The sequence below is a fragment of the Benincasa hispida genome, chromosome 12 (assembly GCF_027475165.1).
Source record: "Benincasa hispida cultivar pf3 chromosome 12, pf3_genome.v1.1, whole genome shotgun sequence".
Lineage (NCBI taxonomy): Eukaryota > Viridiplantae > Streptophyta > Magnoliopsida > Cucurbitales > Cucurbitaceae > Benincasa > Benincasa hispida.
In genome coordinates, this window is record NC_143489.1 from 64,242,703 (window position 1) to 64,314,791 (window position 72,089).

Here is a 72,089-nt window from a genome sequence, read left to right on the forward strand (position 1 = left end):
TTGACCTTTCAATTCTATGTTTATAAGTCTTGTGATTTTATTTTGCTCTTTAGCTTTATTGCTACAATTCAGTCATGTCCATTCATTTCGATTTGGAGGCGTACGGGCTATTTTTTTGGATGAGTTTTCTTTTCTTTCTTTTTCTTTCTTTTTTTTTTTTTTTTTTCTTTTGACAACTTTGGATTTTGTTTTTATTTCTTTTAATTAGGTGAAAAAAATGTTAAGAAAATTTACGATGTAGCTAAGAAGGCATTTGACAAAATTTTAGTTTTTTGTTCTTGATTTTCAAAAGTTCAACTTATAAATAGTACTTTCATTGTGATTAATATCTATGTTATAGTAACTAATGTTTGGGCTAAATATATGATTTTGATATTGAAATCTTGGCCCCCCACCTAGATATGTTTAAGGGTGGGATCAGGGATGGCTTCCCGATCCCTAATCTCCAATCCCCACCCTCCATTTCATTCTTCAATTTGGCAATATTCTCTACTTAATTTTGAGAGGATGTGGACGGATTATCCACTGTTTTGTTTTTTAAAGAAAAAAATGATTTAAATGAATTTCTTGAAATGTTTTAACTAAATAATAAAGTTTTCACTGATTTTTGTCTTTCAGAGCTTAAATTCCTAAAGAAATTACATGTAGATGAATTAGTAAAAATAACCTTATGAGATTTATCAATAAATGTGCTAAAAGATTTTGTAAGAGTCTTTTCGAAGGATATACAATTGTTGATAAATAAGTTTTTATGAAGATTTTAAAAATTTTGAAAATAACATGATAAGCTTTTAAAAATAATGGAAACCTTCGAAAAAGATTACTTGATAATAGATAATTATCGATAAATAATTTGACAATTATCGAAGATATATAACCTTTGAAAAATAATAATTTTCGAAAGTTAATCAATGTTTGAAAAATAATACTTTTCGAAGGTTAGTAAACCTTTGAAAAAAAATTTTCGACGGGATCTATTTCGACACTTTTCAAAGGTTGAGATAACCTTTGAAAAAAAATGTATCGAAAGTCCATTAAATGTTTTTTCGAAGATTTTGACTTTCAAAAAAGGTCAATTTTCTTATAGTGATTGGTTTCCATGTTTTGTTGATGACTTAGTGTACCCTCAAATACAAATATTGATATTTGATATTAAGATCACAAATTTGGTGTATCAATTGGTTTATTGAAAGTTAAATTGTTTTCTGTAATATTCAAGTATGAGTAGTCAAAGTTTTCATACAAATATAACCTTCAAGGTTAATTCATGTTGATACCTTTACATGTTCTGTTGTAATATGAATTTAAGTTTCTACTCTAAAATTAAGCTCATGGCAAAATTAAGAGAATAACTCTTCGAGTAGGAAACTGGTGTCAGTGTATTTTTAAATGACTTGTTCTATTAATTCGAATATGTTTTGGTTTGGTGTCAATGACTTGTACTATTATATCAATAGGTTTCTTTTGTTATGTTTGTTTATTTAATACGTGTCTATGTTTTTTGTTTAATAGGTATCCATCAAAAGATACAAATTAACCTTCAAAAGAAATGTCCATTGGGAGATCAAGAGAATCTTAAGAATTACAAGTTAACAAATAAGACTTGCAAAATATTTTATTTGAAAAAATAAACATGGAAGATACATTACTTTATTTTGTGTCATTTGTATACTTAATTCTAGGAAATAATTATTATTTTTTTTATATGTTAATAGATTTATAAAATTTCAAATATGAAGGAAAGTCATGTTATTTAAGTGTTATAAAATTTCAGAGCCTCATTAGAAAGCGAGTAAATTCTTCAATCTCAATTTTTGAACTCAGTAACGTCTCTGTCTCGCAGATAAATTTGGAAAATATGCCAAGATGACTTAACCCTAGCTGCCGTAATTTATTTACATAAAAATGAACGTGGAAGGCAAACATTTCAACCCTAGCCGCCGACCGCATTCGCGCATCCTACTTCTAGTTGGAGTTGCGCCGTCGTAATTATTCCAAGTCATTCGCCCGGATCCTCACACGACACCTCCACCTAGATTTGTGCACGGCACCTTTGTCTAAACCTGACCATCCACGTCGCTACACCTTTGCTCAAATCCGTGCACGACAGCTCAGATCTGGTCATCGTATCAAATCTACAAACTAGCTCACAGACTCTTCTGCCAGCAGCGCTGCAGCATATTTATGGTTGAGAGACGAAGAAGATGATGGGGGAGGGGCGAACCAGGCGACGAGAACCAGCATGATTGGGTGAGGAAGAAGAGGGGTAGAGTGAGGAAGAGAGAATCGAAGAAGATGAGGGGGGGGGAGGGGATGTCCTTTCCCATTTTTTTACTCCAACCGACATTGTACATCCACCTTTTTTATAACTGACATTAAACATCCATCTTTTATTTTTACAACCGACATTGAAAGCCCAATTTGTTGTATTTGTCCTCATGTCTTCGTTATTACTTTAAAAAAATTAAAAGAAAGATTAGAAAATACTTTTGATCCATAAATTTTTAACGAAGTAATAATCTAACCCATTAACTTTAATTTTTAACAGTTTAGCCTTTGTATGTTCAAATTTGTAACAAAATTTAGTAATTGAAATTTTAACATGTAATAATTTAGAAACTAAATTAATTATTTAGTTTATATCGTAATAAATCCCAATAAAATTATGTATTAATTTTTACTCCATGACAACTTAGTCTTTTTAAAAATGTAAACAAATTATTGTCGACGTATATGTGTAAACATAAACAAATTTTGTCCATAATTAGTTTATTGTTACAAGAAATTTCATTAAATTTAAATTTAGTAATATTTTTCATAAATAAGGACTAAAATCGTTACAACTTGTAAAGTATAAGAATGAAATTTTTAATTATTACTTAGTACAAAGATTAAATTGTTATTAAATTTCATATACTTTATATGTTATAATTTCAAAATTACAGTAACTAATTCGTTATTTCAGTGAAAGTTCAAAAACAAAGTGTTTTTAAACATTGAACATAAATGAAAGTTGTTTAACGACTTATTTAGTAAAACTTAGAAGAATCAAGACATAGTACGTATTTTAACGGTAGTCTTTAACAACAATTATAAATTTATAACATACACTCTAATTTGCATACTTAAAGTTGAAATAAAGTTTAGATACTTATTTAGAGACTTATTTTAAAAAAAAAAAAAAAAACGTACCTTAATTGATATATAGTATATATTAACTCAAGTGACATATTATTGTAGTAAAAAAAATGATATGAACCACCTCTTAGATTTACAAAATCTAATAAAAAATATAGAAATCACAAAAATGTTGGACGGAAATCGAACTCTAGATCTCAAAGTTAATATATAGTACAAGGTCGAGTCAACAAAAGTCTATAATAATGCATCAATCCCAACATTGAGATAAAAAAAAAAATAAAAAAAAAAAAAAATAATGTGAAACAAATATATTGGAGATGTGATCACATTTGGGGAAAAAAGATGCAATATTGAGCATAGGTTTGAAAAGGAAAACAGATTATTTCACAACGAGAATCATTTGTGTTGGAGAACCATACACTTCTGGATTGATTTGCCAAATCAATGAAAAACGAAGCTGGATAGAAAAGAATTTGTAAATGAACTTCAACTTCTAAATCACCCATAATATAACACTGACCTCTCTGCACAAAATAAGAAACTTAGAGATATCAAAAACTAAAAATCAAAAATCAAATAGATATCAAATGGGGTCTAAAAGAACAAAAATAAAATCGACATTTGTTAAAAATATTATTTTGGCCTCTTTATTTTGAATTTTATTCAATTTTAGTTGCTGTAATTTTAAATGTTCAATAATTTTAGTCTCTATTGTTTTACTAAATCCTAAATTTAGTCCCAAAAGCTACATATTTTTTTTTATCGAAACTTGCTAAGCAATAATAATATAGTATGTTGAAGTGTATTCATAATTTAAAGTGAAAAAATATAAATAAAACTATAGTGAAAAAACTTAAAGATTTTTTTAAAGTAAAATTATTAAAATTAGATATTTGAAAATACATGAACTAAAATCGAACCTAGCTATTCAAATAGAGTTTTTTTCTTTTTTTGAAAAATTATTTCAAATGGTAAAATTGTTGAAAATATTTACAAGATATAACAAAATTTTAGAACTATCAATGATAGACGTCGATAGACACTAATAGACTTCTATCAGTGTCTATCAGCATCTACCACGGATAATTCTAAAATTTTGCTATATTTTGTAAATATTTTGGTTCATTTTTCTATATTTAAAAACAATCTTTATTTTTCCTTTCTTGAGTACAACTAGCTATAGGATTTGAAGATTCGAATATCTCACCTCGAACAACAGAGTATATGCTAACTACTGTGGAGAATAACATTTAATAAAGTTTATTTTGGAAGACATTATTTCAACATTATGCAATTTTTACTTGTGAACATACCTCTTGGGAAAGAATCATGTCCTTAAATGGTATGATAGAGAACTTGACTTGTGAACCCTTTGAAGTAATCAACGCTGTGAGAAAAATAAGGGAGGTTTTAGCAAAATATATATATACCACTTTTTATTTCAAGTGAAATAAATGAAAAAGGAAAGAAGAGTTTCATTACCTTTAACTCCATTGTTGACAGAAAATGCTGAAATAATACGTTTAAAGATTTCTGAATCGATACAGAATTTTTTGTCATTTATTTGGCCAGGAGACCAGTCTTCCATGGGTAAGATTGCCAGTTCATGATGCAATAATGGTGCCAAATACCCTAAAAAGTGTTATCAGCGGTTCAAAAAAGAAAAGAAAAAAACTCTAAAGCAAGCAAGATTAAGGTCTATATCCTAAAGCATTTGATATTACGAGCTTTGAATTAAAGAAGTGGCACAAACAAAATGGAGAAAGACTTTTTTTTGTTAAGTTTACCATAACATTGTTTACAAAATTCATATTTCATGAAAACAAATATCCACATAAATTAGCAGTGTCTTCAATGATCAAACTCTCAAAAATACATAAAAGAATCAAGAAATGTCAAAAAAGAAGGAAAAACACAAAGATTAGTTTTTCAAGAGAAGAAATATAGGAAAATGGTATTAGGTACACTAACTTGAAGGTTCAAATCTAAGAAGTATGCGATTTATGGGTTCCAGAAGATGGATGGTCATTGAAGAAAATCTTTGGCCTTGCAATAAAGCATTGTGGAAGGACCGGAGGGAAACCATTGAAATGTGTTTCTGATCGACGGAATAGGTTGCGAACAACGGTCGCTTCATAAGCATCACTGCGATGAAGGGAGGGGACGGGAACTGAGCAATTATCGAGAACATCGACGGCGAAAATTTCAGGCAAGCTTGATCGTTAGCAAGTTTAGTGAAAAGAGAGGTTGCATTCAAAAGAGGATCAAGATTCTCAAGCTTGATAAAGAACATGGTGGTAGGGAAGGAGAAGGATCAAAGTTGTGGCGTTTCAATCCTTTTCTCAAGTTTAAACAATTTTCTGCTTTTTCCCACTTATTGTACTGAAAAATATATTTCATTACATTTATATAGTTTTTTTAAAGCAGATTACATTTATATTAGAAATACAAAATATGAATATATTACTAGCAGTCCATGAAGTAAACAGCTATGTAAATAATCCGTTAAAATGTCATTTTTGTCCCTATACTTGAGTTTCATTCTATTTAGTTTTTTTTTTTTTTTTTATTGTTCTAATCTTCGTACTTTCAACAAATTGTTTATTTAGTCCTTCGATCAAAATTGATTTGTATTAAATTTTGTTAAATGATGCCAATAATTTTCATACAGGAAATCATACCAGGTGATAAAATCTCTATACTTTATAAAAAGAATTCTAATAGAAACTATATTAATTTCTTGAAAAAAAGAAAAAAAGAGTTGTTTCCAATGAGATGGTACTGTCAATAATTTAGCCATGTGTGATTAAAAATTTGGATTTGTGTTCTTGTTGGTTTGCAAGAATAACAATTAATTGTTAGTATGTAGGTACGTTAGCTAATTGTATATCTACAATTATTTAGTTTTGTACGTAACATATAAGATGGGAACTATTAATCATGTCCGATTGTAATAATGTAAATTTCCGGTTTTAAAGCTTGTTTGGGGTAAATTATATTTTGCTGCATACAAATTTATAATTATAGTCACATCTTAGGGATTATTTATGAGGGTTCTATGAAATCATTAAGGACTAAATTCTAACCATAGATCAACATTTCGGTCGAAATCTCGAAATTTTGATCGAAATTTTGTAGGAGAGAATTTTGATTTTCTTTCAATTCCTCGAAATTTCCATCGAAATTTTGAGTTTTTTTTTTGTCCTTTAACAGTTAGTCATGCTACCTCAAGGGGAGTGCAAGAGAAAATTTTCTCTTTTATCATAAAAAATCATTATTTTTAAGAAATCGCACATATTTTCATGCAATTATTTTTCATTAAATTTTCACATCATTTCATCTTAAACTTAAATTAATGTAAGTTCTCTAAAGGCCCGTTTGATAACATTCCTATTTTATGTTTCTCGTTTCCTGTTTTTATTTCTCATTTTACAAGAAATGGACTTATTTGATAACCGTTCCCGTTTCTTGTTTCTAAAATTATTTGAGGAACGTTCCTAAAAAATGGGCAAATTTTGATAAACTACAAAAAGTAGTTTCCCTCCGTTTCATTTTTGTCTTATATTAAACTGTTTCTTTTATTTAATAAAATGCATCTATTGCGTTGTTCTGATGTATGCAGGCCCAAAACCAAGATTTTCCACTGAAGGCCCAAAACTTATAAATTCAGCTGAGGTTGGTGGAAATTGTGGCTGAAAATGATCCACGAGTGTTAGAGAATCGAGAAACATGTGTATTGCAAGATTTCCTCAATCGGCTGAATAGGATAGTGAACTCAGAAGACAGACTCGATCAGATAAACATTTTCTTTCTTCCTTACTTAATGATCTCTTTTCTTTACTCGACTTTCTCTCTATTACTCGATGACTTTTCTTCTTTACTCGATGCAACTTGATGCTACTCAATACTCTGAAAAGTTGTAATTTTGATTGTAAAATGATATTTCTGTTGTTTTTGCAAAGAAACAAATGAAGATTTGCAAGGAGAATAGGAAAAAGAGAGGAAGAAAGCACAGCTTACGTGGTTCGGCCAAGATGCCTATGTCCATGAGAAGATTTTCTTTTCTTTTACTTCTTCAAGATTGCTTTTATAGTAGTTTAATGCTTACAAGAGAAAAATGATGAATGCATATTGTAGATCTGATCAATAGGTATTTACATTATATACCTCTTGTCAGTTACATGATGTATAATTTTTATTATGTAAAAACTCAACTAGTTGTACTATGTATTTGAGTCAACATTCTTATTGGTAGTTTTGCATGTCGATCCAGAAATTTCCTTTCACCTCTTAATTGTGTATTCAAGTCTTACGATGAGCACTTTTATTATTATTATTTTTTTCTTTTTATATTTATTTCTATCTTTCATATTTTATTTATTAATTTTATATTTATAAAGAAATTTGCTATATTTATATTTTATTTTATTTTTTAATTTTAAAATTCTCCAATATTTATATTTATATATTATTTTAATTTTCAATATTTATGTTAATTTTTATATTTCTAATTTCAACTCTCAAGGCAATCTTATTTATTCTTTGTTTTTTTTATATATATTTATTTCGATCTTTTATATTTTATTTATTAATTTTTTTATTTACAAAAAATATTTTTGTTATATTTATATTTTAATTTTAATTTTGAATTTTAAAATTCTCCAATATTTAGATGTATATATTACTTTAATTTTCAATATATATACTAATTTTTTTTTTATATGTTTCAACTTTTAATTATTAAATTTTGTAATATGCATGTTTATATATTATCTTAATTCTAATATTTTAGTATATCTAAAATTGAGTAGACTTTTTACCATATATATAAATTTTCCTGACTAAGACACTCATTTAGCTTAACTTTAATATTTTACAACTGCGGCATTTACATAATAATATAATTAAATTAGATTTCACTTGACATCATTTAAGATAGATGGCTTGAGTAGAGATGATAGTGCTAATCAAATTTTAGCAACATATGAAGAATAAGATACAATTTGTTATTATATTTAGTTTTCATCGGAACTTACTTGTATTAGATGACATAAATTTTTTATAATATCTTTTCCAATGTTTAATATATGATATATCTTTACTTTTTATATTATATTGTTAAAAAAGACAATATAATCACAAGAGAAGAGACAAGAAAAAAAATAAGAAACAAGAAATAGTTATCAAACAAGTTTATGTTTATGTTTCTTTTTTTTTTAAGAAACGAAAAACAGAAACAGTTATCAAACATATTTTTGTTTCTTGTTCTAAAAAAGGAAGAAATGCGAAATAGGAAACAGGAAATAGGAAACAATAAACAGGAAACAGGAAACGAGAACGTTATCAAATGGATCCTAATATTCCTCTCATTTTCTCTCAAGCTCTATCAACTTGTAAAGTTTTCATTTTCTTCTTTCTTTTCCATTATGTTGTGTTATGTTTAATATTATGCTTTTTGTATCTCTCTTATGCTTAATGTTATGATTTTTTTATTCTTATTATGTTATATTAGTTTAATGCTATGGTTTTTTTTTTTTCAAATTTCACTTCATTTTATAATTAAAAAATTATAATTATTTTATTTGCAAATATTTCATATCCTTTAATTTTGTAATTAATTTTCTATATTTGATATTATTTTGTAACCATTTTTTTTTTAAAATAAAAAAAGTTTATGTTCTCGCATTGCATTTACACAAATATTTTACAATGTATATCTAAATGTTGTCTTACTTTATAAAATTGATGATTAAAAATTGCTAATTATAGTCAACTTCAGTCACAGTCAAAGTTTCATTAACCAGTTGTAACAAATTCCTTCAATTTTCATCCTTTACTATAAAGTTTCTCGAAATTTTGATCGGCATTTCCATAAAATTGGGATTTTGATATTTCCATTGATCTAATTATAAATCATAGGGACTAAATTCTAACTTTTTTTTCCAAACCACATTGACAATTTTTTAATTCGTGATAAATCGATGTTTTTAACTTAATAATTTAATTGAAAAAAAAAATTCTTGTTTGCAAGAGTGCTAACTATCACTTCACTATATATCACGAGAACTTTTTTTGTAATTTCCCATACTACAAAATTGGTCCCCATAGTTTGGAAAAAAGTAGAATTTAATCTTTATGATTTTAAAAGTTAGAATTTATTCATCATTATTTGATAAAACATCATAATTAGTTCATATGGTTTGATAAAATTTTCATACATAGACCCTACAATTATTTTGTGAAGGTTTTATCAAACTATAAGAACTTGTTTTTTTTATTATTATAAACCAGCCACAAAAACTAAATTCTAACTTTCACCTATCTATAAGAAACTAAATTTGCAATTTAACTAGGATCATATATATATATATTTCACTACTTATCAATATTGAATCTTTGAATATTAAATTCTAACTGTCACCAAACTATATGAACATTTGTGCATATACATTAGATGTTGTCACACGCCACATATTGGGAAATGGATCACATACACTACTCTTTTTCCTCTCTTTAAAATTTGAATTTCAAAAATCTCTCTTTTTTCTCAGTAGCTTCAACCATCCCCCTACTCGCCCTCTATTCTGTGCACCACCCTACTCTTCGTTGTTCATTACACCAATTGTTGTTCCATCATAAGAAAAAATTGACACACATCCCTCTCCTCTGTTGAAATGCCTTGAATATGTTTATTGGCGCTTCGAACAACTAAGTACGAGGGTCTCGCTATTTATTTATTCCTATGTCCCTTGCTCCATCATAAGAAAAAACCTATTCAGAATTCATATTCACCATATTTATTTATTTGTAGTTATTTACGATTATGACCCTAGGGTTTAGAGTAGTGCGCTATATAAACTCTCTAACCCTAGAGGCGCCGTTTAATGTAATTTTCTGAAAACATTCTCTCTAATAATACTGTTCTCCCTCTGCCCGTCGACGTAACTAACACACTGTTAGTGAACCACGTATATCTGTGTATCAATCTTATCTATCTCTACGCTCCTTTTTTATATTCTTTAATTGTCGATTTCATAACAAACTGGTATCAAAGTCTTGTTCGGGTTTCTTCAAAATTTTGCATTTGTTCGACAATTGAAGATGTCTGGCATGAACGTAAAGATCAACAAATTTACTGGGAGGAACAGTTTTGGTTTATGGCAGATCAAGATGCGATCCCTGCTAAAGCAGTAGGGGTTGTGGGCGCCGCTGACGGGTAAGTCAAAGAAGGCTGTCGTGGATGACGAAGAGTTGTAGATTCTTGAGGAGAAGACTCATTCGACGATCATGCTATGTTTGGCTGATGATGTCATCATCGAGGTCGCAAATGAAGAAACTGTCGCTGGTCTTTAGTTGAAGTGGGAAAGTCTTTACATGACGAAATCTTTAACCAAGAAGTTGTTTCTGAAGAAACGTCTGTATCATCTATGTATGCAAGAAGGCACGTCTCTACGAGACCATCCTGATCAATTAAATCAAATTTTATTAGATCTACGTAACGTAGAGGTTAAGGTTGATGATGAGGATGCTGCCCTAATTTTGTTGACATCTTTGCCCTCGTCGCATGAGACTTTCATTGACTTGTACATTTGAGGGAAAGAAACTCTGACCTTAGAAGATACAAAGTCCACGTTGCTTATGAGAGAGAACCGTCAGAATGAGGAAGTTCAATTACATAAAGTCAAGCATCTGGGTTAGCTGCTACAGGAAGCAAGGGACATAGGAATTCTGGTAAGCAGAAGTCAAACTAGAATAAAAAGTCTTGGAAGTCAAAGGGTTCTAGGTCAGATGATATTTGTAACTACTGTAAAGAAAAGGGGCATTAGAAAACCGAATGCCTTAAGATAAAAAGAAATCAGGAAAAGAAGGAAAAGAGTGATAAAAAGGAAGCATCCGCCTCTGTTGCACAAGTTCAGATTGATTCTGAAGAAATCAAGATTGATTCTGAAGGAGGTCTAGCTTTAGTTGTAAATGAACATTTACATTCTAATGATGTGTGAGTTCTTGATTCTGGGGCATCTTATCATATGTGCCCAAATAGAGAGTGATTCTCAATCTATCACCAAATAGATGGAGGGAATGTTAGCATGGCTAATGGTATTGTGTGCAAGATAGTTGGAATCGGCTCAGTCAAGATACGAACACATAATAGTGCCTTCTACACTTTAAAAGAGGTTAGGCATGTTCCACTAATGAAGAAGAGTTCGATATCCTTTAGTATACTCGATAGCAAGGATTACAATTTTGAAGGAAAAGTGGAGCAATGTATGTCTATACGGGTTCTGAGGTAGTTCTGAAAGGCATAAAGCGTGGAACACTGTATTTTCTGTTAGGTTCCACGATAAGGTTATGTTGTTATTGCATCGTCGGTCATTCACAAGGATGATATGACTAAGTTATGGCATATGAGACTTGGTCATATGAGTGAAAAAAGGATGCAAATTCTGTCAAAAAGAGATCTTCTTTGTGGGCACAAGGTGCAGGATTTTGAATTCTGTGAACATTGTGTATTTGGAAAGCTTCATCACAGCAAGTGTCCAAGAGGTGTTCATCGTATAAAAGGAACACTTGATTATATTCATTAGATTATTGGGGACCTTTCAAAGTTGAATCTATTGGAGGCAGTAGGTATTTTTTGTCTATAATTGATGATTACTCAAGAATGACTTGGGTTTTTATGATGAAACATAAAAGTGAAGCCTCCAAGAATTTCAAGCCGTGGAAGATATTGATTGAAAATCAAACTGGGAAGAAAATCAAAAGGCTGTGAACTGATAATGGTTTGGAATTCTGTGGATCCGAATTTAATGAGTTCTATAAAGCTGAGGGGATTGTTCGCCATCACACTGTTAGGGATACTCCACAGCAGAATAAGGTTGTAGAACGTATGAATCAGACATTGTTGGAGAGAGCAAGATGCATGTTCTCTAATGCAAGGTTGCTAGAAGGTTTTGGGCAGAAGCAGTAAATACATCATGTTATCTGATCAATCGTGGACCTCACATAGCTATTGATTATAAAACACCTTACGAGGTGTGGTCTGGTAAGCCTGCAGATTATTCTTTATTAAAAGTCTTTGGTTGTACTGTCTACTATCATGTTAATGAGGGTAAATTAGAACCGAGAACTAAAAAGGGTATATTTGTGGGTTTTAGGGATGGATTTAAGGGATATAGAGTATGGTCACCTTCTGAAAATAGAGTCACACTTAGTAAGACTATGATATTTGATGAAAATTTCATGCTTAACTCAACTGTAAAGCCTTTTGTGACGTCTACTGATGTTGGAGAAAGTAGTAGTGTTGATAAATAGGTGGAGATGCAATTCACTTCAGCTGTGAATGAATTATAACATCAAGGTGGAGAAGATCAACATGTTACTACAGAAACTGATGTGCAACCAGAAATTAACGTGCTTAGAACGTCAGAAGTTGCTTTGCCTAAGAATTCTAGATCACGAGTAGATCAACCGAGTATAGCTAGTGATAAAGCTAGAAGAGTTAGTGTTAGACCTCCTGTGAGGTATGGTTTTGAAGATATAGTTACTTTTGCATTGCAAGTTGCTGAAGGTGGATCCTCATGAGCCATCCACCTATAGAGAAGTTATGTCATATGGTGAGTCTGCTCAATGGCTTGCTGCTATGGGAGATGAGATGGAATCTCTTGACAAAAATCAGACTTGGGAATTAGTTAAACAATCTAAGAGAGAAAAATTGTCACTTGTAAATGGGTCTTCAAGAAAAATGAGGGAATATCACCGTTAGATGGCATTAAATATAAAGCTCGAGTTGTTGCTAGAGAGTTCACACAAAGGGAAAGAGTTTATTATAATGAGATCTTCTCACCAATAGTCAGACATACTTCTATCAGGGTGTTACTAGCTATAGTAGCACATTAGAATTTGGAATTAGAACAACTAGATGTGAAGACAGCTTTCTTTCATTGAGAGTTGGAGGAAGGGATTTATATGACCCAACCAGATGGGTTCCAGTGTCCAGGTAAAGAAGATTATGTTTGCAAGTTAAAGAAATCTTTGTATGGGTTAAAGCAGTCTCCAAGGCAGTGGTACAAACGATTTGACAGCTATATGATTGTAGTTAGCTATAACAGAAGTTCGTATGATTGTTGTGTATATCACAACAAAGCTGATAATGGTTCGATGATTTATCTACTTTTATATGTAGATGATATGCTCATAGCTGCAAAGTCCAAGTCTGATATTCTGAAATTGAAGAATCTTCTCAGTGTTGAGTTTTATATGAAAGATTTGGGTGCTACTCAGAAAATTCTGGGTATGGAGATTTATAGGGATAGAGATAAGAATAAGCTCTTCTTGTCGCAGAAAGGATATATTTAGAAAATATTGTCCAGGTTTAGTATGTCATCAGCTAAGCCTATAGGTACTCCTAGTGCTGTAAATGCTTGTTTGTCATTTGTGCTTTCACCACAGTCTGAAGCTGAGAAGGAGTACATGTCTCGAGTTCCTTATGCTAGTGCAGTGGGAAGTTTGATGTATGTCATGGTCTGTACTAGGCCTGATCCTGCCCATGCTGTTAGTGTTGTCAGCAGGTTCATGGGTCAACCTGGGAATGAGCATTGGCAAGCTGTTAAAAGGATTTTTCGTTGCCTTAGAGGTACATCTGATGTTGGTCTTGTTTATGGAAATTGCACAGAGTGTTTGGTGACTGGTTATTCTGTTTCTGACTATGCTGGAGATGTTGATAGTAGGAGGTCTATGACTGGCTATGTGTTCAATCTTGGTGGTTCTGTTGTTAGTTGGAAGACAACCTTACATCCTACAGTTAGTTTGTCTACTACTGAAGCAGAGTACATGACCTTGACAGAAGCTGCTAAAGAGGGAATATGGTTGAGGGGATTAATTGATGATCTTGGTTTGCATCATGACTAAGTTGTTGTATATTGTGATAGTTTGAGTGCAATATGCCTAGCCAAGGATCAAGTTCATCATGAGAGAACTAAGCACATAGGTGTAAGATATCACTTCTTAAAAGGTGAGCAGAGAGTTAAAGTGATGAAAATTGGTACTACTGATAACTCTGCTGATATGTTCACCAAACCGGTTCCACAAGGCAAGTTCCAACATTGTTTGGACTTGCTGAATGTTTTGAATTGTTAGTGGTCCCCTTTATAGGACACTTTGAAGCATGAGGGAGAAGTCTGGGTACGTCTGGAAATATTGATTTATGTTGCATTTTGGTACATCTGTTATCTGGGAGAGAATTCAAGTCAAGGTGGAGATTTGTTGAAATGCCTTGAATCTGTTGGTTGCCTCTTCGACCTTAGTGTTTAGAGTAGTACACTATATAAACTCTCTAACCCTAGAGGTGTCGTTTGATGTAATTTTCTGAAAACATTCTCTCTAATAATACTGTTCTCCCTCTTTCCGTAGACGTAGCTAACACATTGTTAGTGAACCACGTATATTTGTGTGTCGATCTTCTCTATCTCTACGCTCCTTTTTTATGTTCTTTAATTGTCAATTTCGTAACACCCTCATTACAAAGAGAGAGAGAGATTTGAGTTTTCTGTAGGTGTCGATGGTGGTGTAAGAGGTGATTTTAGGTGATTTTTGTTTTTGGCGGTGTAGGAGATGGAATTGGAGTGGCAGAAGGAGGTGGGTTTTCTGAGGTGCATTTGTGGGTTAGCGTGGCAGTGATGAAATATGACGATTTTTCTTGTGATGGTAGTGGTAGCGGTGGAGGTAAGTATTCAGGTGGAGGATGGGATTAAGGAGGGGATTGAGGAGCTTTGTAAGAGTGGAGGGTCTGATGTGAATGAGGGTGGAACATTGGACGGAGTTGGTGGTGAAGTTGCCGACAGAACTGTCTGAGGCGGAAAAGGAGACAAAGTGGATGAGTTAATGACGATGGAGTTTTAGATGCAGGAGAAGGGGGAGTAGTAGTTGGTTAAGGAGATGGCGGTAAAGGAGATGAAATCGTAGGCGACCACTGTGGTAGAGACGATGACAGAGATTTGGGTGGGGTTTTTGTTACGACGGAAGCGCCCAAGGAAGAGAAAAAGAGGAAGTCAAGGAGTCTGAGGAGTTCGGAGGCCCTTGCGATGGACTATTAGTTGAGGAATTTGATGCAATGGGGGGAGGTGGAGATGAAGATAGAAGGGGAAGCCGACGACAGAGATATTAGGTGTTAATGTTGAACTTAATTCGTTTTTCTTTTTCGATGTACTTTCTCATTTATTAGGGTCTTGTTTTCTTTGTTTTGGTACACCGAGAAATAAAGTAATCTATTAAAACAAATATATTAAAATGTTTCTACTTCCTTTTTCTAGCCTATAATTTTGCATTGTCCAACCTACCCAACATCAACCAAATAACCAACTTTTTAATCATTACTCATGAATTTGAACGTTCTTAAAGCCTGATATAAAACTTTAAGGTGCGTAATTCAAAAATTTAGAATCAATTCCTATGATTTCGTAAAATTAGATTTTAATCCCTATGATTTGATAAAACTATTGAGGTTAATGTCCTAAATCTCTTGGGTCCTGTAGTTTTTAATTTTAATGTACAAATGATTTAATTATTTAATAAAATATGAGGTATTTTATTTGACATTTAGTAGCATTAACCACAAAACCAATAAACTAACATTCGAGGTTATTTTCTGTAGCTTAAACATGTACGTAGAGACATATATGTGGATCATATTTAAGTGATAACCTAAATGGTCTATAGTAGATGGATAAGGCTGGGTACCTTATCCTGATCACACTACAAATACGGTCCGCTTTATAGATATTACAATTATTGCAAAGTGCTACAAATGATCTGATCTTGATCATTCATGTAAAGACATGTGAGTGGGGTGTTCTATGGAAAGGGGTTTATATAAGACCAGACCACGAAATGAATAGTCTCATTATATAACACCATGAATAATAGAGACTGATATTTCACCAAGGTGACCTTAGATGACATGACCTGAATCCTGAGTGAGTTGTGAACTCCTATCTATAAAGGCGGTCTTTGATTTGATGGGTGAGAGTGGCCAGATTGTCGACTCAATAAGTCTACCATTTTTGGAATTCGTCTGATTGGGGAGCTGGGAACATAGCTACACAAGATGGAATTCACCCCTTCCCTAATGTCGGGTAAGTAGATAAATTGCTCTCTTAAGGGCTGACTCGGGGCTTAAACAATGTGGCGCCACACTTTTTCTTGGACCGAGAGGGGTTTGGTCATAGTTAGACTATGACTTATTGTTAATTAGAGGGATCATTGGTACGTGAAGAGGTAGATGTAACTATGGGGAAAAACGATAATTTTCTCCCAGCTGTACTTAGGCGATGATTTTTCTAGTGATAATTTTGGCCCAGCCTACATATCTCTAGGTGATGATTTCTCAAGTACGATAATTTAGGCAACAATTTCTCACCATCTTTCTCCCTTAGATCTCTCATCTCTCAACATCTTTCTCCGTCACGATCTTTCCCTCTCTTTCCCACATTCCACTATCTCAAATCCACACTTCTTCCCTTATGGTCACACCACGCAGCCAGTTAGTAGCCATCGCCTAAGCTTCCCACCCATAAAGCTCCATGATAGTCACTTCCCTATTGCCAGTCTAGGGATCACATTTAGTGAATTTTCTAGTGCGATTTTCTTAAGATGTTTCATCGAAGAGAAGATGAAGGGTTTCAAAAGGTAGTTAGAAGGGAGAATAAGGGGAAAATCGGCTTTAATCGAATCGAACCGACTTGAATCGAATCAGATTGGTTCGGTTCAAAAACAAAAATCGAAGCAAATCCATTTTTGTTTATTCAAGATTATCCTTTGATCTGCATGGGTGAAGGTAATCCAACAGCACTGCTCACACTACAAGAATTTTGGGCTTTAATTTCGGTTGAAAAAAGTGAAATCGGATGTATAATGTCGGTTTTGTTTTGTTTTTTAAAAGCAGATCTTTAATGTCGGTTTTAAACCGACATTAAAGACCTGCTTATTATTTCCCTCTTCACTCTCCCCCTATTTTCTATTTTCCCCCCATTTTTTTTCATTTTTCCCTCTTCACTTTCCTCCTATTTTCTTTTTCCTCCCATTCTCACACTTCCTTCTTCAGACCATCTTCTTTCTCACTTCTCTCTTCCGAACCCAGTCGTCCGTGGTGTAGATCCTCGTCCATCGATCGTCCGTCGTGGTGTAGATCTGGGTGAAGAGTCTGCTATTCATCCGTCGATTGTGGGTGAAGAGTCTGTCGTGGTGTAGATCTGGCTCGAATTTGAAGTCGCACCCAGTCGTCCGTGGTGTAGATCCTCTCATTCGTTCGTCGTCGGCTGCACCTAGTCGACCGGATCTGAAGTCACCCGAATCTGTGTGTCACCGTTCGTCATTCAATCTGAAGTCCAGATCTGAAGATTTAAAGTTCGCCATTCGTAGTTCGTCTAGATCAGTATGCTCTTCTTCTCTTTCCTCTCTTAAACTCACAGCAATTTTTGTTCTTATGTTATGCCTCTCAACTGTTTGTGTAAATGTCTCAATGAAAGCCAGTTGCGGTTTCACTTCAATATGTCTCTCTGCTACTAGATTTGGGCCTTTTTATGTGTCTATGGCCTTTGAAATTCGATTTGATTAATAGTTTTGCTGTATATGATACATTTATTGAAGTATTGGCAAGAGGCATTGCCAAGAGTTACTCCTACGTTGGGTATGCGTGAGCAATAGTAGTGAAAGCGAAATGTTGAGCGCAAGGCGTTGGGTAGACGATCGTGTAGCAAATGGGTAGCGCTACATGATGAGGTAGGCGATCGTGTAGGTGGGCGTTGGACGATCGTGTAGCAAAAATGGGGAGCTAAACGATGAGATAGGTGATCGTGTAGACGGGTGCTGACGATCGTGTAGCAATGCGGGGAGCTAAACGATGAGGTAGACGATCGTATAGAAGATGCGCGGAGCTAAGTGATGTGCTAGACAATCGTGTAGATATACGCAGGCGCTGAATGATTGTGTAGCCGGGCACTGGACGATCGTATAGCAGATGCGCAGGCGATGGACGATCGTGTAGGCGAGCGCTGGATGATGGTCGATCGTGTAGGCGGGTGCTAGACGATCGTATAGCAGATGCGTGGGCGCTGGATGATCGTGTAGACAAGCACTGGACGATCGTATAGCAGATACGTAGGCGCTAAGCGATAGACTACACGATGGCGCTACGCGATGGGCATGAACGCTAGACGATAGTCGTGTTGTGCTAGACGATGAGCAGACATGCTACACGATAAGCAGAATGCTAAGCGATAGGCGATGACGTTAAGCGATATGCGAATAGCGTTAGACGATAAGGCGTTAGCGCTAAACGATGGGCGCGGTAGCTAAACGATAGGCTATGCGTGAGATCATTTACTAAACGATTGAGCTACATTATGGGTCGCTGGAGCTAAGTGATAGATGCAGGAACTAAACGATTGATTGGCTTGAGAACATGTGCATTATGCTAATTAAACACACTAAAAGAATGTTTGACTCGCAGTTTTAATAAGTTTTAGTTGATGACTCACGATTTTAAAAAGAAGATTCTCTCATTTATTCAACTATTGAGTTTTCTTGTTTTGTAGGTGCAACAAAGGAGTAAAGATTTGGTATCACAACCTCTTTATGCTTTTTCTTGGGAAACTCTAGTAAAGAATTTTTCCTTGAATGTACCATTTATACACATTCCCAATAAACACGGTTAGTTGAATATGAATTATGATCACATTTTCACTTTCAATCCTTTGTCTTAAACCTTTTTTGTTTGTGATCTTTTAAACAACAGTGGTCAGACAAATATGCCTATAACCATGCACTGTTGAAGCTGGGGGGGTCTGTTCAAGAAGAATTATGAAAGGATCCATGCTTACCAATTGGAGAGGGACAGTAAACTCATAATGTTTGTAAAATCATAATGTTTATATTACTTGTAATTTGTGTTTTCAAGGGCTAAATTATTGTACAGCCTTTTAAATTATAATTGTATAGCAGAATTTATGGATTAAATGTAATAGATTTGCAATCCATACATAAATAATATGTCATAGCCATAGTGTTCAATGATGATGTGTCATGTTATACTTTTTGACCAAAAAAATGGATTTGAAAACGGAATTTAAAAAAAATGGACAATAATTGATAAAACGGACAGATTCTAGGCTTTTATGTCGGTTGCAAATTTCATTAAAGGGCTTTAATGTCGGTTGCAATCGACATTAAAGACAATGTTATTAAAGCCCTTGGTTTAAAACTACATTAAAAACAACCGACATTAAAGGGCTTTAATAACACTATCTTTAATGTTGGTTGTCAACTGACATTAAAGCCCTTTAATATCAGTTTAAAACCGACATTAAAGCCCGAAATTCTTCTAGTGTCAATAAATCTTCCATTTTGGGATAAGACCGGATGGATAGTTGGGGACATAGCCCTGCAAGATGGAATTCACTCCTACCTATTTTAGGGATAGCAGATGGGTTATTCTCTTAAGTGCTTATTCTAGGTCTTGAACAATCGAGTCCCCACCTTCTCATGGTAAGGAGGGACATGATTCATAAGTGGTATTATGAATCAAATTTTTCATTAAAGGTCAGTGGGAACTTAAGAAATAAGATGTATTTACAGGGGTAAAACGATAATTTTGACCCAGCTGTAATTACGAACGACCTGTGAAGGATCGACTTACTTATTATGGTTTACATGGATAGAAATATATCGATAGTGAGAAGAGTGCAACTATCAAGTTATAGTGGTGTGTCTTGGTAGTTAACGAATAGTAATTATTTCGATTAAAGAGTTTAATGAATTAATTACAGATCGTTGGAGTTCATGATCTGTAGGTCTATTAGGTCCCTCTACTAGCTCATAAATTAGAATAAAAAATTGAGTATTAATTGGATGAATTTTGGAATTAGGATTATGAATTTGAAAGGTTCAAATTCAATTTTTTAGGGCTTTCAATTGATTGTATTTGATACAATTAAAAACATTTAATTTAGTTGAAATTAAACGAAATTGGAAAATCAATTAATATTTAAATTATGATTTAAATATGAAATTGAATCATATTGGTGGAATTGGTATTTTATTAATTTAAGGGTAATTGTAATTGGTAGCATTTTTAGGAATAATAACCAAGTGTATAACATCATTTTAAAAAAAAATGCAAATATAGCCAAGTCTATCAGCGATAGACTTATATTGTTGATAGACTCTTACTACTGATATGGTCTATCATTGATAGACTTCTACCAATAATATGGTCAATCACTGATAGACTATTTAAATTTGGTCATATTTGTAATTTTTTTTACATTATATTATATCTCCTAATACTTTGGTTCTAATGTTTATATTTACAACTGTCCCAATATTAAGATATTAAATTAATAAATTTTAATTAATTAAAAAATTGAAATTAGTTTTATTAATTATTAATTTTGAATTAATGATATAAACTAATTATTAAATAAAATAGTTTTATTTAATTATAAAATCAAATTTAGTTTTAAAATTGAAATTGATTTTAGGGTTAGTGTGTTTTTTCAATTTTTGGGAATAATCCACTAACCATTTCTTGGGTGGTTTGTCACCCAATTCCACCTCCAAATTCTTTGGAGCTGCCCTCCATGCAAGTCACTCTCCCTGCATGAAAACATGTTATATAATGAGTCTACATGCATGGATTTGAGATAGATTTTATGGAAAAACTGACTGAAGTGCTAGAATTCTTTAAACCCTCATAAATCACCAAAATTCCTCTCCAATTCAGCTAGATTTGAGTGTTTCCACCACATATTCCTTCTTGAGCTTCGTAGAGAAGATCTTGGTGGTGGTCTTATTGAAGTTTCAAGCTCAATCTTGGAGTATTGCTACTGAATTCGTGGATTAAGTCTTCAAAAGTAATGTTTGCTTTAAACCCTCTATGAATATCACTTGAATAGCATGTTTAAAACTCAAATTAAGAATAGTTAGAGTGCTTATTGATTCTGATTTGTTTCACTGCATATTAGATTACTCTTTCAGCTTGATGCTGCATACACAAAACCCTTCAATACCACAGCCATTATGATAGCCCTTGGCCGAACCACCACTCTTCCCCTCAGTACAGATCAAATTCAAATTCCAGATCACTCCTCTGGAATCATCTTCCCCATGGCTATCACACCTTATGTAAAATCAATTTTCCCCTTTAACAACTCCACCTCTATTGGATTCTTAATATACAAGAGCAGGAAAATGAATAAACTTAACCCACAAACAAATTTCCCATCTAATCAAATACCTGGAAACCTTCCTGATATGAAGGATTGCCTTTGCCACTGCATTTTCCAACAAACTCCGTAGCCTTGATTCTCCTCTGTACCCATTTAATGTTCCTACAGCAGTTCAAAAATGAGTGTTCATTACCATAAGCCTTAATCTTCAGAACTGCCCATCTGGGAAAACCTGCAAGGGTTTGAATGGGAAAAGTTTTTTCGCTTCTATGAACAACCAATCCTTCATTCGACCTGATTCGTCGATATTGGAATCTCATTATAGAAAGATTGCTACCAATTCGTACTCCGTTGATTTTCCTTGCTACCAATTCGTACTCCATTGATTTTCCAGAAAGACCCATTAGGGTTTTCCATTACACTGGCATAAACCCATTAACGAAGAACATGGGACAAAGCTTTTGGCGGTTCCATATGGAACAGATTAGAAATCGTGTTTCAAGGGACCGAATTTTCTGAGTGTGGAGAATCATCCGATTCATGTTCATGGGCACAAAAATTCATTTCCATTTCTTCGTCCTCAATATCATAGCAACAACAACCAAACATTCTCTAATGTCAAGCGTTTGTTCATCGGCGGAGCTTCCAACACAATAGGTGCAATAAACGAATAAACAAATAAACAAACAAACAAATCATCAAAAATCAACAGTATGTAAAACCAAGCCTAATCTAAACTAAATCTACTTACCTCAATAAAAAATCTCTTCATCATTGATCATGGAATAACAAGAATGCATCAAAGGGAAGTGAAAAACTAAGAAGTGCAAAAATTTCGTATAGAAAAGAGAAAATCCAGCAAACTCAACTGGAAACTTGCAAATTACTTTTATATCTAGGTTATAGCTTTGAAACGCTATTGAGAGCGTTGCAACACTATTTACGTGAGGCTCGCTTGTTTTTATTTTCTGTCAAAATCCGTAGCGATGCAACACTACTTTTCAACGTTTCAACGTTGCCCTGTATATTCTAGTATTATTGACATTTTTGAAACGTCAAGAAATCATTAATTGAATTGGACATTTTTAAAATGTCAAGTACTGTATTTTTTGAAAAAATGCACAACCTCCACATTTTAAAAAAAAAAATCTTGACATTTTTTTCTTTAAAATCACTTATTTCTTGACATTTTTTTCATAAAAACATCATGTATTTAAAATTACAAACATCAAGAAATGTGGTTTTTCTTATAGTGGTGGGGTTTAGTGGAGGTGGGTCGCATGTCATTCAGCTCGACGTTCGGTCATCTATTTGTCGTCTAGATCTGGTTGTCCGCGTGTCGGTCTATCGTAGGGTTCAGTAGAGGTGGGTCGCATGTCGTCCAGCTCGTCGTTTGGTCATCTATTTTTCGTCCAGATCTGGTTGTTCGTGTGCCAGTCCGTCATGGGGTTTAATAGAGGTGGGTCGCCGATCGTCAGATCTGGTAGTTCAACTCGCCGTCTAGCTCCTTTGGGTCATGAAGGTGGATCACCAGCGTTGAATCTGTAGATTTAGTCGTGGGTCTTTCGATATGTAGAGGTGGGTTGTCGGCGTTCTGGTCATCCGGGTCATGGGCTTTTCCGATCTGTAAAGGTGGGTCACCGGTGTTCGGGTCGTTCGAGTCGTCCGAGTCGTGGAGGTGGGTCACGGGCGTTGGATCAGATCTATTTTTCCGAGGTTTCTTTTTATTGATTTTTTCTTATTTGTTCATAATATAATAAAGTTCTTGATTTCATCTTGTTTTGCGATTAACATAGTATTTCTTTTCCTTCTTTTTACTAATTTTTTTCCTTCTTAGACCTGTTGGGGTTTCATCGAAGTTGATGATTTCATCTTGTATGATTAATGGGTGCACTTATTTCTCTTCCATTTTTCTTTCGATTCATAAGTTTAATTTATTTTATAATTGAAGGAATTTGGTTGTATTATTCAATGATGTGCTATTTATCTGAATATCAGGAGATTTCCAGCTTGTGTGTGAAGCCTTGCCAATGAGAAAATATCATCACTATGGTTTTCGACATTAAGAAGTCTTGAGGTAATTAACAGAACTTCATATAGAATAATTGAACCTTTTGAAGAGGAATAATTTCTTAATCTTGTATATGTTACCTTATGTTATCAGGTTCCGCGTTTATACAGAAAGAGATTGAGTTTTGATTTCTAGCTATAAGTGTCTGCTTTCTATCAATTTTATTATATTATCTCTAATGAACTCTTTAAGACCAATTCTAACAGTACTATTTAAGATATATGTATTTGATGAACTCTTAGGTTACTGTTAATTACATGATAATATTGCACACATTTTATAGTGATCTATTGATGTTTTAAAGTTACATTGCAAGTGCTTTCTTCTCGATTCACTATTGAGGAGGTTTTCCAAATGAGATGTAAAGGTACTTTTTAAAACTATTATGCTTAGTTATACCAAAATATTCATGAATAATTTTGGAAGTCAATGTAGAAAAGCTTAAAAAATGAGACTAGAGAAAATGCTACTTCACAATGAGAATTCCTACTAAATGCTAGCTTATTTTCGCTAATATCAAGGAATAAGGATGTTTCTTTCCATCATCATGGTTGTCAAAATATTGATAAGATATGGAGAAATGATATCTTATCTTGTCGTGTCTATCTTCTACACTGGTAGGTAATTTGCAGCGTATTTTATGCATCCCCAAGCAAATATTTTCCCATAATAGCAACAACGTTCAACTGAAACATAGAAATAAGGATTTATCTAATTTGTTTCAAAATCAATTGCTATACATTATATCCATAGAAGTTGTGACCAACATACAACTTCTTTCCTTTCCTTTCCTTTGTTTTGTACTTCTATTTGGAATTTTCTTAATACTTCTCTTAGGCAAAGTGCTCGGAAACTGGGGAGACTTTTTCCATAAAGAAAGTCCTGCAAGATAGACGTTATATTATGTGAAATACATAATAGAGTTGGAAACAAATCAACGAGATGGTATGCTTCTCTAAATGAACTCTTTAAGTTTATTGAAAGTTAAAGAATATTATTGTGATTTTTCTTTGGATCATTAGTGAATGCAATTACCAATATCAAGTTGAACTTATGGGATAAAGAGGGACTGGTAATGAGATCCATTTGTGCCAATTGAATATCCTTGGAATAGATTGAATTGTAGCAATGCAACTACTTCAAGAATCATTTACTTGTAAGTGCAAGTCTTTTATGAAGCTCAGTCTTTTATGAAACTTATAGGATAAAGTGTCTTTTATGGGATAAAGTCTTGACACATATGGAACTTCAAAGACAATTGAGTTGGTCATTGTCTCCCCCTTGTTAAGAAGATATCACATCCCGTAGAAGCCAATATAATTTTGTTATTTATTAAAAAGACATAATTAGTAGGAGTTTGTTTACTCTTCATGTGGTTCTTAATTAGATGATTGAGTTGAGAACTTATAATAGGTCTTTGTTTAGTTTACTTGAATTTTCATTAAAGATAGTTGGTTAGTTTTTAACAAGTTTTGTTGGTTTTTTTTATGAAGTGTTGAATATTCGTTTTTTGAGAATTTTGGTAGTTCTGTTGAGAATAAGTGGTTGTGGAATATTATTGGGAGTGTGTTTCTTTGAACGAGTTCAATGTAATCTTTTGGTTTTGTTGTGATATCGTTGTTATGCTGTCGAAAATTTTCAAAATATAAGAGTAATAAACTTACTTTCTTGATTGTTTGAGAAGCACTTTTCAAACACTTAGGTAAGTAGAATTTTACCTATTAGGGTCTATTTTCTTGCATGCTAACATGATCCTTGATTTACTTATTTGTTCAAATTGTTGTTTTTTACTTATTTGTTCAAATTGTTGTTTTATCTACTTTATAGGTGGGAGAATAGTCCCTAACTCCAGAAATTGACATCAAATAACTTGGGAAGACATGGTTGAACACTATTCATTTATCTTCAGCCTATTTTTTTCTTATCATTTTAACCATTTTGTAATTCATTCATTTTGAATGCTATTATTGTGTGCAACTTAGCATGTATACTCTACTTGTTCAATATAGAATATATATGTATACTTCATAGTTGATAACTTGGAATTTGCTATCTAAACCATATGAAGTTGATTTGGATAAAAAAATATATATATTTTATCTTTGTTTTGGAGTTAAATTATTATCCAATTCCTCTTCTGTCATTTATTGGGGATTTGTGAAAGCAATTAAGATTTTATTTTGTGCATGTTCAAGTAAAAGAGAAATATTGCTAATTTAAACATGCATAAGCAAAAAAAAATAAAGTTAATATATATGTGTTTTTTTTAATGACAAAATGATGACAGACATTTAATATCGAACAATTATTGGCAGAAAGTAGGTTTTAAACCAACATTGAAGATGGTGTACAATTATCGGTTTTAAACCGACAATGAAGATAATTGTTACTGAAATTTTGGTCAGCTATAATATCGGTTTAAAACCGACATTAAAGACAATCAACATTAAAGATCTTTTATAACATGATCTTCAATATCGGTTGTTAACTGACATTAAAGCATTTTAACGTCAGTTTTAAACCGACATTAAAGTCTAAAATTCTTGTAATGATTGAGTGCCAAAACAATCATTTATGGATTTTATGGTTAAAAAAGCTATCTTCTAGCACATAGATCTCGAAAAGTTACACATATTTTTTTTTATAAAAAAACCATTCAATTTGGTTAACCGAGTTCAATGTTATAACCTCTCAAAATTTAAATTGAGATCATTTAGGATTTCGACAGTAACTAAAATTAAGATTCTTAAAAAAGTTTGCTCAATTTTAAGAAAGCACGCAAAATATATATATATATATATATATATATATATGAAAACGAAAGATCAATTAAGTTAAATGGACTTGTATTGAGGGAGATATGGATCATGCAAGGGTTTTAGGATCGTGTTCCTATAATCTTACGGTCGAAAATCTTAGTAAATAAAAATTTTCTTTGTGGGTCTTTTAAATGAACAAAAGTGGCTTTGAAAAAAAAATAAAAAATAAAAAATAATGAAAAAAAATTTCAAAAAACGTCGAATTAATTAAAAGAAGGCATTTGAGAGACTGGTAAAAAAAAATAAAGACTTTAAAGTATTCAATTGAATATTTTCAAAATATGCGGTTAAGAAATAAAAATATATTGATATTTGATAGTATATCACTTTTGAATAAGACAACCAAACTAGCTATATCAATTGTCATTTTCCCTTTATAAAAAAAATATGAAAAACTATATCAATTTTGATGTTGAGTTATGGAAAGTGGTGTTTTAAAATAAAGAAAAATGAGCCAACATATTTATAAATATAGCAAAATGTCACTGTTTATCAGTGAAAATAATTTTTGTAATTTTACCATTTAAAATAATACCCTTATGAAAAACTATTATATGATTTTTTTTTATTTAGAAAAGTTAAAAATAAAGGCATTATATGGAAAATTATTGTAAAATAGTTTGATTTTACTTTTATTAATAAGATATAAAACTAGAAAAGTCATCAAATTATATTTTAACTTTTTAAAAATAGAAAACAAAAATACGGTTGTCGAATATGTTTTTAATTTAAAAATTTTAAAAGACAGAAAACCAAAAACAATTATTGTTTTTTGTTTTTTGTTTTTAAGAAACAAAAAACAATAATCAAATATGTATGGTTTTTATTTTGTAAAAACTGAAAACCAACATCTGTATAAGAGCTACAGATAATTCGGTGCACCCTACTGATCTCTTACTCCTTTGTATATTGTTAAAAGAACTGAAAACAAAAACTCAAAATTTATATATATATATATAATCATGTTTTCGAAAACTACGGTTCCATTTTTTTTTTTTTTCTTTTGGGTAGTCTTTTCACCTTCTTAAGTAACATTGTCTGCCAAGTAGCTTATTGTCTAAAGTGCATTTAATGTAAGTTTCTTTAATTGAAAAGAAATGTTAGAATTTTATATTATTTGACATATAAATGGAAAGTGAATCATAATATTCTAATATGTCCACATTTTTAACATTTTTATGAATTCAACCTAACATATTAGAGTTCAGTTGATATTTTCGTTATATATAATAAAAAAAATTCATGACAGATAAAAGTAAGTAATAAAATATAATATAAATAATAAATATGTTTTACATATGATTAAAAAGTTTAAATGGTTTATTTATTAATTAAATTTTTTAATGTTTTGCTTTAATAATTATGAATATAATATGGAAGTACCTTTAGCACATCAAACATTGTTATGAACAATGTTACCGCATTCCATAGAATATTCAACAAACAAAAATAAAAGATAAAAAGAACATCAAGAATTGATAACCCAGTTATGTGAATAACACCTACGTCTAGGGGACAGTATGCCTAGAAAAGATAACTTCATTAATATAAATGATAAGCAATTACAATATGGTACTTATCTGTAATAACAACACAACTACAGTGATGTCTGTAGAGCTTAACAACTCAATCATTCACGTAGACTCCCTCTATGCTAAACTTAACCTCCTCTTAAGTTATAAGACTCCCTCTCGCTTGAACTGTATCCTTTCCTCTCGAGCAAAGACCACTTCATTCGTATACCCTAAGCTCAAGAATCCCTTCTAAAGAAGTCTACTTATCCTCTCCCTCCTCTCTCATCCAACCATGGTTTGAGCAACACAACTCACCACGTAAAAAATGTTAAAAAAAAACATTGTGTAATCAAAATTAAAGGAAAATTGTCAGAAATACCACCCTCAACTTTCCATCTTTTAAAACTAGCACGCCTTTTGACAAGTCGTTAAACTAGTTTTTTTCGGTAGCTCTCGGGCTAGATCGACCACTAGTTGAAAATTTTACTTTTTCTAATATGTCGATTGTTTTGACTCCTTTGGACCTTTCTCGGTATATCTGGGAGGAATTGAATGTCGAGATTTTAGTAACTTTTCTAAATATTAGATAATTTATTCAAATTTTATACCAAATCTTATACACTTTCAAATTTTCTTCGAATTCGATGATCTTTACCAAATATTATATTCATTTCTTATGTAATTTTAGACCAATTTCTATTTCCATGATTATATGAATTTCTAAATTTTCAAATGAATGTACCAATTACTTTTTTTCAGATGGATGATTGCATTATGATTTTTAAATTTTGGGAAAGATTAAATTTTGCAAAAAGAAAAAATAGGTAATATATGAAAAATATATAAAATCTCGATATTAATCTGCTCGAGAATTCACCGATCTTAATGTTAATCTGCCATATTTTTCATATTTTACCTTTTTTTTTTTTGAAAATTTTAATCCTTCCAAAGATTTAAAAATCAAAATCAATCACGTGAGATCCATCAAAAAAATTCATTTGGGTAGTTGGTAAATTGATTTGGAAATTAGAAATTTGGCTAAAGATTTAAAAAAAAATCAAGTAAGATTTTGATATAATATTTGGTAAATATAATCGAATTTAAAGAAAATTTGAAAATATATAAGATTTAGGAAAATCACATAATATTTTGAAAAATTTACTAGAATCTCAATCTAATCTCGCCCGATATGTATCGAGAAAGGCCCAAAAGGAAAAAACAACCGATAAGTTAGAAAAAGCTAATTTTTTTTAACTAAATGTCGGTGGTCGGTCTCGCCCAAGATGAACTGAGAAAAGCTATTTGAACGAATTTTCAAAAATGGTACTAATTTTGTAATGTGAAAACTTAAATGTGTTATTTCTAACTATTTTCTAAAATTAAGAGCCAAAATGGTAGATCAAATGAACTATCTTTCAGCATGTAGATTTTAGAAAGTTACACAATTTTTTTAAAAAGAAAATATTCAATTTGGTTGACTAAACTCAATGTTATGGTCTCAAAAAGTTTAGAGAATAATACCAATTTGGTCCCTATTTAAGTTTAAATTAGATCATTTAAGCTTTCAAGAGCAGTTGAAGTTCATATTCTTAAAAAAAAATCCGTTTAGTTTATAAACAGGGTTAAAAAGCATACGAAAAGAACATATGAAAATGAGAGATCATTTAGACCCTGTTTGGTAACCATTTAGAGTTTATTTTATAACCATTTGGTTTTTTATTTTTTTGTTTTTGAAAATTAAGCCTATAGATACTATTTCTACCTCCAAATTTCTTCATTTGTTATCTACTTTTACCAAAAGCCAAATTTTGAAAACTAAAAAAAATAGCTTTTAAATTTTTGGTTTTTTAGAACTTCGCTAAGAATTCAACCATCATACTTAATAAAAATGTAAATCATGGTAACAAAATGAAGAGGAAATAGACTTAATTTTCAAAAACAAAAAACCAACAAAAAAATAGTTACGAAACTAAGACTTAATTAAAATAGATTTTGTAATGAGAGAGATGTGGTCAAAATACGATCTTAGGATCACATCATACAATCTTAGGGTTGCAAATCTTAGTAAATAAAACATATTGATAATTGATAGTATATCACTTCTTGAACAAGACAACCATACAAATTAACTTTAAGGTAAAAGTAGCTATATCATTCATTATCTTCCCTTTATCAAAAAAAATATGGAAAACTATCAATTCATTAATGCCCAAAAACAAATAAAATGGAGTATTCACAGAATTTGTATATATGTAAAATGCAATTTGGAATGAGTAAAATGTCAAGTAAAAGAGACCATATAGGAAGCATGTAGGCCCACACAGCAACTCAATAAAGTACGGGAATTAGATGTGTTGAAGAACCAAACAAGGTTGGTGGTGTAAGCTATGTGATAGAAAAAGTACATAGGAGACGGACTCATCACGAACAAAACTTTATCTCCTTCTCCAATACCCCCCATTATGCATTCATTTTTCTGCACCACATACTTCTTATAAAATTTATATTTTTTCTTTAGTAAATTCAAATATGCCCTAAGAAATGAGGAGGAATAACATTCTACTTCAAAAATATGCCATCATCGTAAGAAATGAAGAGGAAATACACTTAACTCTCTAAAAACGAAATGGTTACGATCTTAGTTTTCAAAATTCGACGAAAACGTTGATGTAGATAACAAAGTAAGAAATTTATAGATGGAAAGAGTGTTTATGGACTTGAACAAAATCGGGATAAACAAACCTTTAACAAAATCAAGATAAACATACACACGAGTATGGAACAAAAATTGTATTCAAAACGGATATTATTAACACTACCTAAGACTAAGAGGAGTTTGGATTTCATTAGTGATTACCTCTGTGGAGAAAACAATTTCCCTTCTGGCAGATTTGAACAAGGCCCCCGTTTTTGTTACAACAACACAGACTGTTGCAGAAGAAAGAAACAAATATAATTTCAGAAAATTTAGGACTTTTCTTTTACATAAAACTGCAGAAGGAAGAAGACGAGTTATTTATTAATTACCATACTCAGTTGGCAACACAACTAAGTCAGAGAGGGTGTTTATGAATTCAGCTGAACGAATTGCAAAAAAAACTCTGAGATCAATTGGGTTGATATCAACGTTGTGAGGACGTGCCAATAACAATGCAGAGTATTGCAAATATCCAGAATCTGAAATCAATATTAACAATTAAGAAGATGAACTGGTGTTAGAATTGTATCAAACATCCAAAATTACAGACCAGATAAAAGGTTTCATATGCGGTCAATAATAGCATCCAATAATCAATCAAAATTGGGGAAATCGTCCTCAACCAAGAAATGAACAGAATGGAAAAGAAATCATCGCAAAAGCAACTATTCAATCAAAACAAGTTTCAATCAAAGTTACAGATCGGAAAGTTATCGTCCTCAATTCAAGAAATTGCCGTAATGACGACATTTAGTTCAGTTAGAATCGAGATTTTTGGAAAAGAGACCACCGAACTCAAGACACAACCACGATTCTGGATATTAGAAAGAAAAAAATTCGGAAATGACCTAATATCGTTAAATCGAGGATTGAATCAAACTTACAAAGCAGAGAAAAACCATCCGCAGTTCAAGAAACCGCCGCAACAACGACATTCAGTTCAATTGGAGTAAAGATTCATCGAGAAAGAAACCACCGAACACATAACACAACAACGATTCTGGAGATTAGAAAAGGAAATTCCGGAAATGATCGAGGATTCCATCAAAATTACAGAGCAGAGAGAGAAATCATACTGAATCAAGAAATCAACAGAGCCACAAGAATCAATTCAATTTGAAAAAGGTAGAGAGCGATGTACTTACGAGGATCCTCAAATTTGACGGGGGCGAGGGCATTGTGCCTGTTGAGAAGAAGGGTAACGGAAAGATCATCGCTGTACATATTGGAAATATTAGTGGTAAAGAGTTTAAGGTAAAAATTGGCACGATATGCATTGAACTCGCCGACGGGATGAAACTGAAAGGAAGTGAAGAATGAAGGCAACAATCGAAGCGCTGCAACGAAGGAATAGCGAGTAGGAAGAACGATTATGGACAAATTTCGGTTGGTGCATTTGATATCAGCAGCATCGCAGAGGGTAGCCATTGGCAACAGGGCCAGCCTTAGGTCATTCACTCTATCAACGCGAATGGTGAACATGGCGACAGGCAACGCTCGCTGAGAGACGAAATGAGTGTTTGATCAAATTGGCGGGCAAACAATAATCGCCCTTTCAATTCCTATCTCTATTTATAATTTTCCTTTAATTTTTTATTTTTTTGCATTGTGAAATTTCAATGGATTTCTAGATTTATATATGATTTTTTGGCACAATATTATATATATGAAGTATTGGAATTTGAAAAGTTTAATATTTTAAACATGCAAAAACATATAATATGTGATAATGAGTAAGAGACGTGTCGAACTTATGTTATTTTATCGTAGGTGATCCTATTGGAGCTTAGTATGAACGAGATTTGGAAAACACAATATATCTTTTCTGGAAGAGTACCGATAGTAAGGGAGATTTGGCTAGGTTCCTTTCAATTAATGTTGATATTCTCTGTGATGGCAGTTCTTATTATAGCTATCACGAATACGGGACTTGGATCTTTAATCTAGTTTTTTCAAATGAATTGAACAAGGTTGTGATGATTCCTTGGCAAAATATGGGAGGCAAGGAATAGATTGGTCTTTCATATGCACCTCGCAATTGCGAAGACTATTAGTGATTCAATTGGAAGACAAATTCTTGAGCTCCGACAAGAGAAGGCGAGATCCGGTTGTAAAGTTGATTATGTTGATGTCTGCCCTTTAGAGAAAGACGAAGGGAACAAGAATTTGGGTTTTTCCATTTTACGAACTTGATATTGATAAATCCGCAAATTTAGAATGTGTTGGTGTTGGGTTAGTTGGGCTTCAAAACTAAGGCCCAAAATTTCAAGATCTTTTCTTTGAAAGAAGCTGAAAGGTGTAGAAAGGAATGGTTGTCCTTCAGCCAGGTTATTTCTCACTTCGTTTTTGCAAAATGATGTAATGGCCACGATAAAGTTGAATCTAAGCAAAGTAGAACAGGAGAGAGAATGAGCTAAAATTCTCTAATGATGGTAGACGAAGATCCAAGGGAAATGAACGCCCATGCAATCACAGTAGAAGCAAGGAAGAAGAAGAAGAAACACAAGAATTTACATGGTTGAGCAAAATGCCTACATCCACGGGAGGAGTTGTTTCAGATTTTTAGAGAAATCTTTGAAATATAGATAAGTTTCTCACTCTAATGACTCTCTTATGTTCTCTTTGAAATCTTCATCCTTTATATAGATAAGATGTTACATGTGTTTGATGAGAAAATTTAAAAATAGAAAGTAAATGTTGATTTCACTTAAGTTGTTACTGACTTCTACAAATCTCCACCTTGAAAATAACATTTAAGTTGTTAAAACAACAACTCCTTTTTTCCTAATTTATACTTTGCCATCCATTTTCAAGAGGCTCGAAAGCCAATAATGTCTAAACATTTTTTAAGCTCGAGTTGTGAACTATAAGTCAACATGTCTGAGACATTGTCTGAGGTGTGTATTTTTAGAACTTCAACATTTCCATTCTCTATTTGTTCTTGCACAAAATGAAATTTATGTCTATATGTTTTGTGTGATTGAGAAACTGAGGATTTTTAGACAAATGTATTGTGCTTTGGTTATCATCATAAATTTTAACTGATGTTTGTGTGATTCCAAAGTCTTATAGTAATCCTTTTAGCCATAGGACTTCTTTGACTACCTCTGATAAAGCAATAAATTCTGCCTCAGTAGTTAAGAGTGCTACTATTGATTGTAAAGTAACTTTCCAACTTAGGAGACATCTTCCATATAGGAAGATATAACCTGAAAGTGACCTCCTCTTGTCTAGGTCTCATGCATAATCTGAGTCCATAAACCCAAATAATTCAAATTCTGAATTTGTAAATTGTTGTATAAGAGTCTAACCTCTTTAATACCTTTTAGGTACCTTAGAATCCACTTGGATACTTCCCAATGCCTTTTACCCGGATTAGCTATATATCTACTGACTAGGCTTGTAGTATATCTGGTCTTGTAGAGATCATCAAATATATTAGGTTTTCTACTGCTTGGGAATAGAGAATTATAGCCATCATCTTTTGATCCTCAACGTCATTTTCTTTTAGAGAGTTTGCAACTGATAGCTAAAAATGTTGAGCTATATGGGTGTTCACTAATTTGGCTTCTTCCATATTAAACTTCTTTATCAACTTATTGTATTAGTTATTTTCACTAAGATATAGTTTGACTTGTCTCTTTATCTGAAAATTTCAATGCCTAGAATCCTTCTAGATTCTCCCAAGTCCTTCATATCGAATTTTTCCTTTAGAATTTATTTTACATGTTTCAAATTCTCCTTAAATCTTCCTGCTAGAAGCATATCATCCACGTATAGGAGTAGATAGACAGAATTTTGGAATGACATGGTATTCACATACACACAATTGTCATAGGAGCTTATCTGAAATTTTGGAAATGTAGTCATCAAATCTTCAGTACCAACACCTTAAGGAGTGTTTTAAACCATAGATTGCTAATAGACACTAGTGATCTTTTTTTTCCTTTAACTTGGTATCCCTTAGGTTGTACCATGTGAATAGTTTCTGCCAAATGCCCATGAAAAAATGCTGTCTTGACATCAAGTTGGTACAACTCTAAATTTTGTTGTGCTACTAGGAACAATAGCATTTTGATTGAGGTCTACTTGACCACATGTAAAAGTATTTTATTGTAGTCGATACCTTGCCTTTGAGTGAAACCCTTGCTACTAGTCTAGCCTTAAATCTTGGTTCTTGGACATTAGGTATGTCCTCCTTGTAGTTGTAAATCCATTTGAAAGCAATAGTTTTACATTCTTTAGGAGGTGGCACTAAGGTTCAAGTTTCATTTTGCTTTAGAGGTTCAATCTCCTCATTCATGGCTTCTATCAATCTTTTAGCATTAGGCCCATTTACAGCCTCTTCAAATGAAGATGGTTTGATTTCATTCATATTTTCTAAGATATTCAAAGCAAGGTTTATATAAGCCTCATATCTTGTTGGTGGCACAATTGCTCTCATTTGTCTATCTCTAGCTTAGGAGTAATTTCTTAAATCTGGTTGTTCAACTTTAGTCTCTACAACCACTTCTTCTTCTTCATGTTCAAGGTGTTCATCACCATTATTCTCTAAACTTGAGTTGAAGGGTTCAGTATCAGGATTAATTAGTTGCTCCACCTAAAATTTATCAGTTAACTCTTAAGGTAGATCTTTAGAAGAAGAAGTATTCTGCATAAACATCTCTGTTTCTTTGAAAATAACATCTCTACTGTTTACACATCTCTTCTCAATCGGATGTCATAGCCTAAATCCCTTTACTTCTTCAATGAAGCCTACAAACATACACTTGATAGCCCTTGCATTTAGCTTCCCTTTATTCTGATGTACAAACCCAATACACCTAAACCCTTATGTTGTTTAGATTAGTAGGTTGTTTGGTCCATTTCTCCTCAAGGGTAAGGAAGCTTAGGGAGACATGAGGGCATCTATTTAGTGTATAGACTGTGTAGGAGGCAATTTTTGCCCAAAACTTCTCTGATAAGATAGCATCATATAATAAGTTTCTCACCTTTTCAAGGATTGTACTGTTTAACCTCTTAGTAGCCTCATTCTATCAAGGTGTATGCCTCACTATTCTATATCTAACAATTTCATTTTTCCTGCAAAAGTGTTAAACTCTTCTCCACAAAACTCAAGTCTATTGTCAGTCTTAAGACATTTAAATTGACTACTAGTTTGCTTTTCAATCATCACTTTCCATTCTTTGAAATTTTTAAAAACAAAATCTTTAATTTTTAAAAAGAAAATCCAGGTCTTCCTAGAATAATCATCAATAAAAGTTTGGAAGTACCTAGACCCACTGAGTGATGGTGATGGAGAAGGACCCCAAAGGTCTGAAAGAATGTAGTCTAGAATGGCTTTAGTTATGTGTTGAGCTTTAACAAAGCTATGTCTTGTAGCCTTCCCAATGATACAGTGTACACAGAAAAGCTACATCTTCATCAGTTCCATTAAGAAGTATTTCTTACTTGGCAAGTATTTATAGACCCTAAACACTTATATGTGCTAGTCTTTTATGCCATATATCTCCTTGTGTAAAGTCTTTGTGAGTGACTATTAATGCTGATTTCACTTTTTGTACATGTTGGATAACATATACTCCATTAATCTTAACCCTCTTTAGGACTATTTTGGAGTCTTTCCATACCTCACAATGGCCTTCTTTGCCTATATACTCACACCCAATTGCGTCAAATATTCTAGAAGAGATTAAATTCCTCTTTACTAAGACAAAACCAATGCTTATAACAGGATAAGCATTGTTGTTGCCCATGTAGACAGAACTTCCATCCACTTCCTTATAAGTGTTGAACCACTCCTTGTTGGGTGTCATATAAAAAGAACACCTTGAATCCAACACCCAATCAATACCTTTTGCTGGATTCTCTAGTCCTGCAGCTTCATTAAAAGTAGTTAGGACATCTGAGTAGAATAATGAATCTTTTCCTATTGATCCTTCTGGTGCAAAGGCTTTAGGGGCTTAATTTTTCTGTTTTACATTTTTCTACGCATTCTTCCACTTAAGAATTCGACAATCTTTGATTAAATACCCTTCTTTTATACAATATTTACATCTAATCTTGAATTTATCTTTGTCATACCAGATGCTGGCATTGAGGATTCATTATCCTACAAGCAGGAAATGAATGACATAGACAAAGACCAATGGGTAAAAGCCATGGATCTTAAAATGGAGTCTATGTACTTCAATTCATTATGGAAACTTGTAGATCTGCCTAAAGGGATTAAACACATAAGGTATAAATAGATCTATAAAGAAAGAGAGGTGTAGTTGGAAAGACACAAACCTTCAAAGTTAGACATGTAGCAAAGGGTTATACCTAGAGAAAATGGGTTGACTATAAGAAACTCTTTCCCCAATTGCTATATTTAACTCTATAAGAATCCTCTTATCCATAGCCACATATTATGACTATGAGATATGGCAAATGGATGTCAAGACTACCTTTCTGAATGACAATCTTAAAGAGAACATTTCTATGTTTCAGCCCAAGGGGCTTGTAGCCCAAGGTTAAGAACAAAAAGTTTGCAAGTTGAATCGATCCGTTTATGGGTTGAAGCAAGTGTCCAAATCTTGGAACATTAAATTTGATACTGAAATCAAATATTTTGGTTTTCATCAAAACATTGATGAACCTTGTGTCTACAAGAAAATCATCAACGAGAAAGTAGCTTTCTTAGTACTTTATGTTGACAATATCCTACTCATTAGGAATGATGTAGGGTACCTTAATGATATTAACAAATGGCTACCAGCTCAATTCAAAATAAAAGATTTGGAAGAGGCACAGTATGTTCTTGGGATCCAAATTATTAGCGATCGCAAGAACAGAATGATGGCTATGTCTCAAGCAACTTATGTTGACAAAATATTGACTTGATATTCGATGCAAAACTCTAAGAAGGGTTTATTACATTTATGGCACAGGGTTTCCTTGTCTAAGGAACAATGTCCTAAGACACTTCATGAAATTGAGGATATGAGACGTATTCCCTATGCCTCAGCTGTGGACAACTTAATGTATGTTATGCTCTACACTAGGTTAGACATTTGTTATGTAGTGGGAATAGTTATCAATCCAATTCAAGGTTAGACCACTGGACTGGGATTAAGAACATTCTCAAGTATCTTAGGAGAACGAGGGACTACATGCTGATATATGGAGCTAAGGATTTGATCCTTATGGGATAAATCGATTCTGATTTCTAAACTGATAAGGATTTTAGAAAATCCACGTCAGGTTCAGTGTTCACCCTAAATGAAGGCGTTGTAGTATGGTATACCATCAAGCAATGATGCATTGCAGACTCCACTATGGAGGTTGAATATGTAGCTACTAAAGGGATTTAATCCACTATGAAGTTTCTTTGCATTTTGTTCTTTCAATTTAAATTAAACAAAATCAGCATAAAAACATAACCGAGCAGGGGATAAACATTCAATAAACTAGCATGCTATTTGAAAAGTAGAAAAGAAAAGAAGAATAAAAATAACATATACCTTCATCGATTCTCGAACTCTTCATGATTTTCTCATCGTCTTCTCCGAAATGATTCTCCAACGAACAATAGACACCACCATAAGTGAGACCTCGTTATTCTCTAGGAACCAAGGGGAGAAAAGTGGTCTCTCACACCTTGGTTGAGGAAGAAGAATAGAGAATATGGAGAAGAGAAATTTTGAGAGGAAAATGATTTGGAGGCTAAGGTTCATCAAATGAAAATCACTTTCTTTTTCTCTAATTTAGACAAAATGATGAATTTATATGGAGACTTTCTCCATAGCTTTCCAAAATTATCCTTAGGGCTAATTTAACTAAATAACCTTATTTAATTAATAAGACCATTAATTAAATAATCATATTAAATCCAATTTAATATATATTTAATTAATTAATAAACATCATATGTTTATTTTCTTGCACCTCTCAAATTAATTAATTAATTCTTTATGAATCAAATACATGAGAATTTAATACTTGAATCCTATTCCAATATTTCTTTCTTAATTATAGATCAGATCTATAATTAATCATATCATATTAATATCATTAATATTTTATTCCATCAATTGATTTAAACAATTCAAATCATTTCTCTTTTCCTTTAGTGAGCTAACAAAGGGACCTTATGAATCTACAGATTAGAAGCTCCAATGATATGAGATTAATTAATTAAACTTTTTAATTAAATTAATCAATATTCATTAACTATCAGGCACTCCACTAAAAACCGATAATTTCACTTTTTGCACCATATATATATTTCTGTGTCCACGGATATAACCAATCAATAGTGAGTCAACCTTTCACAAATCGCTCATAACTAAAGCTAGGTCAAATTAGTGTTTTACCCTTACAGTTACATCTAACTCCTTAAGTACCACTGATCCCTTTAATGAACAAACAGTTTATAGTCCAAATATAAACTAACACCTCTCAAGCCAGTGAGAGGTTGAGGCTTCAATGTCCAAGACCCGAAATTAGTTATTAAGGAAAGAAATTTATCTACTTCTCCTAAAGACGAGAAGAAGTGAATTCCATCTTGTGTAGTTGTATTCCCAGCTCCCCACTCGGATAAAATTCCCAAAATGGTAGGCTTGTTAAGTCGGCTAATCTAGCCACTTCCATCCATACAAATCAAAAGATTGCCCTCATAGACTGCAAGATTAAGGTCAAGTCACCTATGGTCGTTCTAGTGAAATGTAAGTCTCTTCTATCAACGATGTTATATAGATAGTCTATTCATTCCATGGTCTGATCCTATACAAACTCTTTGTATACAATACCACCGCTCGCATGTCTCTACATGAATGATGAGAATCATATCATTTGCAGTACTTTACAGCAATTATAACATCTACAAAGCGGGTTGTATTCGTAGTGCCATAAGGATAAGATACCCAACCTTATCCATATACTACAGACCATTTAAGTTATCACTTAAACATGATCCATCTGTATGTCTTCACATACATATTTAAGTTTACATATTTAAGTTTCATCAGATAACCTTGGATCTTAGTTTATTGGATTGAATTAATGCAGTTTAAATGTCAATAAAATACCTCTTATTTTATTAGATATGTGATTTGTCTTTACAAACCCCAAGTTACATGAGATTTAGATATAAACTCCAACAACTACTTGTGAAGCAATAAATGAAGCAGTTTGGTTTAGAAAGTTCCTAAGTGATTTGGAAATTGTTCCAAACATGGACTTGCCTATCACCTTATACTATGATATCAGTGGGGCAGTAGCCAACTTATAAGTGCCTCACTGCCACAAATGAGGAAAACATATAGAGAGGAAGTATTACCTGATACAAAAAATTGTGCAACGAGGAGAAGTGATTGTCATAAAGATCACTTCAGAGTACAACATTGCTGATCCTTTTATGAAGGCTTTCTTGGCTAAAGTGTTCAAGAGTCATCTAGAGAGTTTAGATCTACAAGACATGTATATTGTATAATTTAGGGTCAGTAGGAGATATGTTATGGGTATATGGATGCCCTAGTTTATTGTATTTATTTTTTATTCCCGCTGTTTTGGGTTTTGATTTTATGTACACCCCACTAACTAGAGTTTTAGTTCAAGTGGGAGTTTTTTGGGTTTTATACCCTAAAACACGTAGATATTAAATGTAAATAATTGATTGTCATCAATAAAGAGTTATCGATGTTATTTCAATAAGTGTTAATGATTAGGTTGTATGTGTTTTTTCTTAATAACTCTAAATCCAATAAACTAGTATCCTAAGTTGTCTTATGAATCTTAAACTGTATGTGGAGATATACAGGGATCAATGTTCAAGATACAACTTAAAGGATCTATAGTATAGGGATAAGGCTAGGTACCTTATCTTGGTGACAATATGCATATGACCCACTTTGTATTTAATACAAATGCAATGATCCAACGTCTTTGTGTAAGTGACATGCGAGTGGAGATATTGATGTGTTCTATACATGCGATGAAATAATGCTTATGAGATTTAATGCTTAGTTTTCTTTATTCAAACTGAAGTGCAAATTTGACAAAGTTCCTGGTGAGTCCAGGGCCGAACACAGGGATTGATTGTAAGTATGCAACGAAACTACACTACAAGAATTTTGGGCTTTAATGTCGGTTGAAAAAAGTGAAATCAGATGTATAATATCGGTTTTATTTTTTTAAAAAAAAAAAGTGGATCTTTAATGTCGGTTTAAACCGACATTGTAGGGGTTCTTTTAATGTTGGTTTTAAACCGACATTAAAGACCCGCTTAATTTTTCCTTCTTCACTTTCCCCCTATTTTCTATTTCCCCCCCCCCCCCCCCCCATTTTTTTCATTTTTCCCTCTTCACTCTCCCCCTATTTTCTTTTTCCTCTCATTCTCATACTTCCCTCTTCAGACCCTCTTCTTTCTCACTTCTCTCTTCTAAACCCTTGCCATTCGTCCGTTAAATATTCTTTTCGATATGCATAGCATCCAACTTATGTCTCAATAAAAGTTTCGACTAATATGGATGTTAGAAAGATATACTTTTTTTATTCCAATTTAAACATCATTGTCATTTTTTATCACGTTTCTTCGGATGTTTGCTAAGCACGGAAAAGTTTAACAAGTCCACCTTTCATAAAATATCTTCTCCATCCATGAAAACTGGAGGAGGCCTACGTTCCATTTTTCCATCATATTGTTTGCTCTTGTGCCAATTATGATTATCTGGAAGATAACGTCCATAAAACATTGCTTTCCTCTTAGCCTCAATGATGATGTATCTTCTTTACAAATAGGGCATGCTTGATAACCTTTGGTACTCCATCCAAATAGGTCACCATATGTAGGAAAGTCATTAATGGTCCACAATAAGCTCACACGTAGTTGAAAATATTCGCTGCTAACACAATCATAAGTGTGCACACCATCATTCCATAACTCCTTCAACTCTTCAACCAATGGTTGCAAGTAAATATTAATTTCTTTTCCAGGAGATTTTGGCGGGTATAAGAAGGGAGACAATGAAATTTGTCTCTTTCATGAATTTTCAAGGTGACAAATTGTAAGGAATGAGCACCACTAGCCACATACTATACGAAGTACTCATATTCCTAAATGGATTGAAGCCATCTGAAACTAGTCCTAAACGAACATTTCGTGAGGCTGAAGCAAACTAAGGAAACTCACAATCAGAATGCTTCCACCCTTCAGCATCAGTTGCATGTCGCAACACTTCATTAGTTTCAACACATTCATCTTTATGCCACCTCATTTCAAGTGCAATATGTTTAGACGCAAATAATCGCTTCAATCTTGGTATTAAAGGAAAATGTTGTAAAATCTTATATGGAATCTTTTACTTTTTCTATATTAAACTTTGTACCGAGATTCACCACATACTGGACATTGTTGCAAATCGAAAAATTCTTTCCAATATAGAATTCGACCATATTTGCAAGCATGAATAGACTCATAACCTAGTCCTAAGTCATGTAGTTTTCTTTCAGCTTCATAAAATGAACTAAGTATAAATGCTCCATCAGAAAATGCTTCTTTTAACAACTCAAGTAATAAATCAAACGACTTGTTAGTCTAACCGCTAAGAACTTTAATATACATCAACTTCACCAAGAACAACAACGAAGAGAATTTTGTACAACCAGGGTACAATTGGTTGTATGCTTCATTTAGTAAGTCTTCAAATAAGCTTGAATTGTTATCTCTTTCTTGGACATTAGTATGCATCTCATTCTCATTTTCTTCTTCATTTACATCGGTAATTGGACACTGTAGATCATTTATAATATTCAAAATTTCATTTTCTTCCTCTATAACATTCATCTCTGTCATACTTAATCCATCATCATGTGTAGATTGAGATGTGTGACTCTCGTATCCACTAGACAAATCGATTGGGTCTCCATGATGTACCCATTGATGATATAATGGAGAAATTTCATTTATGAATAAATGTCGTTCAACTCCATCTATTGGCTCCCACATTGCATTCATACATTTTCTGCATGGACATCTTGAACTTCAAGGAATCGATATACTCCTTCTGCATACTCATTGATAATTTGTTCCTAATCTTAATCCACTCTTTATCCATTCTTAATAATATATACGATAAGTTAAACCTATATGATTTAGACAATTAGTTATATTAGAACACGGTTTCAATTTCTAACTTAGTTTCATTTCATTTCTTTCTAGTTCGTGTTTTTTTTTTTTTTTTTGGGTGAATTTCCCCAACCATCCTTGAAAATAAAGTTTTCCTAAGGGATTGACAATCCCTTGTAATCTAATCGAACACTCTATTGAAAGGCACTATCTCCCAACACCTTAGTTTTAGATTATTAAATCGACAGTAGTAATAACATCAAACAAACCTCTAACTTTGAAAATAGAAAAATCTTAATTGAACATATACTTTTGATATTTTTAACTTTTGTGTCTTAATTGAAAGAAAAAATAGAAACACGATGAAAAAAATAGAATTTATACCAAATACAAGGTTTGCACGTTACTCCTATTCTTGGAGGACTTAGAATTTAGTGGTGACCCAAACTAGAGATTAGACACTATCACACATTTTTACCTCTTAATTACACTTCAAATCCTGTAAAATAATCGAAATAAACCATTCACATTCAAATTCATTCACATTAATAACCCCTCAACCACATCCCTCCTTAAAGAAGAAAAAACATAAACCTACATCCTTCCTACAAAACATTTCAAATTCATAAATCAAACTGACATACTAAATCTTTCAAATCTTGTGAAACAATTGATATAAATCAATCACATTCATCCACATCCCTCTCTAAAGAGAAAAAACATAATTAAAATGGAAGAAAAAAAATAAAAACAAAAAAAAAGAACAAAAACGAAAAAACGGACAACGAGAAGTGGACGACGATGTTAAAGTCACATTCATCACATTCATCCACATCCCTCTGTAAAGAAGGAAAATGAAAAACAAAAAAAAAACAAAAAAAACAGAGAAAACGGGAAAAAAAATACCAAAATCAAACGGCGAGTGGACGGCGAGAATCCCGACTATGGGCGGCGGGGTTTTAAAGATCAGATGGCAAGTAGAGAAGAAAGAACGAAGAAGAAGAAAAAATGGAAGAAAGAAGAAAGAAGAAACTGTGGGCAGTTGGGAGGGTTTTTAACGAACTTTTCTCGTTGGTAGTTTGGTAAACCACCGGGCTAAATACCCATATCCCCACGGTAGCTCAAATAAGCGTCAGCTTAATTACAAACTCCTGACTGTCACTCGAATACCATCGGGCGCAATAAAATTACCTCGATGGGTTTCCTCGCACCGTCGAGAGAACATTAAAAAGCACTTTTCTTATTTTATTTTATTTTTAATTAAGCCTCTCCCGATGGTGTTCCCTACACCGTCGGGATAGGCGAACAAAAAATCCAAAAATTCTCTTTTTTAAATTAAGAATCTCCTGACGATTGCATCACCGCCGGCGTAAGTAGGGATACATCCACAACTCCCTCCACATTCTCTCGACAGTGGTCTTACACAACGTCGGGATAAGTTTACAATTTTCCATAACTTTTTTAATTCTCTATTTCACTACCTCTCAATGGTTCTGAACCGTCGGGCTAAATAACTTTACCCCTTCGGTTTTTCTCCGAACGTCGAGAGAACATTAAAATGCAATTTTCTCATTTTTGTAAAAAATAAACATCTCTCGACAATCTTGGGACCGTCGGGATAGGTCGTTTAGTCCGACGATAGGTTTATATACCGTCGGGATAAATTGGTTATCCCAATGCTAGTGAACTTTCTTTTGGGATTTTGTTTTCTCCTAACACCACAAATTACCGTCGAAAATGAGATAGTCGGACACTTTTTCTTGCGTTGGGAAAAGTTTCGTCGGGATAACCAAAATTCTTGTAGTGATCTCCATAAAAACCATTTAAAAAATCGTTTAATTATTGAGGTTAACCATATATTTTCAAAATTTTTAATTTACAATTTTAAAAAGAAAAGTTATATGCTTTCTTTATAGTATAAGTTTGATACTAGTTGAGTTATGTTCAATTTGATAAAATTAATCTTTTAAAAACTGGATTTTCTAACCTTTTTTAGTAGTGAAATTATCTTTTTGCTCTGGTGTGTTACACAAACATCAAATTCTCTGAAATCTTCTCTCTCCCATCTCATGATCTCTAACTTTTTTTCTGTCATCACCATCTCCTCTCCCATTCAAATTTTTCTCTCACACCTCTCTATCTTTCTTCTTCTTCTCTTCATTGTCTTCTCCTTCACTATCTCTCCTTACATCTTCTTTTCTCTCTCCTCTCTCATCTAACCATGGATTGAGCACCACAATTCACAATGTTGAAAATATATTTCAGAAAATATATTGTGTTATCTCGAGATGATCATTGTTGGGTATGGTCAAATAAGCTCCTTCCATCGTAAAGCTAAATTTTGAGGGGAAAAAAACCATACGATTTAGTGAAAGGAGCTCAAAGTTTAAACTGAGATCATTTAGGAGGTCGAGAGCAAGTAAAGTCAAGATTCTTAATAACGTGTTTGATTGACAATCTGGATGTTTTTTTGTGTTTTCATATTCATTAAGTATAACAAATATGTGTTTGACATATAATTTGAATTCTGTTTGTGAAAACTATTTTCCAATCCTATGATTTGAACCATGAAAATTCTGAAAACAACATTTCTAATATATTACATGATAAACACAATTCATTTTTCTAATTAAAAGATATAATATGTAATATATTATAAATTATACAATATTACAAAATAATAATCATTCAATTTTTTTTTAATAAAACATGTTCATAAATAAACTAATAATAATTATTGTAAACTAGTGTTTAGTGAGTAACTACAACTAGTCTTATGATTTATAAATATAGTATCAAACTCATTTTAAACGATTGTTTGAATTAGAATCCAATTTCTTAACTAAAACATATATGTATTGAAGGAGATATGTCCAAAATATGGTCGTAGTATTGTACAAGGGGTTAAGGATCATATCCTACAATCTTAGGATAAAAAATCTTAGTAAATAAAAAATTAATTTGTGGAATTTTTAGATGAACAAAATATGAACTGAAAAAAAAAAGGTTACTAAAAATAAAAGTTGAAACAAAATGAAGTAGTGTTCCATCATATATTCACAGAATAACGAAGCATATGATCACTGATTTGCTCAAAATGTGAAGAGAACAAACAGAGAATTTCTATTCTATATTACATGAGAAGAAAATATATGTAAAAAGTTTAATCCCAAGAAACACAGAATCTAATTTGCAATAATGTCAAAAACAAACCAGATACGAAGCATGTAGCCCCACACAGCTACACAACAAACTGCGAGTACTAACTGTTCTGAACAGCCAAACAAAGTTGGTTTTGTAAGCTATGTTATAGAAAAGACACGTGGGAGCTAGAGTGATCATGAAGTAATATACCGCTTCTTCTCCAACACCCCCAATTATGCAATCCTTATTCTGCACCACACACATTTCAAACAAACTCGTCATATTAACTTTTGGAACACTACTAAAATACGACAAAACTGTTAAAAATATTTTTAAATATAACAAATGTCATTATCTATAAATGATAGATGTCTATTGGTGTAAGTGATAAACACTTAGATATCTATAAGTATCGATCACTGTCTATCAGTATATTTTACTATGTTTAAAAATATTTGAAAACATCTCTAAACAAAAATGGTTTTGAAAAATACTTTTTTTTCCTAGTAAATCCAAACTAAAAATCAAGATAAACAAACATATGTATCAAAACATAAGTACGGATCTCTAGTAGTTGAAATAGAGTTTCGGTCCATGTACTTCTATTTTGGTTCATTTTAGTCTATATAATTTCAAACTTACATTTTAAAAGTGCTTGACTGATATAAATTAGAAAGGACCATTTTTGTACTTTCTAAGAATGATCATTTTTGTCTAATTATTTTCATTGTCATCTCATTTCTTTCCTTAAAAATGTAATCATAGATTTGTACTAAAACATTTCCATTGTATATAAAATTTGTGTTAAAATTTTACAACTAAGAATTGAAATATAGAGACTAAAATGAATAAGTACTTGATTAAAATAAATTCACACTAAAAATATAAGGACCAAAATGATATTTAAACGGACCTCAGGGGTGAAAGTAACTTCGTGTTTTTGAGATTTGAACTTGGCTTCCGTCTTTGTTACAGCAACACAAACTGTTGCAGAAGAAGGAAACAAATTTCAGAAACTTTTAAGACTTTTTCTTTTACATAAAACTGCTGAAGGAAGAAGATGAGTTGATTATAAATTACCAAAGACTTTTTCTTTTACATAAAACTGTAGAAGGAAGAAGATGAGTTGATTATAAATTACCATACTCAGTGGGCGGCAGATCAAAGTCATAGATAATGTTTATGAATGCAGCTGAAGGAATTGCAACAAAAACACTGAAATCAATTGAGCTGATATCGATGTTATGAGGATTTGCCAATACCAATGTAGAATATCGGAAATATCCGGAACCTGAAATCAGTGTTGACAATATTAACAATTGTATCAAATTATGCAAGATTACAGACCAGAGAGAATTCTCTGTTCTTTCTTTTCATCTGATATGTGAAATTCAATTAACAAGTAGAAACCAAAACAGAACGGAAATTGGAGCATCCACTAATCGATCAAATTTGAGGAAACAAACAGAACGGAAAAGAAATTATACCTAATATCATCAAAACAAGATTCAATCAAAATTAGAGATCGGAGAGTTATCGTCCACGATTCTAAATTATACCTAATTCTAAATTCAATTTGAGTCGAGATTCATCGGAAAAGAAATCGCGGCACTCGTATATGAAATTTAGAGCAGAGAAAAATCAACCTCAGTTCAAGAAATCGTCGCAACAACGGCATTCAGTTCAATTAAATTCAAGATTCTTCGGAAAAGAAATCAACGCACACAAGACACGACAACGATTCTGGAGAATAACAAAAAGAAAAATCCAGAAATGACCTAATATCGTCAAATCGAAGATTCAATTAAATTTCAGAACAGAGAAAAACCATCCTCAGTTCAAGAAATCGCCGCGACAACCACATTCAGTTCAATTGGAGTCCAGATTCTTAGGAAACGAAATCACCGAACAGAACACAACAACGATTCAGGAAATTAGAAAAAGAAATTCCAGAAATGACCGAATATCGTCAAATAAAAGACTCGATGAAAATTTCAGAGCACAGAGAAATCATCCTCAGTCAAGAAATCGCCAGAAAGACAAGAATCAATTCAATTAGAAAAAGGTAGAGAGCGAAATACTTACGAGGATCCTGAAATTTGATGGGCGCGAGAGGATGGCGTCTGTTGAGATAGATGGTAACGTTTATATCATCTGTGTAGGTTTTGGAAACATTAGTGATAAAAAGATGAAGGAAAATGTTGGCACGATATGTATTGTAGTTGTCGGGGTCGGGATGATACTGAAAGGAAGTGAAGAATTCAGGCAACATTCGAAGCGCTACAACGAAGGGAAGGCGTGAAGGAAAAACGATAATGGACAATCTTTGGTTTGTGCATTTGATATCAGCTGTTTCACAGAGGGTAGCTATTGGCAATAGCGCCAGCCTTAGGTCATACACTGTACCAACGTCAATGGTGAACATGGCGACGGGCGACGGGCGACGGTGAGAGACGAAATGAGAGTGATGAAATTGGCGGGCAAAGAATGATTGCCTTTTCAATTCCTATGTGTATTTATATTTTTCTTTAATTGTGAATAAATTGATTTGGACTTGTTTTAATTGAATATATATATAATTTAAGGGAAATTTTCACTCTACAAAGAATGACAAACTATTTATAAAAATAACAAAAAAACTATTGATAGACACATGAATTATTATTAGGGAATTTCAATGAATTTTTAGATTTATATATGATTTTATGGCATGACTTATTGAGCTCGACAACGAGAGAGATTGAAAACTGCAACACATCTTCTATGGAAGTGGCTGTAATGAGGAAGATTTGGTCTATGTTCTTTTCAACTAATATTAATATTCTTTGTGATGGCAAGTTTTATTGGAGCTATCACAACTATTGGACTTTGATCTTTGAGCGAGTTTCTTTAACGTTGGACAAGGTTACAATCGTTGTTTGGCAGATATGAGAGGCAAGGAATAGATTGGGTGACTCTAATGTAGTTGGCAGACGTGAGGACTTTTAGTGATTCAATTGGAAGACATATTCTTAAGCGTCAACAGGAGAGACTGAGGTCCATGGGTAAAGTAATTGTCGGGGCCTTCTCTTTTATTTAGTGTCTAGTTGGGTGGCATCTTCTTGTGGTATCCTTTTGGAAGCTAAATACTAATATTGCTTGGAGTCCTGTTGCTAAGTCAAGTGATTTAGGATTAGTGCTTCAAGACCATCTGGGTTGTGTTCTTCTTGTTGGGTTCAAATTCATCACTTGATGAAATGTGGTGAAGCTTCTTGAAACGATGGTCATCTTATTTGGGTTAGAGAGTATTTTCGCATACCATCTTTCAAATCATTTGATTGATTCTAATTGCTTAGAGGTAGTAAATCTGTTAAATGATGCGGCAGCCAACATTTTTTAAGTCTCTTTCTTTATTGATGAGGCTAAGGGTTGGATTGGAGTTGTGAGTTAGGAGACATTATCTCCTTTTCACATGTTTATCGTAATAAAAAAAAACATTATATCATGCAAAAGACTTTAGAGGGGAAAAAATTGTCCATTCTTCATTCTTCTTAACTTTAGTTGTTTACTCTACCAGTGTCTAGTGATGTAATCATGCAGATTGGTTGAGTTTTTTGGTTTTTCAAATGTATTGTTCTTTATAAATAAAACATAAAGAAAACTCGTGTTCTTTTGGATTTTCTTGACTCTTTTTTTGTTTAAAAATTCAAGTAAAAAAAACCTCATACATTAAGTACGATCATTTCTCATGGATGATTTAGGGTCTATTTAGTAGGCAATCTGAAAACAGAATTTATCAATAAGGGATTCAAAGAAAATAGAGTCGCATTTCATATTTTCATATATGTATTTCATAACAAAATTGTTTGAAAATATATTTAGTTACTTACTAAATACTAGACTAAATATAAACTACTAGTTAATTTTTGAACTTTTTTAGGTTAAAATTTTCTTATAATCATTATTTTGTAATATCATACAATATAATTTAACAAAAGTTATTGAATTTACAACATGAAATAGTATATGTGATGTTGTTTTAATCATTTTAAAGATAATTCTTCATTTTAAAATTTCGAATTCAAAATTTGGATATATTGAAAACACTAAAAAGTTGTTTTCAAAATTTGCACTCTTTAGATCACAGAACTAGAAATAATTTTTGAAAACATAATCCAGATTACCAACTAAACATATTTCACTGAACCTAATGAATTTGAAAATATAAAACAAATTTGAATTGTCTACTAAACATGTCCTTAGTTTTTTAAGCAACTAGCACTTAAGTATCCAGAATCGAGAATTATCACCAATCTCTAAGGGGGCATTTGGTGGCCCATAATGGGATGGAGTTGTAATGTAATATAATAAATTAAATGTTTTAGGCCCGATATGTAATATAAAACTCATTCTATTTCGACCCCTTTCAATCCAACCCTTTTTTTATTGTTTTCACACTTCACTATCTCATTTTCATTCTGTTTTCGATTATTCATGCTTTCCAACACTCCTCTTATTCCCAATAATCTCGATTACATTCCAACTCTCCAAAGCACCCCTAATATATTACATTTATTTTACACGTAGTGTTGTAATTTTTTTATATATACATATCCCCAATTAATTAATTTAGAGTGATTATAATGTGAATTTTGCTATCTCTCTGAACTTTGTAATCAGATAATCGCCATCTCTCTGAACTTTGCTAATCAGATAATCGCTCTGCTATCTCTCTGAACTTTGCTGCGTTAATTGCCACGGACAATTTGAGATCAAATCTGCTCACTTCCCTATTTTGGGGAAACATCGCACAAAATGAAGCGAGAGATCGGAATTTTCCATCTCCTGAAATCAAATTCGAAAAATTAAAAACTGGAATCTCGAATTGATAGATTTGAGAATCTCATCCAAATTACTGATTTAGGGTTTTTTCCCTCGTTCAGATTCCAATTGAAAAAAAAAAGCCCTAAATTCATCTTCGGAAATGGAAAATGTAAAAGGAAACAGAACGTACTAGTGAAGGAGATAAGGTTGGCGGATGAGAAGGAACTCGGAACAAGAATGGTCAAGAAAAGATCGTCATCGCCCAAGATAATGCGAGAGAGTTATTGAAGGTCAATGTCGAAATTGTAATCGCCATGGCCACCGGAGAAGATGGTGAAGAATGGATCGAACATTTGGAAGTATACAACGAAGAAATGGGATTCATTAGAGTAGGAAACTGTGAGTGACACCGATAGCGGTGAGCATTTGAGATTGGCAGAGTTGGAAACAACGAGGAGTGAAAAAATGGAGCTTCTTAGTTCACCTAATCCAAGAATCTGGAGCGTAAACATGGTGAGAAGACTCGAGGAGAAAAATGGCGCCCTAAGTTGAAATTTTAACAATATATAGTGAAAATCATACGGATGTTCATTTCAGCGGTCATTCCAAGTTTGGCCCAATATTAAAAAACACTCGAAAATTGACTTTATGCTTACGTCAACCAAGTATAAAAGTATATCGTTTTAACTCATTTCACTCACTCCTCCATCACGTTCCTCAATTCACATTGTTCTCTTTACAATTTGTTTTCTCTATCTTCGCTCTCTCTTCTTAATCTCGTTTATGGTCTAATGGAAACTACAACACTTGCAACAGATGGAACAAATGGTGGAGGGCGGCGGATGCTAACCAATTGGGTGGTGAGACTCGAGTGAGAAGAACGCTTTGCAAAGAAGTTGTAGAAAAAGAAAGAGATGATTGAGCAAGAACGGTTTAGAAAAAGAAAAAAAAAATTGTAGATCTGAGAACGAAAAAAAAGGGTGATTTTGGTAATTTCATATGAAGATGACGTGAGCAAAAGGCCAAAAAATATTGGTTAAGAACCTAAGTCAAATTTCGTATGGACCTCTTAGTTTGGGTTATCTATGTCATTTTTTTAAATATATATATTACTTTTCTATTTTTGAAAATCTCCCATATATATAGTTGTTAAATTATCTAAATTTTCATATTGGTGTTTATTTATCTTAAATATTCAATTTGTATTGAATAAGTTTTACTTCTTTTTAAACTCATGTATCGTACGTGAAATTAAATTTTAAGATTCTATTGTATAAAATTCAATTTTTTCCCTCTAAAAAGTTCAATTTTATATTTAATGTATCCATTATCAATTATTTTTAAAAGAAAAGACTGAATATACGAAGATTTTATTAATTAGGGTGATAGTCAGTTTGGTTTTCTCAACTTTTGGGCCAATCGAAAATCAAGTCAAACCGATCCATTTTATGTTTAAAAAAAAAAAAATCATACGGATAACGGTGAGCATTTGAGATTGGCAGAGTTGGAAACAACGAGGAGTGAAAAAATGGAGCTTCTTAGTTCACCTAATCCAAGAATCTGGAGCGTAAACATGGTGAGAAGACTCGAGGAGAAAAATGGCGCCCTAAGTTGAAATTTTAACAATATATAGTGAAAATCATACGGATGTTCATTTCAGCGGTCATTCCAAGTTTGGCCCAATATTAAAAAACACTCGAAAATTGACTTTATGCTTACGTCAACCAAGTATAAAAGTATATCGTTTTAACTCATTTCACTCACTCCTCCATCACGTTCCTCAATTCACATTGTTCTCTTTACAATTTGTTTTCTCTATCTTCGCTCTCTCTTCTTAATCTCGTTTATGGTCTAATGGAAACTACAACACTTGCAACGGATGGAACAAATGGTGGAGGGCGGCGGATGCTAACCAATTGGGTGGTGAGACTCGAGTGAGAAGAACGCTTTGCAAAGAAGTTGTAGAAAAAGAAAGAGATGATTGAGCAAGAACGGTTTAGAAAAAGAAAAAAAAAATTGTAGATCTGAGAACGAAAAAAAAGGGTGATTTTGGTAATTTCATATGAAGATGACGTGAGCAAAAGGCCAAAAAATATTGGTTAAGAACCTAAGTCAAATTTCGTTTGGACCTCTTAGTTTGGGTTATCTATGTCATTTTTTTAAATATATATATTACTTTTCTATTTTTGAAAATCTCCCATATATATAGTTGTTAAATTATCTAAATTTTCATATTGGTGTTTATTTATCTTAAATATTCAATTTGTATTGAATAAGTTTTACTTCTTTTTAAACTCATGTATCGTACGTGAAATTAAATTTTAAGATTCTATTGTATAAAATTCAATTTTTTCCCTCTAAAAAGTTCAATTTTATATTTAATGTATCCATTATCAATTATTTTTAAAAGAAAAGACTGAATATACGAAGATTTTATTAATTAGGGTGATAGTCAGTTTGGTTTTCTCAACTTTTGGGCCAATCGAAAATCAAGTCAAACCGATCCATTTTATGTTTAAAAAAAAAAAAAAATCAAACCAACAAGAGTGCACCTTCCTTTTTAGTAGTTCAATTATGAAAACTCACATACTATAGGTTGCTTCATGAGGAAGAACTTCTTGAACGAGCACATCATAGCTTGGACATGTTTGATCGTGGCTTGTTGCAACTTCTTGACTTTTGATCATGTGATAAAGACATTTATATCTTACTAGTTGAGTTAGGTTTAAATTGACTTGTAATGTTTTTGTTTCATATCAATTGTTTGACAATTTAAATTACGGTTATCAATCAAGTCAAATTTGATTAACTTTTATTCCATCACTTCACCAAGTTAAAATACACAATTTATCTTCAAATTTTAAAAAAATTCCAGTACATTTTTAATACGTTAGAAATTCAAAGAATTGAGTAATTTACTTATTAAAAAAATCAACGAGCAATTTTATTATCCATTATTAAATGTGTATAATACAAGAAAAGAAAAACTATTAACATTTGCATCCACTAATTCTCTCTAAAATTCATCGCATGCTAATAGAATACCTATATATATATTATATATATATACATATTTCATTGCCATCCTATAGCCTCATCTAGTTCTACTTGTGTAGAACTTCCCAACGATCTTCAGGGTTACAGGCCACAATGTTTGTCCAATTCCCAGTTAAGAATGTCACTAAAATGCTCCTGTCAGTTGAAGTATTGAAATACACCATCTTGTCAAGATATGATGCTTGAATAAAAAATTGTAGGGGAATGAAAGTGACTGAAAATCGAACTCCGTCACCAAAATTAGAACCTCCGACCATGCATCGATTTTCCTACATGCAATTTTGCATTTTCAGTAATCATTATAGTGTAGTAACCATGCTAAGTACCATTGAATTTGAAAATTTAAACCGATAGGTTACTATACATTTTGATTATTTATTTGTATTCTTTACTGCATTTTCATTTATGGACTTGTAAATTAGCACCTAACAAATAATCATTGATAATATGAACTCCTATTTACTCAGATAACATGGCTACACCACCATTAAACATTGAAGGCTAAGACTAAGAGAATCATACCGTTAATTTTCATTCACAACAATCTCCCTTCATTTGTGGACTTGAAAATAAGAAACAATATTACAAAAGTTTGAGCATAGAATTTCGTGTCTGCCTTAATACTATGGTTAGACTATCACGAAACTCAAGAGTTCATATACTAATAGGTTGCATACATTCGATTACTTACTTAAATTAAGCATACCATTTGCGTATGAAATAACACATTAAAACCATAAACACATCCCCTGTTCTAACAATCACTGGTTAAACTAACTCAAAATTTTAAATCAACAAGTTACTATGTATTAAACGTTTCTCCATCAATGCAAACAGTTGGAAAGTTTCATCAACTAGCAAGGGATAAATAAATTGTGTACCTCTATAGGAACTTTAAATTCCATTAGTACAGCAGAGAATACCACTTGTGAAACCGTTGCAGTAACCCAAACTGTTAGAGAAGACAAGATTTCATGAACTTACAAGAAAGAAAATATTTGGACTATATACAAATCTACGTAAAAACTGCAGATGGAGAGGAGAAATTGAGTTACTTCTGGTATTGAAGCCACTTAATCTTGTTGCAATGTCTCTGAACCATTCTGCAGTAATGGCGACAAATGGTCCGTCATCTATTTCAGGCATATTCATCTCAAGGGGAGGACTCATCGCCAATGCAGTGTTATATTGCAAATGCCCAACGCCTGAAATAAAAAATGAACTTGAATCAAGAAACACGAAGATACGGTAAATTGAGAACTTAAACCAAATCGAAATGAAATGAAACATACGGCTTTTGTTCACAATCAATCCAATTCCATTTCCATTTGGATTATCCAGTCATCTTTCGTAAATTGAAGAAAAAACAAAGAAACCCTAAAACACAGGGGATTCGAAATTTCGTCGATTACCCATTCAGATTCATAAAATAACAAACAAGAAATGAGAGATTCATCAAGAAATCAAAGTAAAAGTAGAATGAAAACCAAGATTGTTGAGAAAATCGAGGGACGTACGAGTTGTGAAAAAGAGGTTAGTGAAGGAATAATCATCGGGCATAAGAAAGGTAACGAGACGATCGTCGGTGCCGGTGAGGGAGGTGGCAAGGAAGAAGTCGTCGATCTGAAGACAGGAATGGAACTCTTCGATGCCATTGGGATTGATGGACAAGAGAGTGAAGAAAGGCTCTGAAATTTTGAGCTGTACGTAAAGGCAAGAGGTGCTATGGGGGCGGGAGGCAGTGAGGGAGACCGTTGAACGAGAGAATTTGAAATTTGCGAACTGAGAAAGATGGAGAAATGGAAGAAGATTGTTCTTCAGAGCTTCCACTTCTGCAACTTGCATCGTAAGCATGGTGAAACCTGGGAGAGAGAGAGAGAGAGAGAGAGAGAGGGAAATGGCGGGAAGGAGAAATTTGAAGAAACTTTTTCAACGATACACAACGGTCTTTTTTTCCCCATATCAAGGGACGATCGATATTTATTGGCATGCTTACTCAAAATTTAAAATGATTTTTAGTTTCAATAGTTTTTTCTAGGGTTAAAAATACAAGTATTTTTATCTCTTAAAATTCGTTTGATAACGTTCTTGTTTCTTCTTTTTATTTTTTTTTAATTTTTTTTATATTAATTTTGTTATTGAGAGTGAATTTGAAACTTACACCTTTTACCTCCAGCTTATTCTTCGCGTCATTTCCTCATGTGTTCCACCTCATTCAAAGCAACATAGAGTTGGTTAGAAATTTTGTTATAATGAATAAATGTATTTTATATTTTTATTTGATTTGTGAGTGTTTGAGAAGTAGGATGAAAAATAGAGGGCTTGAGAAAAATTGAGTAGAGAGACGAAGAAAAAGAAGGTTTGTTGTTTAAGCTATGTAAAACAAAATAATAGATCTACAGTTCAATGGGAATGTGACTTTAGAGTGTCGTTCTGCTATGAATTTCTAAACTGTTATTAACAAACGAATCAATTAATTAGATTGAATGAGCCTAGAAGTCTAAATTTAGGATATCCTTTGTCAAGCTTAATCCGTTCTAGCATGAATATACCAATTTGAATTTCTTCCTAATGGTTACACCAATGCCGCATTAAAATCCTTCAATTTCAGCTCCTATTATTGTTTAATCATTTTCATGCATTAGAAATTAATAGTTTAATCACTGAGGTCCAACTAAATTTCTCTTTCACAAGTAGAATATTCGACTTAGAATACAATTGTTTAATGGCCAATCAAACAAGTATTTACACAAAGATTAAAATCCAACCATCATATAATTAATCCAAATGTTAATAATCAATTCAATGTAAATTCATAATATGAATAGCACCCTAGAATTCAGATGATTAGTTACTCATGATTGTCAAATTGATAGATATAATACAAAAATATGTCATGGAATGCAAGAAGAAAGGTAACTAGGTAATTGATCTCCCTTTATAGTCACCATGTTGCAATCTTGATATCTTGACTCTCGTCGTTGAGCTTTAGATCGATGGCCAACAGTGGCTCTCTTGCTCAGACGTCTTTCCTCTTTTTTAGGTTGAAATCCCACACAAAAACTGCTTTCCTTCAATCATCTGAAAACTTATTTTTGTAAAGGAGTTGTCGCAGCATCGCAATGCTTTGAGAAAGTGTTGCTAGGCAGAGTGACACACGTCCTTCTTTCCAAAGCATTGCAACCCTCTGAGGTAGCGTTTCCATGCTCCCCTGTCCTCCCCTCTCTGATCTTCAACGTATTGGATAGCATTGTGATGCTACGCTTTACGCTGCCTTGATTTTGATAGTTGGCGATTTTTTACCTTATTCTTTCGCTTCTCTTTGCATGGTTGGTCTGAAAATCTTTGTATTTAGAAATTTACACCAATTTTTGTCCAAATAAGCTCAAATTGTTGTTGTGACTTAGTTTCTTGAAATTAACTAATTTAGCCACGTCAAATCACATAAACTGGCAATATTAGTTCTAAATCCGAAGGTAAAAAAGCACTTTTCAGGTGCTTTTCAATGGCAAAAAGTTATGGATAAGTCAGAATAAGTATGGTCTAAGTGCTCACTATCGATGAAGTACTAAACTCGGAGTATTCCAAGTGTCAACCCATAGGACTAGGTTGACGTTTAATTTGGTTATGACTATGGATCAATGAAATCAAGATAACCAAGGAAGAGCTTAGTTTGTGATGAATGAGAGAAAGTTTAAAAATAGTAAACAACAATAATCGAACAAGGCAAACAATATTTCAACCTTTTGGGTGTTATACCTTTAATGATGCGGCCACATCATACCTTAATAGTGAATTACACTTAAACAGAAAACTACACATATTCAGTCTTGCGTCAACTTCCTTTAGGATGTCTAAGCAGTTAATGCCTAATATTTCTATGGTTAGTTGGATCTTAGATTAATTCGAGTTTAGTTTCTTCATCCCATGTGTCCCTTATTTCTAAGGTGACTGTGACAGTCCTACTTCTAAGCTCTAAGTCCCATATCCCTTTGTGACATCCGCTTACACCCTAACCTTCTCAGCATTAGAGCTCCGCTAGATCGTTAAATTAAGTGGCCAGTTTAACTTATCAATTTTATCTTTTAAATTCAACAAAGAGAATGTGTAAAATAAAGTGGCATGAAATGCAACATAACTTAAGCCATAACAACCCAAGGGCATCCAAATTGCTAAATCCCTAGGAAGGTTTAGCTCATGACGAATGATAAACTAATGCACTTATTAAATCATAAATCATAGCTACAATATAAAGTTTGATGTCAACAAGAAAATAAAAGAACTACAATAAGTAAATGAATAGAAATGCTGGAAAATACAACTCAAGGGTTCTTGGGACAAATCCTTAATTTCCTAGTCTTTTTCTAGGTTGATTCTCCTTTTTCAAGGAAGAATCACTTCTCACCACTCGCTTTTCACGGGATAAGATGACCTAGAGTCACTACACCTTAGAGGAAGTTTCGCTCTTGAGGCTACCGACCTGGAAAAATTGAGAAAATGTCCAAGGGCTGATTAAATGACAAAATAATGAAGAGTGGTGGTGATCTCAGCAGTAAAGATTTGTCTCCCGAAATGGAGAGTTTCTAATCTTTATATAGGCTCCAAATCGGTTTTGAAGAGGGGCGAAATTCATGTTTTGAGGGTTTACCAAACGAAATTGAGGTTGTCCAACTAATTGAAACGTAAAAATTGTTGGGATTGGTATCCTAATTCTCTCGGAGTCTCGTTGTTTTATAAAGATACACATCGTTCAATGAATAAAATAAGTGTTATTTAATTCTGGCATTTACTCATATCCAATAAACAAAGCTCCTTGGTTATCTTATGTGAACTTAAGCATATATATGTGATATACAAGTGGATCATGCCTTAAATGATAACCTAAATCGGTCTGTAGTATAAGGATTAAGGTGGGATACTTGATCTTGATGACACTACGGATACGGCTCGCATTGTAGAGTTTTGCAAGTGTTGTAAACTACTACAGATGGTAGATCCTAACCATTCATGTGGAGACATAGAGTAGGGGTGTCCTATACAAAGAGTTTGTATAAGACTTGGACCATGAGATGACTAGAATCTGTATATAGCGCCGTTGATACTAGAGACTTGCATCTCACCTAAATGACCATAGGTGACACGACCTCAATCCTGAGTGTTTTGGAAACTCCTGCCTTTGAAGGTGATCCTTTGATTAGTATGAGTGAGAGTGGCCAGATTGCCAACTCAACAGCCTACCTTTTTGGGGACTTATCTAATCTAGGTGCTGGGAACTCAATCCACAATATGGAATTCACTCCTTTCCCGAAGCAGGGATAAACAGAGAGATTCTTCCTTTAAGGGCTGATTCTGGGGCTTAAACATAATGGCCACAGGTTCTCTTTGAAAGAGAAGACTCAGTCATAGTAGGACTATGACTTATGTTCATTAGAGGGATCAATGGAACTTAAGGAGACAGATGTAACTACAGGGGTATAACGGTTATTGGCCCAGCTGTACTTACGAGCGATCTGTGAAGGGTTGTCGCACTGCTGATTGGTTAAGATGGACACATAATATATTTGTGGTAAGGAGAGTTCAGTTGTTGGACTTTAGTGAAGTGTCTGGCAGTTAACGGATGGTAGATCCCGTGACTAAAGAGTTTAGTCAGTTATTCACATACCGTTAGAGCTTCGAGCTACAAGTCCATGAGGTCCCCTTGGTAGCTCAATGGATTCAGTTGAGGATCAGTTCTTAGTATTGATTTGAAATGTTCAAATTGACAAGAGGAATTTTGATTATATATGATATAATCGGTTTGATGTATGAGATACATCGAATGGAGGATTGATGTAAATGAGATTTACATTAAGTACCATGGAATAGAAAAAGAACTACGGTTTATATGTTTCATGAGATGAAATATTAAAACTATATGTTATAAATATAACATGATAAGTTGGTTATCATTTATGTTTATAATAATATTAATTATTGGATAATTAATTCTTTTTCTTTGAAATAACCAAAGTAGATGGTGGTTATTGAATCATGATAACTGTGAGTTTAAAAGGAAAATGGTTTTCCTATTTTGAAAAGAGGTTTTTACAAAAGATTGAAAAGGATATTGAGTTTTCTTTCCGCGCAAAGAAATTCACGTAGTCGTCAAGTAAATTCGGATTTACTGGTTGGGCGAGCTAAACAATAGTGTAGTGGCAAGTTAAACGATCGTGCAGTATTTACTAAACGATCGTATAGTTTTACTAGACGATCGCTGGCTCAAGGTAAACGATTGTGTAGAGTCTGTAAGCAATAGACCAAGCTAAATGATAGACTAAACGATCATATAGCTTTTGCTAGACGATCGCTTAGCTTTATCTAAACGATTGGGCATCAACCTATACGATAGGTCTCCGCCTTCTTTCACTTGTCTAGTCGTGTTCACGATCGGTGTTTCCTCCATTCGTCTACCTTATACCAAGTCCGAACAAAGCCCACCCTCCGGATTCTCACATCGAGAATACCAAGGTAGCCTTGTTGGTGGTGTCAGACTCAACTCGACATCGTCGAGGTTTTCTGGAGGCCGTTCGTGGTGCTGTGGAGGCCGTTCGTTGTTGCGGAGGAGTTCGTAATCGAGGAGATTGTTGAGGACGAGCGCGAAGAGTTCGTGCGGTGTTTCAGTCGTGTAGATCGAGTGTTCGTGGTCGCAGTAGATCAACCGTTCGTGCGCAACAGAGTGTGGAGATGCTTCTGCCATTATTTATACAGTTTTCCCTTTGTGCTTTTGAGACTTTCATGCTATAATTTCTATATGATTTGCATAACTGTTTATGTTTGAAGTCGAGTAAATGTTATGTTCATTCATGATTGTAATTTGGAATAATTTTGTTCCGCTGCTCATAGAAATCTCAGATCCGATTTCCTTCAAAAATAACAATCATAATTGACTGGTTTGAAATCTGAAAAATTAAGGCTTACTGATGCGGCCACATCAAACGAAAATTCGTAGTCTAGCCAAAGGCACTTGCAAAAGTCCACAAAATCACCTCAAAATCAGTAAATTGTAACTTTTAAGCTCATTAAGACACTCCTAAGCTCATTTTAACTTATTAAGACTAATTTTAGGTGAAAACACATGCAATAATCCATTTTTTCAAGTAAAAATGCACAAATAAAAGCCCAAAAACATGCATTTTATTGCATGTATCAAATACCTAACTAATGTTCATACAACCTCAAAGCAGAAATATAATCATAAACATTCAAAGATAGAAAAAGAATCCAAAAATAAATCATGGAATTATAAGTAAATGATAAAAATTTCACAAGTTACATTATCGGGGAAAATTTATTCTACGCCTAGGATAGAATAAGTACCTTAGCCCATAATTGACATGAAGATCAGCGAGGTAGGGTTTGGATACATCACATCCAAGATTAAAAAGAGAGAGAGAGAAACAAAAGAAATTCGGTTGGGATCGGAGATAATAACCCTAGCAGCTAAAGTTGTTAATATAATAATCGGGATGGCGCCACAGTGCTAACGAAAATCCGCGTCATTCATGTTTAGAGAGTTGCAGAGCTCTAGGATAGCGTCGCAAGGCATTCTACCTTTTCACACCGAGCATGACGCCATGCTTGCAGGGGCAAAACTGTCATTTTCAACTCTTCCTTCCCGATTGCAATTAAGCTTCATTTTGTCCCGTTAATTAGCCATATTTCGTCACTAATGCCCAACTCTATCTCTTAGGTGCCTCAAACCTATAAAATGATCAAATAAATACATAAAATCTATGAACAATCCTAAATTAAGCGAGGCAAGATAGCACATTTTCGATGCTATCATTATGGTCTAAGAAAATCAAAACAATCCTAACTCATCCTACAACTTTAAAAGGTTTAGAAAATTTGAAATCCCTACTAAATACTCTTAACTGCATAAGAGAAACAAACGAATGAAGAATCTACCTACAAAACAACAATGTTGAACATTTTTTATAATGTGATGAAACAGGTCATTGACGAATCAACTATGCAAGATGTGTGGAAGACATTACATACTATGTATGTGAGGAAAGATTTTCCTAATAAGATCTATCTTTTGAAAGAAAGTCTTTTCTTTCAAGATGAATGCAATAAAGACTATGGATAAAAATTTAGATGAGTTTAAGAAGTTAACTTCAAAGATTAATCAAATTGATGAAAAATTAGGCAAGGAATGTGAAGCTACAATTCTTATCAATTCTCTTATGTTGCTATTGCAGCTATAAGGTTCAAAGAATTAGAGTTCAAATCAGAACCTAAGGTTGCTGGTAGTGGTTTAACTTTTTTTTTTTTTTTTTTTTTTTTTAATTATGGTTCGTGCTTGAGTTGTCATCTAAAGTTAATATCAAATCGAATTCTTTACCTAAATTATTTAGGTTGAATTGAGTTTAACTCAACTCAATATTTGGTTTACAAACTTTACAAATCGAATAAAAAAAAACGGACGAGTCTATTAAAAGGTTAGGGGCACGTGCCTCCCTAAATTAGGATCTTGGTCCAGTGGTTAGGAACGCAACAATCTTGACATTAGACTACGGCTCAAGTAATAAGATAAGTTGTTTCTTTTTATTTTTTTTAATTTAGATTGTTTAATTTATTTTATTTTTGTAACTTTTAGTTTCCAATCAGCTAACACATATATAAATTATTGTCTTTATTTTGAAAAATGTATACAATATTTAATTTTTAGTACACTTGAAATAGTTAGGAAAACGTAATTCCATTTTAATTTTTCTCACGTATACATAGAACTAAATATTCTTAGATCTTTATAAAATTATTTTTTTAAAATTGATTCAATGATTTTTTTGCTTATATATATAGTTAGACAATTTTATAAAGGTTTATAATAATTTTGTAATTAGTATTACTTAATACAAATATCATATATCAGTGTACTAAAAATTATATTCATATGAATATCAAATTTCAAGTTTATTTCCAAAGTGTTGAAAAATGTGACTTATAAATTCCTAAACTTTTAATTTCGGCTCTAGTCTCTTCAAAATGTCTAAAATAACATTTAATTTTTAATATTTTTAAATATATAAGAGATGTATTAGATATAAAATTATATTTTAGAAATCTATTAAACACAAAAATAAAAAATTCAAAGACTTATTAGACAGTTTCTTAAATTCAGTAACTATATATGAACTCAAATCTAGAAGCTCATGTAAGCTAAACTTTAACTTTATATATGAAGTTAATTCTCTTAAAAATTATATAAATAAGTTTTTAAGTTGTTTTTATTTCGAAACTAAGTTATAAGTGTTGTTACGAGTATATATCTTATTAATAAATGATTTTTTACAACAAATATTTATTAAAGATGTCAAAGATGTGACTAATTTTTATTATCAATGCCGAACTCTCCTATCACAAGATAGTTTGACAAGTGAAGAATGAAGCCAATGGCATTCCATTAAAGAGAATATGAAATGACAACATTGACCTCGAGTTCTCTAAGTAGTGTATGTGCACTTTTCAGTTCTCACCACATATTTTAATGGTTACTTTTGACCATTTGTTGTGTGAGACTTTTCTATATTCCTATCCCTAAGAACTATTGGCCATATCAAAATAAATGTCTTGTCTTCTCAATGAAATTAGAAGCACCAAGCTTTAAATTCCATTAACATCTCTTTAGTGCACAATTAATGCTAGAGAAATGTTTGTTTAACAATGTTAGAAGAGACGAATTTGAAGTACCAGTAACATATTTGATATTGACCTGATTTTAAAATATAGCTAATAAATTACGAGATGAAAATCATTCATTTAAACATCGGTCAATATTTATTGTTTTTTAAAAAATAATCGATGTTTTCATTCTACTAACTGTAGAGTTTAAAGTATCTTATATATTTTGCTCATATTCGGTCTATAAACTTTTATTAACACAAATAAAACTGAAAATAAAGATTTATTTGTTCTTTAAAGTTTTTCTAAAAGAAAATATAGGTGAACTTGAATCCTCAAAATAATCTATCAAAATTTCCTTTAAATCTTTCAACTACTTTCCTTTTTCTTCCACTTTCAAATAAAAAATAAATAAATCTAGAAAGTGAATATAATATTATGTTTTCGTTTCTACAAAAACAATCGTGAACTATTATTTTATAGGTAAAATTCAGGAGTGAATATTTCATTATATCAACAATCTTAAATTCAAACACAAATTTCAGAAGGTGTTAAAGCTTCTCAAACTGAAAATACAACTTTTTAAAATTTGAAAAAATTGATCGCACATATAATATAAATAAATTTATGCTCACATTAATCTTCTAACTTTCTTTATTCAAAACGTTCAATCAAATAAATTAAATTTAATGAGGTGAATTGGTTCAATTTGTTCAATAAACTTACCGTTCATTAGTAAATAAATAACTATATCTCTTTTATCGTTAAGATAAGTTTACACATAGTCCATTGAAAATAAAGTCTAGATATGCTGGTAACTATTTTATATTTCATTTGATAGTTCCTTTCAATACTTTTGACTCTTTGGCATATGTTAGGATATACATTTTTTTTTAATTTGGAATATAACTTTCATAATATAAAAATGAGGAAAAGTGTCTTTTGTTCTAATTCTATGTAATTTTGAGTATTATCTCCCTTTTGACCTAACTTTTAGAATATTACATTTTAATATTAGTTTTCAACTTAATTTTATTTAATATCTAAGTTTAAAAATGTTATACTTTTATCCTTAAACTTTGAATTCATATTTCATTTGGTCTCTAAATTTTAAAATTTTATACTTTAATATTTTTCACTAATATCCATGTTTGGCCTTTATGTTAATTTTTAGTTAATAAATCTGAAATAATTATGATGTAGAATTTTTAATTAATTTTAATATTGACAACAAATTAGTGAAAATAAGTCAAATAATACAACTTAAAACCTCAATTTGAAGACCTAAAGAATTATTGGGCTATTTTTTTAAAGAGATTTTACACGGTAAAATGCTTTTTAAATCATAAATGTCATAAAATTTGAATTAACTTTTAATTATAATTTTGGACCAAATGAACCCTTACACTTTGAGTTTAGGAAATTTGCAATATTGACTCGTTTCTTTATTTACAAAAATTCGAATATTGACTTTATAAAACAATACTTATGAATTCTTGTTTGCATTCTTTAATACAAGATTTTTCATAATTATATTACCAAAATTTCCCCCCTATTTTTCCAATCAACTACAAAGTTTCTTTTTTTTTTTTCTTTTTTTTTTCTTTTTTTTTTTACCTATTTCATATTTTGGGATTTCATTTAATGCAATTTATGATTATAAATCTTTGTTTTCGTCTACGTTTTAATTTTTGTGCATATATACGAGGGTTTTTTTTAAAATATATATAATATTATTTCAAATATATATATACAGGGTTATTTAAAATGTACATACAACAAATACATATATTTAAAGTCATTACATAGTATATACCACATATTTTAATTTTAGTCTCATTTCTATTAGGATATACATTTCACGTACTTTGTTATTATATACATATAGAGTTATTTTGCAAATATATACCTCATATTATATAACAATATGGGTACAATAGTACTAATACACAATAAATTATGGAATAAATTAAGATAGATGAACTCATATATATTTGAAATTGAAAACAAAAGGTAGAAATAAATCCATATATATATTATGTATTACATTCTCATATTATATGTAGTACGTAGTACATAGTTTATAAACCCCACAATAAAACCCGAACAAATCTAAAGTGGGATAAGTTGGTCGACCAAATCTATCTTTGAAAGCTTATCGTCGTGTCATTAGATTTGTGGAAGTTCTACTTAGGTCGCCTTTGTTGGAGTTCCATTCGTGGGTCAAATTTATTCTTCCCTGCTTTTTAGATGTGTATTTGATTTGCTCTAGCCTCTAGATCTATTATGTTCATCCCTATCTACGTTGGGTGTCTCTCTTTCCTACTGATACATGTTCCAGTTGCCTGCGAGTAGTGAGCCTAACCCAGTAGTTCATGTATTATCCATAATTAACTAAGTTAGTAGATATACAATAAACACATGACAATGCATAAACATGGCTTCTATATATAAAAATACCGTATATATACACAAGTAATAAGAACATTGAACATTGAACTAATATCCATAATCAACTGTTTTTGTGGGTTGAATTATAAATTTAGTCCATTTACTTTAAAATTTGTGTCTATTTGATCTTTGAACTTTCAAAATTTTAATCTAATCCTTAAACTCTTGTATTTTTAAAAATGGATGATTCTTCCAAACAAAAAAAACTAAAAGACTAAAGTTACATTAAATATAAAATTCAATAATTTAATTTTTAAAAATTCCAAATTTATCAAAAACATCCATCATAGATACAAAATTAAAAATTCAAAAACTAATCAGTATTCTTAGTCAACTTGCTTTCAACAATCAAAGATTGATGAGCTGTTGTGTGAAAAGAAAAAGCTAAAAAAAAAAAAAAAATGTAAACATGGGAAAATGGAGTGGATTGTGTAGCGTAAGAAAAAATGTGTAGTAATAAAGTAGTTCATATAAATTAAATAGTTAGGCGAAGAATTATAAGTTGATAGAAGACTTTTGAGGAGTCAATACAATACAATATCTCTTTTCATATTCTTTCATTTTTAACAAAAAGATAACGAAAATTTACAGTTATAGCCATTAAAACTTGATTTTGCCTTTACATTACAATTTCAACCCTACCCCATTTTTTCACTTCCCTTCAATTAATTTCATACCGAATTTCTCTCCTTCTTCTTCTTCTTCTCTCTATATCATTTCTTAACTTCATAATATTCAAAGAAGAAAATGAAACGATGCACTGATAAAAATCTGCACCAAATCTTCTGCTATGATTCTTCTTCTTCTTCCATTCAACCTCCGACATGGCGATGGCGGTGGCGTTCATCTAGGACAAAACCTTCCTTCAAAACCATCGCTTCTTTTCTCTTCTTCTTCCTCTTCTTTCTCCTCGGCCTCTTCATTCGTCTCGACTGGATTAAAGCGGTATGTCTTTAATTTTTTTTTATTCTTTGACAATATTTAGGGAGTAAATATCGAACCTTGAATTTGATAGTACAAATTTTATCTCAATTGAAACAAATATTTGATTGTATTGTGATTATGTTGTACAAAGTTGAAGGTGTCTTAGGCTTAGTTGAGATGATATTAGTTTTGTTTTGGATTTGCAAGGTCTAAAATTCATGGATATCAATGTTATTTTTTAAAAGAAATAATAATTTTAATGAAATTAATACATTCAAAGGTTGTCTTTTTTTTTCCTTTTTTTTTTTTTTTTTTTTAGTAATAATTATTTCAGTTGTCTTGTGTTACTATATTCATCTATTCCCTAAATGCCACCTACCTTATATCAATTTTTGTTAAAACTAACAATTTAAAAGGGCATCTATTAATAATAATATTAAAGGGCAAGTCTTAGAAAATCAAAACTACATCGTTGGTTTTTTGTGATTTTTTTTAAAAATTGATTTATATGCCAAAAATGGACTTATTTGTGTTTTTTAAATTAGTATTGAATTATCGAGAGAGTAATTTTACAAAAGAAAAGAAAAAGATAGAAGTAATAACAAAATTTAAATTGTCGACGTTTTAATTTTATGAAAAATATCAATCAAATGTAGAAGTGGATTGATATTTTGAAAGTTTTATTTAAATTAATAAATAACTATTATATATTTTATAAATAGAATTTTTAATTCACCTATTATATCGATTTCAATAATTTATTATTATTATTATTATTTCTTGTCGCAGCCAATATATTGGCGGGTGAAAGGGGTTGAGAACAACAGGTCAATTTCCGACGGTTCAACAAACGCAACGTGTCCGCCGCACTTCCGTTGGATCCACGAAGATCTACGGCCATGGAGAGAAACGGGGATAACGAGAGAAATGGTGGAACGGGCCCGCAAAATGGCCCATTTTCGAGTAGTAATCGTAGACGGGCGGGTGTACGTAGAGAAATATAAACGATCAATCCAGACCAGAGATCTGTTCACTATGTGGGGGCTTTTGCAACTTGTGAGATGGTACCCTGGAAGATTGCCAGATCTTGAACTGATGTTTGACTGTGATGATCGCCCAGTCGTCCGATCTAATGACTTTTTGGATCCAAAGTCGGGCCCACCTCCATTGTTCCGTTACTGCTCTGATGAGTCCAGTTTGGATATTGTTTTTCCTGATTGGTCCTTTTGGGGATGGTAATTATTTTCTTTTCCATTATATCTCTCTTTTCTTCCATTAATTTCCTTTCTATTTATCTTAGTATTATGATTAGATCTTGAAGTTTACCATTCATATATATTTATTGGTTTTTCTAAGTTTAAATCCTATTTTCATCTTTCAATTTTGAATTTCGTTCTATTTTGGTCCTTAAATATTTAAAAAACGTCCATCTTTTTAATCTTTAAACTTTTTAAAAAATGTTTCTTTGGTCCCTCTTATCAAAATTTTGTTAACTCTTAAACATAATAGCGAGATAACTTTTTTTTTATGACTCGACCACCAAATAAATAGTATGTCATGCAAAAAAAAAAAAAAAAAAATTCACCCTTAGCTTGTTAAATCTATGCTAGTTGCAATTTCATCCTTAGGCCGATTTCATCTTAAAGAGTTAATATAATCTTAACAATAGAGACCAAAATAATTACTTTTTAAAAGTTCAAAGACTAAAACGGATGTTTTTTAAAATTTAGGGATCAAAATAGAATAAGATTTAAAATTCAGGGACCAAAATCATATTTAAACTTTTTTTTTTTTTCTTATAAGGAAAAGTTAAACCTTTAAATATATTGATTTAAGCTCTTGGATGCATGCCAAAGAGTAATTTTTAAAAGAGAGAAAATAATTTTTACTCGCATGATACAATTAATTTTGAACAATTGGACTCGTATTTTAAAGTCATTGCAAACCTAATGGATGTTTTAACACTTTCAAAAGTACTCTAAACGTAGCTTTAGTAGTGTGTTTAATTATATCATTAGTAATTTGGTTTCTTTCTTTCTTTCTTTTTTTTTTTCTTTTTAATTTGTTATTAGCTATAGGAATTTATTTACATAGTTGGATGGTTCTTCTAATTGTGTTAGATGTGAGCGTTATTTGAGTTTCTCTTATGATTGATTTGGGCATTTTTTTAAATGATCTTAGGTATTTTGTTAGTTGATTTTTTGTTTAAATACTACTCAGTCCTTATACTTTCAATTTTAGTTCATTTTGATCTTTGTAATATAAATTTAGGTTCATTTTAGTCATTATATTTTTAATAAGTAGTCCGTTTGATCCCTCTTTTTTCATTTTTATATTTTTTTTATTTTCAGGGATCAAATTTTACTTTTTAAAAGTACATAGACCAAAACAAATCAAAGTGTAAAGTACAAAAACTAAAATGAATATTTCAAAATTAAATACATGGAGCAAAGTGATAATTTTTTTATGGCCAAAGTTGTATATAGAACTTGATTTTTAACATTTTTTTTAATAAATTGGTCAATGGAAAATTTTTAAAACTTGTTGAAGTTTAGAGTTAAAAGTAGTGAAATTCAACTCACTTAATTAGAGTAAATTTAAAGTTTCTTTTAATAATTTTTAAAACATTACTTAGAATTTGAAGGATATCATTTAAACTAATAAATAAAATAAACAAATTGAAATTTGAAACTACATGAACCAAAATGAACCACACCTAACAAGTATTTAAACATTTCTTTTTTAAAAATAATTTTATTATTATTAGTCAATGGAAAATATTCAAACCTTCTAGTTTAAGTATAGAGTTGAAATCAGTGAAATTCTATTAACTTACCTAGAGTATACATAGAGCCTTTTCTAGTAATTCTTAAAACATTACTTAAAATTGAAGGAATATTATTTAAAGTAGTAAACAAAACAAACAAAACTATTAAGCAACAAATATGATGATTTTTTTTTTTTTTTTTTGTTGAGAAATTTATATTTATGATGAATGAAATGAATAATAAATGGGTAGGTATAATATAAGAACATGAGGATGAGGGTTGAAGCAATAGAAGTATAATTATGTTGAGTTTATTATTATTAAATAGGGGTGAAATAAACATAAAACCTTGGAGAATGGTATTGGAAGACATAAAAGAAGGGAACAAAAGAACCAAATGGAAGGACAGGGTGCCCTTTGCTTATTGGAAAGGTAACCCATATGTTGACCCTTCTAGAAAAGACCTTCTCAAATGCAATCTCACTCAGCAACATAATTGGGACACTCTCCTATATGTTCAGGTTTCTTATTTTCTCTCTCTCTTCTTTTTTACATTACCTTACCTTTAAAATTATATCTAATATTTGTCCAGATTTTAAGTGTGTTTATGTCAATCCAAATCTCAACGTCATTTTTATAAAAGATATTTGAATTAAAAACCTCAAATAATAAATAGATATTTAATTAATCAAAATAAACTTAACGACTTATAGTATATGTGTTAGCAACCACCACGTATGATTCTAATTTTTTCATCCATATTATACTAAAATAAAAAGCATTTTACTTTTTTTGAATTTTGATCTCTAAGTTTTGAGTCTAGTTTCAATTTAGTCCTTAGATTTTAAAATGTTACAATTTTACTTTTGAGATTTGGGTTTTGTTTCAATTTCGTTTCTAGGTTTCAAGAGTTATAGTTTTAATATCACTTGTTTTTTTTAAAAAAAAAAAAACTAAATACTCACTTTTGGTATTTTGTATTAATGTCTATAATTAGTTTAAAAGAATTATAATGAATTAAGTTTTACTATTTTTCATCACAATATCAATTTTAAATTTTAAATTTTAAATTTCACTTCATATTAAATTAATTAAAAGATTTAACGCTAATGATTGAAAGTGAGTATTTAAAAAAAAATTGATGTTAAAAATGTATATCTTAAGACCTAAGAACTAAATTGAAATAAAACTCAAATATTAAGAGTACAATGGTAATATTTAAAATTTAGAGACTAAACTAAAACCTATGAACCAAAAAGCTATTTTTTTAAAAAAAAAATAATAATAATAAGTTGAAAATTTTCATTATTAATATACATTTTGGTGATTTATTTGTATATTTAATGATAAAAAAATGCTAATTCATCCTACTTTTTTTTTTTATTGATATTGAACTATATGAATACATAAAAATGTTGACATGTTATACAAAAAGTTATTATCTTGATTATATGCAATATCCGAACAACGTTTTAAAAGTTGAAATTTTTTTTTTTGTTTTTTTTTTAACAACATTTTATTAGGATTGTGTTTATTAAAAGTGTGTGATGAAATTAAAAGTTGTTTAGGATTAAAAATTTTAAAATGTGAAGGAAACTCTATAAATTAACTCAATTTAGGGAAAATTTAGACTTAAAATTTACATATGAATTCTTGTTAAAAACTAATTTTGTTTTGAAGGATTGGGATAAAGAATCCAAAGAAGGGTACAAGCAATCAAATCTAGAAGATCAATGCACCCATAGGTGAGTAATTCATTTTCTTTTTACTAGAAAATAAAAATAAAGATTTTAATTCTATTATAGTTCTACAACTTTCACTTTTATCCTAGTTTAGTACTAATTTAAGAATTAAAATAGTATTTAAAAATCGAGGAAAAACTAAAACAAAGCTTTTGGAAATTTTGAAATTAAATAAAATAAGTATGAAAGTAAATAATAATAATAATAATAATTATAATAATAATAATAATAATAATAATAAATTAACTTTTATACATTTCAATTATATTTTAATCGCTTGACTTCATATTTATATTTTGTATTAGTTCTTAAATTTTCAAATTTTCTATTTTAATCCATCAATTTTACATTAAAGAAAAAAGTAGTCATTATGATCAAATTTACACTTGAAAATTTAGAATTTAAAGAAAATAATGTTAAAAGTCAAACCACCTTGAACTTTCATACCATTTAGATCCTATTTTAGTCTCTTGACTTCTATATTTATATTGTTTGGTTCATAAATTTTTAAATATTTTATTTTAGTCTATCAATTTTAAACTTTTTGAAAAAACTATTTTAATTATTGAAAAAAATATATTTTTATCTCTAGATTTGAGATCTAATTTCTATTTGATTTTAGGTTTCAGAATGTTATATATTTAATCTTTTAAGTTTTGAGTTTGATTGTAATTTAGTCTTTAAGTTTCAAAATGTTGCGATTTTATTCCTGACATTTGAATTTTGTTTGAATTTGGTTCATAGATTTCAAAATTTACATTTTTAGCCTCAATTTTTTTACTAAATACTCATTTTTCGTCTTCAGTATTAATGTAGGTTAATAAATTAAAATACTTAAATGAATTATAATTAATTAAGCTTCACTATTTTTCATCATTTTTGAAATTAAATTTAAAATTTTACTTCTTAATTATTTTAAATTAATTAATAGATATTGACGTGAATATTTGCAAGTGAGTATT

At 31.8% G+C, this 72,089-nt stretch overlaps 4 protein-coding genes across 6 annotated transcripts in view; 1 reads left to right on the top strand and 3 right to left on the bottom strand.

Annotated features, from left to right (window-relative positions):
• Positions 1–23,934: 23,934 nt before the first annotated feature.
• Positions 23,935–32,016, bottom strand: LOC120067978 (uncharacterized). Of its 3 annotated transcripts, none has more exons than XM_039019637.2 (4): positions 31,610–32,016; positions 30,794–30,943; positions 30,624–30,694; positions 23,935–24,315 (listed from the first exon to the last, which is right to left on the bottom strand). In XM_039019637.2, exons 1-4 carry the CDS (start codon positions 31,944–31,946, stop codon positions 24,175–24,177), a joined length of 699 nt encoding a protein of 232 aa, XP_038875565.1. In that variant the 5' UTR covers positions 31,947–32,016; the 3' UTR covers positions 23,935–24,174. The 3 variants fall into 3 exon arrangements, with proteins under 3 accessions (XP_038875565.1, XP_090163976.1, XP_038875564.1); XM_090307850.1 differs by lacking the exon at positions 23,935–24,315 and adding an exon at positions 28,048–28,304; XM_039019636.2 differs by lacking the exon at positions 23,935–24,315 and adding an exon at positions 29,935–30,242.
• A 13,580-nt stretch (positions 32,017–45,596) lies between these two features.
• LOC120068128 (uncharacterized) lies at positions 45,597–48,214 on the bottom strand. Its single transcript, XM_039019825.2, has 4 exons — positions 47,803–48,214; positions 46,859–47,008; positions 46,631–46,701; positions 45,597–45,966 (listed from the first exon to the last, which is right to left on the bottom strand). The coding sequence occupies exons 1-4, from the start codon at positions 48,140–48,142 to the stop codon at positions 45,775–45,777; spliced, it is 753 nt and encodes a 250-aa protein (XP_038875753.1). The 5' UTR covers positions 48,143–48,214; the 3' UTR covers positions 45,597–45,774.
• Positions 48,215–53,542: 5,328 nt separating this feature from the next.
• On the bottom strand, positions 53,543–55,484 carry LOC120067583 (uncharacterized). Its single transcript, XM_039019128.2, has 4 exons — positions 55,095–55,484; positions 54,633–54,782; positions 54,459–54,529; positions 53,543–53,846 (listed from the first exon to the last, which is right to left on the bottom strand). The coding sequence occupies exons 1-4, from the start codon at positions 55,429–55,431 to the stop codon at positions 53,625–53,627; spliced, it is 780 nt and encodes a 259-aa protein (XP_038875056.1). The 5' UTR covers positions 55,432–55,484; the 3' UTR covers positions 53,543–53,624.
• A 10,658-nt stretch (positions 55,485–66,142) lies between these two features.
• LOC120092801 (uncharacterized) overlaps positions 66,143–72,089 on the top strand; it is an 8,307-nt gene continuing 2,360 nt past the window's right edge. The window contains exons 1-4 of the mRNA XM_039051003.2: positions 66,143–66,639; positions 67,408–67,853; positions 69,714–69,906; positions 71,066–71,130. Of these exons, the coding sequence (XP_038906931.1) occupies positions 66,442–66,639; positions 67,408–67,853; positions 69,714–69,906; positions 71,066–71,130 (902 nt within the window). The 5' untranslated portion in view covers positions 66,143–66,441. The remainder of the gene's footprint in view (positions 66,640–67,407; positions 67,854–69,713; positions 69,907–71,065; positions 71,131–72,089) is intronic.

Bases quoted from the DNA above. Each gene is read 5' to 3' on its own strand.
- LOC120067583 (XM_039019128.2), bottom strand. From the start codon at position 55,431: ATGCTTACGATGCAAGTTGCAGAAGTGGAAGCTCTGAAGAACAATCTT. The intron at 54,783-55,094 runs GTACGTCCCTCG...TTTTTATTTCAG, and splicing joins TAACCTCTTTTTCACAACTC to GCGTTGGGCATTTGCAATAT. The intron at 53,847-54,458 runs GTACACAATTTA...AATTGCATGTAG, and splicing joins AATTTAAAGTTCCTATAGAG to GAAAATCGATGCATGGTCGG.
- LOC120068128 (XM_039019825.2), bottom strand. From the start codon at position 48,142: ATGTTCACCATTGACGTTGGTACAGTGTATGACCTAAGGCTGGCGCTA. The intron at 47,009-47,802 runs GTAAGTATTTCG...CACTGATTTCAG, and splicing joins CATCAAATTTCAGGATCCTC to GTTCCGGATATTTCCGATAT. The intron at 46,702-46,858 runs GTAATTTATAAT...CTTCTGCAACAG, and splicing joins TCTGCCGCCCACTGAGTATG to TTTGTGTTGCTGTAACAAAG.
- LOC120067978 (XM_039019636.2), bottom strand. From the start codon at position 31,946: ATGTTCACCATTCGCGTTGATAGAGTGAATGACCTAAGGCTGGCCCTG. The intron at 30,695-30,793 runs GTAATTAATAAA...CTTCTGCAACAG, and splicing joins TGTGTTGCCAACTGAGTATG to TCTGTGTTGTTGTAACAAAA. The intron at 30,243-30,623 runs GTAATCACTAAT...TATGTGGTGCAG, and splicing joins AAATTGTTTTCTCCACAGAG to AAAAATGAATGCATAATGGG.